The 72,089-nt window shown below is 37.3% G+C and overlaps 6 protein-coding genes and 2 pseudogenes across 6 annotated transcripts; 4 read left to right on the top strand and 4 right to left on the bottom strand.

Moving 5' to 3' along the window:
• Positions 1-2,473: 2,473 nt before the first annotated feature.
• Positions 2,474-2,573, bottom strand: LOC113292159 (annotated as a pseudogene).
• Positions 2,574-11,605: 9,032 nt separating this feature from the next.
• Positions 11,606-14,409, top strand: LOC113290013 (DNA-directed RNA polymerases II and IV subunit 5A-like). Its single transcript, XM_026539479.1, has 5 exons — positions 11,606-11,766; positions 11,872-12,079; positions 12,167-12,346; positions 13,046-13,159; positions 13,881-14,409. Exons 2-5 carry the CDS (start codon positions 11,882-11,884, stop codon positions 14,004-14,006), a joined length of 618 nt encoding a protein of 205 aa, XP_026395264.1. The 5' UTR covers positions 11,606-11,766; positions 11,872-11,881; the 3' UTR covers positions 14,007-14,409.
• A 3,830-nt stretch (positions 14,410-18,239) lies between these two features.
• LOC113291752 lies at positions 18,240-19,258 on the top strand. Its single transcript, XM_026541248.1, has 2 exons — positions 18,240-18,674; positions 18,764-19,258. Exons 1-2 carry the CDS (start codon positions 18,240-18,242, stop codon positions 19,256-19,258), a joined length of 930 nt encoding a protein of 309 aa, XP_026397033.1.
• An 8,932-nt stretch (positions 19,259-28,190) lies between these two features.
• Positions 28,191-29,191, bottom strand: LOC113291751. Its single transcript, XM_026541246.1, has 2 exons — positions 28,859-29,191; positions 28,191-28,709 (listed from the first exon to the last, which is right to left on the bottom strand). The coding sequence occupies exons 1-2, from the start codon at positions 29,189-29,191 to the stop codon at positions 28,191-28,193; spliced, it is 852 nt and encodes a 283-aa protein (XP_026397031.1).
• A 1,523-nt stretch (positions 29,192-30,714) lies between these two features.
• Positions 30,715-32,253, bottom strand: LOC113286379 (RNA polymerase II-associated protein 3-like). Its single transcript, XM_026535014.1, has 5 exons — positions 32,050-32,253; positions 31,825-31,949; positions 31,581-31,702; positions 31,425-31,507; positions 30,715-30,967 (listed from the first exon to the last, which is right to left on the bottom strand). Exons 1-5 carry the CDS (start codon positions 32,206-32,208, stop codon positions 30,929-30,931), a joined length of 528 nt encoding a protein of 175 aa, XP_026390799.1. The 5' UTR covers positions 32,209-32,253; the 3' UTR covers positions 30,715-30,928.
• Positions 32,254-32,278: 25 nt separating this feature from the next.
• LOC113291750 (F-box protein CPR1-like) lies at positions 32,279-32,799 on the bottom strand. The gene is made up of 2 exons (XM_026541245.1): positions 32,350-32,799; positions 32,279-32,287 (listed from the first exon to the last, which is right to left on the bottom strand). The coding sequence occupies exons 1-2, from the start codon at positions 32,797-32,799 to the stop codon at positions 32,279-32,281; spliced, it is 459 nt and encodes a 152-aa protein (XP_026397030.1).
• Positions 32,800-35,013: 2,214 nt separating this feature from the next.
• Positions 35,014-41,406, top strand: LOC113290012 (lecithin-cholesterol acyltransferase-like 4). The gene is made up of 11 exons (XM_026539478.1): positions 35,014-35,439; positions 35,522-35,613; positions 36,223-36,341; positions 36,588-36,723; positions 37,023-37,074; positions 37,494-37,594; positions 38,399-38,581; positions 38,792-38,949; positions 39,158-39,212; positions 39,465-39,518; positions 40,729-41,406. The coding sequence occupies exons 1-11, from the start codon at positions 35,202-35,204 to the stop codon at positions 41,197-41,199; spliced, it is 1,659 nt and encodes a 552-aa protein (XP_026395263.1). The 5' UTR covers positions 35,014-35,201; the 3' UTR covers positions 41,200-41,406.
• A 22,561-nt stretch (positions 41,407-63,967) lies between these two features.
• LOC113291749 lies at positions 63,968-64,568 on the top strand (annotated as a pseudogene).
• The last annotated feature ends 7,521 nt before the right edge of the window (positions 64,569-72,089 follow it).

Genomic DNA, 72,089 nt, shown 5'->3' with positions numbered 1-72,089 from the left:
GATTTGGGAGAGATTTAATCGGTATTTTTCATATAAATAGATTGTTTGGGTCATATAGAAGGGGTGTCGAGAGTTTGGTGACCTGAGGAGAGCCAGAGAAGAAGAAATCAGAGTTTTATCAAACTCTGTTTCTGCTGCTGCTGCACAACTCAAGAACGCGGAGAACATTGATGCACGAGGAACAGTTGTCGAACAGTGTCGTCGTTCAACAAAAGAAGATAAGTAACGTTTATATACAACAGTAATCATTGTTCCTCTTTGTACCAGAGATCTGTAACACTTTTACGCTGTTGCAAATCAGCTGTTTTACACCTTTCACTCTTTTAATCAACTTTTGAGCAACAAACATGTATTTTGAGCAAGTGATTAATATGAGGAGCTAAACCCCATTGCTGAGGCGATAGAGAAGCTATTTTTCCAACAAAAAGTGGTATATTCTTATTTATTTATTTATCGCAATTATTTTTATGATTGTTTTGCCTTGAGTGAAAATTGTTTGAATGATTCTTGTTAAGCAATTGTTATTTCTTTTGATAGAGCATGCTTGGACCTAGGTTTTGATGTTCTATGCTTCGGATTTACACTTGTTATTTTGAGAATCTACTTTTTGCAATAGTTTAGAATCAAATTGAACGAAAAAATTGCATGAATATAAATATTGGATTAAATCACTTTGAATTTGGAAAATAGTGGAATCTTAGCCTTAGTGTTCTTTTAATATTGATATCAACTTTGATTGAGTTTGCTATAATTTTTAATGAGTTTTCTATTTTAATATTAGAATTTAAGTCTAATTAATATCCTTCACAAGTCTGAGAATCGAACCACTTTTACCACTATCTACAAATCACACCAATTTTTGGCGCCGCCGACGCGGACTTGTTTTTAGGGTTTTAGATTTTTTTATTTTTTATTTTTTTTTTGTCCTTTTTAATGTTTTTGGGTATTTATCTTGTGTCTACAGGTTCTGGATCATAAAGAAAATTGAGCCAAAGAGTTTGGTGATTTCATAAAGACTTGGAGCTAAAGATTAAAGAAAAAAGAACAGAAAAGAAGACAATTTTATTTTAGACAATTTTAGTTTAGGGTTTGTTTATTTTCTTTTAGAAAAAAAAAAAACTGTATTAGGGTTTATTATTTTTGTAATTTTTCTTTACTTTTTTTGGACTTTTGGACTTTGGGATATAAATTTTTTTACTACCCTACGGAAGGGTACTTTAAATATAAACTGTTTGCAAAGAAGGAGGATAATTACGATATTGTCTCTGCACCTTGGGTTCGTACACTAGACATCGGAGTCAGTGGCCCGAGTCGACTACAACTGATTCATCCCCCGTCTGGAACGGGAGGTAAGATTCTAAACACTCGCGAATCCCCTGAAAGCGAGTTACTGGACTCTTTCGTATACATATATGTTGAGGACTGAATACAGACATTTATTTTTCTAGTAAAGGGCAAGGCCTGGCCATACAAGATAAGGGTTCGGATTTCATCATCGTTTTCTTCTTGCCCACTTTAGGAACACGTAACCTACGCGAACCTAAGCCTAAAATTTTGACTAGAATGAGACCGATAGGAAAACGAGCTTAACAGGAAAGTCATTCAAAAAATATTGGTTACTATTTTAAGCATAGTTCGAAGTTCTTGACGGTTTCTGTAAGTCGAATGCGTGACTGCGCCACCTTGTAATACCGGTGAGGCCTTGGGTATCAAAGCTCCACCGAGCTTCCCTCGCCTCTATTCAACTTACGTTAACTCAGATTGATTCCAGAGGGGTTTGCTTAAATTGTAACGAATTCCCATTCGAAGGATTAGAAAATGGTCTATAAACAATCTAAGTGGAGCCATCATGATTTTTGTTTTCTAGAAATCAATAGGTTTGATTTGGTTGAGTCGGCCTTGATCAGTGTTTGCTTACCCTTCCAATTTAGAAAATTCTATTGTATTCCTGAACGTAAAAGAGACGCACTAGGTAGATTTGTTAAAGAGAAATCTAGTAGTTCGAAGTGTCTCGATTACCTTAATCTATAAAGTCCAACTTTTGAAGAGTATTTTTTTGAACGTCCTTTGACTGAGGAGAGAATCTCTGTTGCTCCGATAGCGCCAGAAATGGCAACTTTGAAAGCTTTGTTGAATCCAACTAGGACTACTCGTCCTTCGTGTATTAAGTTAGCTGAAATGGAGGCACCCTATGAACTGAAACCTGGGACCTTACAATTGCTCCCAATCTTTTTAGGGAAAGAAAATGAAAACCCTTATTACCATGTTAGGGATTTTGAGGAAATTTGTAGTACTCTAAGAATTAGAGGCTTAGATGATGATGCTTTGAAACTTAGGTTATTCCCATTTTCCCTGAAAGATAAGGCCAAGTCGTAGCTATATAGTTTGGACTCCGAGTCAATTGAGACATATGAACAACTTACATCTTCCTTTTTCAATAAGTTTTTCCCTAGGCACAAAACATCGTCTATTAGGACGCAAATATGCACATTTTCACAACAAGAGGGAGAATCTTTATATAGGTATTTGGAAAGGTTCAATGATTTATTATCCCAGTGTCCTCATCATGGTTTAGAAAAGGTTAGGCTAGTTCAGATCCTTTATGAGGGTTTAGATTATTCTACAACGACCATGGTTGAGTCTCTATGCACTGGTGGATTTGAAAACCAAACTGTTGATACGGCGATGAAATATTTTAATGAAATCGCCGAAAAAACCCAGCAATGGGAAAATAGTAGGGCACCCCAGAAAACAATTCTTTTAAGTAGAGGAAACGTTAATAGGGTAGAAGGAGGCTATGAATCAGATGCCAAAATTGCCGCTATAGCAAAAAGGTTAGAAGCCTTAGAAGTGGGCCGGACTAGTGGTAGAGTGAAGCCTTTTTGGGAAGGCCTGAATATTGAATAGCAAGCCAATGCTCTTTATAATAACACTAGATTTTATAACCGCCAAAATATTGACCCATATTCAGAAACCTATAATCCTGGTTGGAGAAACCATCCGAACCTTTCGTGGTCTAAGGGCCAAAGTCAAGAGCCTAGAAATTTATCCCTATTAAGGATGGCACTAACCAATCTAAGTGGATGGAAGCATTTTGGTTGTAGGAGTTGAGGAACCAATCTGACTAGATGGCAACATCTAAAGAGTCTATTCATAAAAGCACAGAGCTCAGGTGTTAGAAATAACATGATAGTTTCACCATATCTCGTTGAGTCCTTTTCACTTCTGTTTTTATTTTGTTTTGTTTTTAAGCTATGTTTCTCTAAGTGATTAGGTGGGGCTCACGATTCAAGTTACCAATGCTAGGGTGAATTAGAGTGATTTAGACACACACACACACAAAAAAAAAAAAAAAAAATTGAGACCAGACCATCAGACCAACTGGAATAAATTCAATAAAGTCGACCACTGGAACCCTTGTATATGCCAGTGTGTTGACCTAGAGTTAGGATTATCAATCACCGGTTCCCTTGTATATGCCAGTGTTGATATTAGTCAGACTAGTATCTCAATCCATGATGATAGTTTCATTTTGGCGGAGGCCTTCAGATAGATATGAGAAACACCGTTCACCTAGTAAACATCAAAACCATCTATGTTTTTCTCTATATCCATCTTCTTGATCTATCCATGTGATTAGTTTCGACTCCGGATATTGATGTCCATAGTGCAACTATCTAAGTAGAGCTCTGTCACTTATATATGAATTTTAGTATGCTTGAGTGCAAAATCGTGTACAACAATTGGAATTTCGCATCAGGGTACTTCCACCTGTAGTCAATAAGTATGCCAACCAAGGAGATTCTTTAGTGCCTTCCAAGGTTCTGTGTAGATAGCTAGGGTCTGGAATATAAAGGTTTTGTGGGTATACCTCTGGTAAGCCCTCCGGAGACAACATTCCGCCACTAGAAACACCTAGGGGTTTAAAGGCTTATTGCATACGCTAAATGCAATCGACGATGCCTACGACAATGAGTTAGGATTTTATTTATATTTTATTTTTGCTCGAGGACTATCAAATGATAGGTTTGGGGGTATTTGATAGACACATTTTTGCGTCCGATTTGTCTCGATTCTATATATTGTTAGGGTTCATTTTTGTACTTATTATGGTGTTTTATTTATTTGTAGGTATTTTTGGCGAATAAACATTTTTGGAAAAAATTGGCTCGAAAAGTTGTCGGAAAGCACCCGGAGAACACTTGATATTCGGACCCCCGGTTTGGATAAGGGGCACCCCCAGGACACCCCCAAGACAGTTGTTATTCGCACCGCCATCTTCTCCGTTTGAAATTCAAAATGGCGGGAAAGTAGGTGCAGTTTCTGGAAGATTTAGGGTTCTTGATTTGGAGGAGTTTGAGGTCGGTTAAACCTCTGATTTTCATAGGATAGAATCCTTAGGGGTCTAGGAATCTGATATGGGTGTTGAAATCGATTAGACTGGGCTCAATCGACGGATCTTTATCACAACAAAAATATATGGAAAGTCACGTGTGTGACCTGTTTTAGGGAATTTTAGAGAGATTAAAGTGGTATGAACCTTCCCAAAGATTTGTATCTATCTAAGGAAGAGTTTAGAATAAAAAGGAAAGCTCAGAAACATGTAGAAATTCTAAAACAAGAAATTGCCACAACTTTGCCGTGAAGAGAAGGGAAGAGATTTTGGAAGATTTGGGAGAGATTTAATCGGTATTATTGATATAAATAGATTGTTTGGGTCATATAGAAGGGGTGTCGAGAGTTTGGGGACCTGAGGAGAGCCAGAGAAGAAGAAATCAGAGTTTTATCAAACTCTGTTTCTGCTGCTGCTGCACAACTCAAGAACGCGAAGAACATTAACGTACGAGGAACAGTCGCAGAACAGTGTCGTTGTTCAACTGCAGAAGATAAGTAATGTTTATATACAACAGTAATCATTGTTCCTCTTTGTACCAGAGATCTGTAACACTTTTACGCTGTTGCAAATCAGCTGCTTTACACCTTTCACTCTTTTAATCAACTTTTGAGCAACAAACATGTATTTTGAGCAAGTGATTAATATGAGGAGCTAAACCCCATTGCTGAGGCGATAGAGGAAGCTATTTTTCCAACAAAAAGTGGTATATTCTTATTTATTTATTTATCGCAATTATTTTTATGATTGTTTTGCCTTGAGTGAAAATTGTTTGAATGATTCTTGTTAAGCAATTGTTATTTCTTTTGATAGAGCATGCTTGGGCCTAGGTTTTTGATGTTCTATGCTTCGGATTTACACTTGTTATTTTGAGAATCTACTTGTTGCAATAGTTTAGAATCAAATTGAACGAAAAAATTGCATGAATATAAATATTGGATTAAATCACTTTGAATTTGGAAAATATTGGAATCTTAGCCTTAGTGTTCTTTTAATATTGATATCAACTTTGATTGAGTTTGCTATAATTTTTGGTGAGTTTTCTATTTTAATATTAGAATTTAAGTCTAATTAATATCCTTCACAAGTCTGAGAATCGAACCACTTTTACCACTATCTACAAATCACACCACGGAGCGGGGAAAATCCCTGTGCACACCAAATCAAAAATGCATAGCCACAGGATGGGGTGAAGCCCCGCACTCACCAAATCAAAAATCACACAAAATTAAAAGAAGAAAAAAATGTCTGGTGCGTAGCACGGGCACAAATCTAATCGGTTTTTAAACCTCGTGCATAAGAATAGGCCTTAGCCGAGATACAAGAGCTTCCAATATGAATTCACTCATTCAAGTTGACTTTGGTATATTTTTAGTCTAGACTTTTGTCTGTTTTTAGTCTAAATATCCCTACAATTTATAATCTTAATTATCTTACTTAAACCCCTCAGTCCCTCTTCAACTCTCAAATCTCCAATATTCAGCCTGTAAGAAAACCCCAAAGAAAGGTAAAGAAGGATCAAACTATATATTCTTTCTCGGATTTGGATTTAGATCCTCCAAGTGATTATCCATTTTTAAGATCAGTGATTGTATTAGATTTCTAGGATTTTTCTCAACCTTTTGAACTCTTCGATTGAGATTGAAATAATATATATATATATATATATGTTTTTGTTTAATTTGTGATTATATAGGAAGGAAAAAATGGCTACTAACGAAGATGTGACGAGGCTATACAAAATTAGGCACATAATCATGCAGATGCTTAACGACAGAGGTTATCTGGTTAGAGACAACATCTCAGTTTCTATTTAAATTTGGGGATAACCACAATAGGTTATCCCCAAAAGCGAAACGATATCAAAAAAACAAAAGCGAAACGATAATGATGAACAAGTTTGAAGCTCATTAATTCTCATTTTAGCATAATCCATCTCCCCTACCTTCAAACCTCTTGGATCCTCTTTCTTTTTTATTTCTTTGAACAACTTAACAACCACTCTAGGAAATTTCCTTTGAACAATTAAAACAACAGCAATACGAAGATATTCAACATAATATCTAAAAGAATCAGATAGAGGACTATCTTGATCTTCTAGAAAGCTAGTGAAATGATCTATGTAGTTTTCAGTGGGAACATCATACATTGCTTGAAGTATTTGAAAATACCAAAGAAGAAAGATTTGATCGATTTTCAGTGTAAGAGTTTTTGAGAAGAACTTTGTGTTTTTTTTGTTTTGAAAGTGTTGTGATGTTACTGAAGATCATAAGGGTTTTTATAAACTCAATCATTGCATGTAAATAGTGCTTTAGATCTTCTGAAAACTGTTGCCACTTGTAGAGTGAAATTGATACTACCGAAGTTGCAAGAGATGAAGTTTCTGACAGGAGAACAGTGTATGACATAATCATCCAAAACTTCATACGCAATCTTTCTTTTAGAACATAAATTGACTGTAATGATTGAATTCTTTTCATCTTGCGTAGAGTATGTCTCAAGTGATTGTCTTCTAATAAAATATCTAGATCCTTACTTGCAGTTGGGAAAAACACGTCGTCATGAGAAATTGCTGACCAGGAGTACTGTAGCTTTTTCCCCTTCTCTCAGGATTGAGAAACTGACCTGACAAGGCCCTCAACCGAGCATTAGCTCCAACCAATCTTTCCCTGAAAATCAGATAGAAAAAAACAACAGATGATTATAATTGAAATGCTAATTCTTATCACGATACGAATACTAAAAGTTCAAGAGAAAAATTGAAAGTATGAAAAATTTAAAATGAAAGGCACGAAAGCAGAGCTAGTAAAATAAAAAGAGAAGGAAATTAAGGAAAGAATTAGGATTAAACACCGAACTAAAAATAATCGAAAAAAGGATCGACTAGATTTAAAACCGAGAAAAGAAACTAAGAATGAAAAACAGGGATCAAGAGTAACTAATTTAAAACAAAGGACGAATAAATTTAAGGGAAGATTAGATTAGGGAGAAAAGAAAGATTAGAAAAAAACCAAAATTGCTAGAAGAATCGAAAAAAATTGATGTAAGATTATTTCATAGGAATATAATTGGGAACTAAGTCGACCTAATATAAAGAATTTGAGTTTGATACGACTTTCAACCGCAGAAAATTCTTGGGAAATTATACTTATAATCACTTTGGGTGTACCTTGGGATATCTCATGGCTACAATTTTTTGTAAACAAACAAAAGGTTTTATTAAACACTAACTATTGTACAACAAAATGTTATGCCCCTTTAGAGCAACCACAGCCATGAGACGGACCAAATACCAAAAGTAAGACTAAAAACCAAAAAAATTTGGTATTCTGGGTGTTCAAGCGCAGTGGTAGAACACCAAATTTGGTGAAGCGTAACTTATACACACGCCCGATGTCAGACGGAAATTATATTCACGTTTGTTGATTAGGCGGCTTTATATTATGCGTTTGAGTGAAACGTAGGTATAATGCACGTTTGATTGAGGCGTATGTATAATTAACGCCGGATATGGGACGGGGATGGAAAGTGCGTCTACAGGGACGGGGATTAAAAGTGCGTCCCATTCATACGGAGATATAAAGTGCGTATGTTTCGGGCGTTAATGGCTTATGCGTCTGGGTGAGACGTTTATACAAGATGCGTTTGATTGGGGCGTTTATAGAAGGAGCGTCTGAATGGGGCGTGCCCAAATTTGGGGAGCTGACCTTTGGGATTGTACGGAGATATGCCTCTATAGGTTTAATTAAGTAAAAAAGAGAGATGATTATATGTTTCTCGTTTTAGAAAGCAACGAACGATGAAGGGTAGGGGACCATGTATTCCTCCTAATGATGCACCACTGTGACCTAACTTCAACTGCTTCAGATTGCAATCCTCTTTAGTCTGCATTTCATCATCTTTTGGAGAATCCCAAAGGTCAGCTCCCCTACATTACGCCTGCTAACAAACGTACATTAAAGATACGCCTCGCCCAGACGTACATTAAAGTTACGCCTCACCCAGACGTACATTAAAGATACGCCTAGACACAGACGCTCACAATACATGCGCCCAACCCAGACGTTTTTTATAACTGCGCCTCATTCATACGCCCTTTATACATCCGTCCCATTTCAGGCGTAAGTATTAACATCGTCTGACGCGTTTGAAGGGGGCGGAGTTTATACATGCGCCTGACTCATACGGTGATTATATGCTCGCCTGATTGTATACGGTGATTAAACTTACGCCTGGTATCATACGCTCCTAATACTTCCGTCCCACTATATCTTTTTTAGTCTGGGCCGACGACCACATTTGGTCTCAAACCCTAAATTTGGCGACTAAATTTGGGTTTACTCCTCACCACTGCGATACTTTCTGGGACCAAATTTGGGTTTAGTACCCAAATTTGGTCGTGACTGTGGTTGCTCTTACAATACCATCTAGGATTCTAGCTTTCAAGCTTATACTACTAGAGTCATTAAATACAAAACATTTCTTTTTTACACGACTCCATTTTACTACTTTGTCCGCATCCTCGTTATAACTTCTATTTACATAACCATTCAAACATACTATTACCCATACAAAATAACACATCCTTCAAAATAGTTTGAGCTCTCCAATCACAGGAGGATGTTTTGTTGCTCAAAAAGTTCACCACATCTTTACAATCTGTTGTAATTTTGATATTAGCCACGCCTAACTCCCTTGCCCATCGCACAGTTCTGTAGATCGCTAATCTTTCTGCTGCAATTGGTCCTGTCGCATACCCTGCAAAAAACAGAATGTCAGCGATAATATTATGTCGCCAGTATATGATTCCAATGCCAAACGAACCATCCATTTCATCAAGCGTCAACAATAAAGATTTCATGCTTTTCATTATTAGATTCACTCACATTTCTTACTCTATTTTTTTTGTCCCTTTTCTTGGTTTAAAAATTGTTTCCACTGAACTCTTTTTCCAGTCATTCAAAAACATTCTAATCTCCCTTATGCATTCTATAGGATTTGACTATCCCTATTAAAATTTACGTCATTTCTATGGTTCCATATTTTCCGGCATATGACCGCAAAAATTTCTTTCCACTCCCACAGTTCAGAAGTAAACCAACTTCTTGTCCATGATAAGAAATCTGAATCATAACTTGGCTTCTGAATACCTAATCCAAACCAAACTGTTGTAGTAAAAGAGCAATGGACAAACAAATGTGTTGAAGCTTCAGGAACATTTTGTTGGAATATGTAACGCGATGTAAGCCACATATGTGTAGCTAGGATCTTCACGGACCGTCGGACCCTATTTATGGGTCCGACCACATAGCACCGATATTGTCCCCACTTGACCACCTGTTACAGCAGGTGTGGGGTTTTAATCTAAAAGACCTCGGTGCTATGTAAGGAGATGCCCAAGCTTATTAGGCACCACATGTACTTCCTCTTACTTCAATGTTGGATTAACTTCAACATAGAAGTAAGTAGGGTCCGGCGGTCCGTGAAGATCCTAACAACTAGTATCAGAGTGTATGGTTGGGCTACTGTCCGAACGGAGAAGTGGTTGTGGATGTCACCCGGTACGGCGCAGGTGGAGCAGGCAAGGCCCAAGGTAGAGTTGGCGCTCAAGGTGGAGTTAGTGCCACACCCCATTAATTCAGGTGGAGCAGGATTCTATGGTGGACAAGGTTATGCTCAAGGTGGAGTTAGTGCTAGCCTTCCCATTAACTTAAGGTGGAGTAAGGTTCCAGGGCGTGTACTGACAATAATCATGTTCGATGGGTAACATAAACGGACGGTGATCATATGGTGGAGTATGATTGGATTGGTGAGGTGGTTTAATCTCGCCAAGGTGGAGATTGTTGGAGTATGTAACACGATGTAAACCACATATGTGTAGATAGGATAGTCCCACATGGAATAAGAGGAAGTACATGTGGCCTAATAAGCTTGGGCATCTCCTTATATAGCACCGAGGCCTTTTAGATTAAAACACACACCTGCTGTAACAGGTGGTCAAGTGGAGACAATATCGGTGCTATGTGGTCGGGCCCATTTACGTGGAGATCCTAACAACACATTTGCATTACATAAAAGACAATGAGAGTCTATTATGCTTTAAAACTGAATTCATTTTTACTCTCAAGATAGAACATCCGCTGCCAATTTCCGTGTAAACAGAGTTACACTGGGTACGCATTTCATCTTCCAAATTTGATTCCATAATTTATCTGAATGGTTACGATGCTCATTAGATAAAATACGATATATAGACCTAGTCGTAAATTCATCATTTCTATTTTCCATCCACCCGTGTTTATCCCAATTATTATCACTTATATGAATTGATTTAATTCTAGACGCAACATTACTTGGAAACACCGAATCAATAAGATCTACATCCCAATTTCCATGCATATCAATCAGGTCTGAAACATATCCTAACTCTTCATTCTCCCGGCTACATTAACACCACTAATTCAGCCAATTGGTTAAAAAAATAAAGAAAATAAAATATTTCAACCAATTTCCACACGCTTGGAGATTAGAGCTTCTCCAATGGAATGTATGTGAGGAAAAAAGTCTTAATCCACATAAGATAAACAACTATATTTATAAAAAATCATCTCCAATCCATTGATGTGGGGATGAGGTGGCAAAAAAAAAGTTCGACATCCTGTAGGTGAACCTCTAGTTTTAGACATTCACTCAGAGCATGTCTTCTCATCCTAGTCACACTTCTATTAATAAAAATCATTAAAAACAAAAATGAAAATAATTTTAACCAATTATATACCTACAAATAAGTAAAAGAATGATACAACACTTTATGGATTGGAGATAAAATTTATTTTCTCCTAATATTTAGGATTTTATACCTACAGGATGTCTCAAAAGTGATGTCATATTGGAAACATCCACATTCACCGTTGGAGAAGCTCTAATAAAAATCAATGGAAATAATAATGAAAATAATTTTAACCAATTATATACCTACAAATAAATAAAGAGGGATAAAACAATTTAATGGGTTGGAGATAAAATTTATTTTTCCCTAATATTTAGAATTTTATACCTAGATAATGTCTTAAAAGTGATGCTACCTGTGAAATATCCACTTTCACCGTTGGAGAAGCTGTTAGCTTGGCGGCTTCTTAGCCGAGATGCAATACAAGAGCTTCTCATCCAAGTTGACTTTGGTCTTTCTTTAGTCTAAATAGCCCTAAAATTTACAATCTTACTTAAACCCCTCAGTCCCTCTTCGACGCTCGAGTCTCCAACATTCAGCCTGTAAGAAAACCCTAGAGAAAGCTTAAGAAGGATAAAACTATACTCCCCATATTCTTTTTCAGATCCGGATTTGGAACCTCCAGTGATATCTATTTCTTAAGGTCAGTGATTATGTTAGATTTCTAGGGTTTTTCTCAACCTTTTAAACTCTTCGATTGAGATTGAAATGATATACTAATATTTTTGTTTAATTTGTGATTATTTAGGAAGCAAGACATGGCTACTGACGAAGATATAACGAGGCTATATAGAATTAGGCGCACAGTCATGCAGATGCTCAATGACAGAGGTTATCTGGTTGGAGACTTCGAACTCAAGGAGACAAGAGCTCAGTTCCTATCTAAATTTGGGGATAACCTCAAGAGAGAAGATCTTGATATCAAAAAACAAAAGCGAAACGATAACGATGAACAGGTTTGAAGCCCAGTAGTTCTCATTTTAGGCACTTAATCTTTATCATGAAGTAAAATACACTGAATTAGTATGATTTTTCTGTGATAGATATATGTTTTCTTCCCTGAGGAACCAAAAGTTGGAGTTAAGACAATGAAGACTTACACTAACCGGATGAAAAATGATGAGGTGCACAGAGCACTCTTGGTTGTTCAACAGAATTTAACCCCCTTTGCAAGGACATGCATTAGCGAAATTTCTTCCAAATTCCATTTGGAGGTCTTCCAGGTGAATTTTATTTCTTTGTTATGCATTTCAGCATTTGATTTTTTATTTTTTTTTTGGTTGTTGTTGTTTTTGTTTTGAAAAGATATAATTTGAGAGCGTATATGATTTAGTAAATTTTAACATGATTAGCAAAACCTTAGGATGGTCAGAGTTAGATAAGTAACGAGTACTGGATACATATTTATCCTGCGGAGATACTAATAGGACCTAGGGTGTTGCAATATTGGTGACTTAAGCATATTTTGTATAGCTGCTAGTGATGGAAAGCAATAGTGCTCTATAAAATTTGATTGTGTAACATGGGCAGAGTACATATACTAGGGGTAGACATAAGGGTTCATTATCTTGATTATTGGGTTCTTGAAGATATTTAACAGTAGTAGCATATTGTCACTCGTTTAGTGTAGTGACTATAGTGACATGATTGTCCTTATTATTACCACTTGCTAGGTTAGTATTTATTCAAATAGTACTATGGTAGAAAAGAGAATGTGTGTCTTTTCCGGAGCTGTCTATCATCATACGTTGGAAAAAATTAAGCTTGGGAATTTGTTTGTACCTCAAATCTACTAAGTATTGTACTAAACAGTAAAGTTTCAATACAGGGGATGTGGAATACTAATTCTTGCATAGATACATGAAATCGCCATCTATTTGAGTAGGGAGATGAACTAAAGTTTTTTAACAATCATGTGGCAGGAAGCAGAGCTTCTTGTGAACATCAAAGAGCATGTTCTTGTCCCTGAACATCAAGTTCTTACACCTGAAGAAAAGAAGACTTTGCTGGAGCGGTATACGCTGAAAGAAACACAGGTTTGTGTTGATTGAACATGCAATATTACCTTCTGTGTTTTGTTTGTTTCATTATCTTGTATGCCAAATCTGTACACGCAGATACACACACACGTAATGCATCTCTAAATGTACTTACGGTGTCACATAAAACCAGGATAAATACGGGCATCTTCTAGTCTATGGAACATTTTTAATCTGAAACCTCAACATGGTAGTTTTGGTTGCCTGTTGTTGCTGTAAGAAATTTTGGCTGGTGGACCGTTTCTACATTTTTTTTTGCTTTAGAAGGCTATTAAATTTTCACATTAGGCTAAAGGATCATCATTTGATTTTTCAAAGGTTGTGTAGTTGTAGGTTGTAGTCTGCCGAGAAAGTCAATTCAAAATCTGAAGGGGTTAGGGATATAGATGATTTAAAACAACCATAAGGTACTAGTGAACCCTTGTAAACTAGAATTTTCCCTAGTATTACCAGTGAGAGTTTTGCTTAAAAAATATCTTGTGCCATGCACCTTTTAATCATTTTAAATTCAATCTTCAAAAGTTAATTGCATTGAGAGCTGAAATATTGTGGCAAATTGTTCAACATTTTGTTTCATTTGTTAGATCGCTTTCTTTTGGGCCATTCAGATTCCGAGCTACTGCTTTTTAATCGATTTTCTTTTTTTGGGGGGGTTTTTTCTTTCAAATAAGGGATTTTAATCGTGTATGTACTCCTGTGATGTCAATTATTATTCCAGCTTCCTCGAATTCAGATTACGGATCCGATTGCTCGATATTATGGATTAACGCGTGGGCAAGTAGTGAAGATTATCAGACCCAGTGAGACGGCAGGCAGATATGTCACATATCGCTACGTTGTCTGAATATCATCTGATAGAGTGTTGACGAAGAAGATGTGTGTTATGAGTTTCACTGAATTTGCAGTTTGGTATGGCCAATTTACCTTCCAAACACGATTCATACCAAGCAGATGATTGTGGTGCATGTCAAGTCTACATAACCAACAATTTGTGTACCTTTAGATTGTATTATGAAAGCCAAGTTTTGGTATGTCAGATAATCTGCAGATGTACTGGACTAATGTTGGTTATTAATGTACTGGTTATAATTCTAGAGCTTGTTTATTTTAAAAATACGTTTGTTTTTGGTTTCCTTTTGATGGGACAAGCAGGATCTGAACTTTGTAATTTACGCCCACTATAATAATGCTATTAACTGAGCAATATGGTGAGATTGGAATCATGATTGTATAAGATTTTGATTTCAGACGCCGAAGTTGCACTCTGTTTATGCGGGCATTAATTTTTTTTTACAGTACCTGCTATCTTACGGTTGAAGTTATTTGCTGCATAAGTGGATAGGATCTGCGAAAATATCATTTTTTTCTCCTAAATTCTATTACAAACGTCATCGATTCAAAAACCAAAGTTTTTTTTCCAAGGAATCCAAAAACATTAGAACACACAAAAAAACCAAGATCTATGACTTTAGATTTCAGGTTTGCCTTCAGACCCTCTAGTCCTTGTCAAGGTAAGCTGCAAGGTTTGGGTACATACTCAGTTTCGGATTGTGCATCCACCAATCTCGCTTGCAGTTCCTACATGTTGGTCCGCTGAGTCCTCGCCCCTTACTCCAGATTACTAAACATTCCGTATGTCCCACACTCTCACATGTCCAACATCTTACCAATTCAGATTCTCTGTATGGTTCATCTTCGCTATCCATGTCCTCAGAATCCACCTCATCTGCATTTTTCATACCCTTTTCACCATGAACTTCCCCTTCATTATCTTCACTTGTAGGTTCTTCCGAACCCTCATCCATCCCATTTTCACCATCAACTCCCTCTTCAATAGCCAACTCATTTTCACTTGTAAATTCTTGCGAACCCTCATCATCAATCCCATTTTTACCGTCAGCTTCCTCTTCATTAGCCAACTTATTTTCACCTGTAAATTCATGTGAATCCTCATCATCCATCCCATTTTCACCGGCAAATCCCTCTTCATTGGCCACCTCATCTTCACTTGTAAATTCTTCTGAACCCTCCTCATCCATCCCAATTTCACTATCAACTGCCTCTTCATTGTCCAGTTTAGTCAACTTCTCTGAACATATCGGACAAGTGGCACCACTGCCCAATTCGATCACTGGTGGAGGAGGACCCACCTCTGATATTGAAAACAGATGCTGGAACTGATTGCGTGCCCGAGCACCGGCCAAGGTCTCAGGTGATGTGGCCATGTTGAGTAGACGTGTCAAATGATATGGCCTAAGAATCTTCCTATAAAGGCAGTGATCATTGTGAGGTATCCCAAGAACTTGAAGCAGTACAAATAGTATGTGTTTGCAAGGGATTGTACAGTCAGGGCAATTGCATGACGGGGTTTTGGATAATCTGACATTGTACACTCTGCCAGTTGAACCTAAAATGAAGAAATCAGCTTCAACTCGGTGAAGGAGACGAAGGCCCTCGTGTAATGCTCGTCTCATTCGGTAAACAGGTCGTGTTGGACTTTTTCGGCCTGGAACAGGTCGGCTCGGATCCACATTTTGTTTGTTGAGACCTTCGTTGAGTGTCTGTCGTTCAATTGCATCCAGAGGCTTCATACCCACCACAAGATTTCCTTTCACTTTCACCCAACTCTTCCTGATGGCTTCCTGAGCATCACAATGCTTCTGCATTCATCCATTAATTAAATGAACTTAAAGAGCAAATTTCATGACCACAGTCCACGTGACAAAATAGAGGTTAAAATTGGAGAAATTCTAATGAATTGGCACGATGAACAGTAATTAAAGAACGAAAGGCGTGCAACATAAATAGCACAAGTTTGAAATAAGAAGCCATATAAAATCCCGACATGCTTAAGAATTCAACAATATGATATATGTCTAACTTATAAACTGAAACATAGTAAACCAACAAGTTAAAACTTAAAACCGGGAAAAGATGAACCTTATAAAGAATATGCATCCAGTTAGCATCATCTAGACCTTGGACATGTTTCAATATCACACCCGTCGACTTCAACCCGCACAACACAACATCGACTTCCCATGATTTAAATCTGGAGAAAGCATGAAAGAATTATATATAAGAACGCTCATTAACGCGAACAAAAAGAAAAAAGTATACCGACATCCTATTAACTAGTATCCAGTTCCAGACCTTATAAAGAAGAAACAATAATATTACTGCAACCATGGATGCTCCTCATCAACACAAACCAAGAATAACCTGGAACTTGAAGTTGCACGAGTCAAAACAATTTTAAGGAAGATATAAGGTTATAGATATCCACACATGCATATTCATCAGATTCAGAAATTATGACAGACAATGCAGCCTAATATTAGTGATAACACTGCAAGTGACACTTCGAGAACCATATTTACTCTCGAACTTGTTCGATGTTCGAAATTGAGTATCATGAATTCTGACTAATGGACACATAAAAAAATTACAAACCTGACATCTCATAAGTAAAGTAGTCACTACTAAACTTCTAAGTATCAAGAATTAAGCTCATAAAACCAGAAATTAGACATAAAACCAGAAATTAGAAACCAAATCCATATTGCGAGCAATAACAAAATAAATAAAAGGGGAAGTTGAATCATACCCATATACGGTCACCCACCGTCCCCAAGACTCCTCATCAAGATTTGGACCACAAAATTTATCCTTCGGCAAAATTTCCTCCACAGACGATTCATCATCATCCTCATCACTACTAGCATCATCATCATCTTCTTCATCCTCTTCATCATCAGTACTAGCTGAGCACCCCGTGTTCTCGTCCACATAGCCTTCCTTACTACTTGGCTCAGATGCTGCCTCAACAGGACAAGAAAAGGTTGCCTCAAAACACCTTTTCATGGGAGTGAGAGATCCCCTTCCAGAGTTCAATGCTGGGTTTATGGCACCCATTTTGGCATCACCGGATAATGGGTTATCTGAAATTTCAGATTCTAAGGTTTTGGTGTCCAGATTAATAGCAGAAACAATAGCTGCTTGATTTAGCAGTGTACTAGAAACTCCACCGTAGTTTCAGGAGATTTGTGAACTCTAATATCCATTTTCGAAGATACCAACAGCAGTAAGTGATGGAAGGAAATGGAGTACTAGAAAAGTTAGGGTTTCAGCTGGGAGCTCATTTGGTCGAACACCATTTTTTCCCACCAAAATGATTTTTTGAGTACTTTTTTTTTTTACCGAAAGCTTACAGAGGAAGCTGAAAACAGCTGTAGCTAGCATGTGCTAATACTGTTGCGAAGTACAACAGTTAGTTTTGACTTTTCAGTCTCTTTGACTCGACAGTGACCACCAGTCTTGTTGTTTGACAGAATAATTTGCACAACATCATTTCCAAGAGATAAAAACTCAATTCAAAACAAGATACGAACTAAAGTTATGAAACTTAACAGATATGGAACTGATAATTTAGTACAATCTTTTAAAATTCATAACTAAGCTAAACTGTTCAAGCTTTATCAACAAGGGCCTCAAATTTTAGACCGGGTCTTATGGGCATGCACAAGCCCTTCCTAGCCAAGAAAAACGTGGCCAAAGGTGGGTCTTCTCGCAAGGTTTTCCTAGTATGCGGGAATCCCAGCGGGAAGACTCCGGATACGGCTATCCATTAGCCGTTTTGAAAAAAAGAAAATGGCCAATCATTAACTGTTCTTCTTCATAATAACGAATAATCATTGTTCGTTCCAATGGAACGGCTAATCATCGACCGTTTTGCCTTTCTTAGAACGGTTAATGGGGATTCCCTCTTCTTCTTCGTCACAATCTGTGAAATCAACACTAATATGTCCTTTGTTTTTTCTGAATCTTTCTAATGATACAAGTAATGTTGTCTCAACACAAGACAATATTATAAACCCTAATGACAATATTGTAAACCCTAATGTCAATGTTTCTGTTTCTGAGAATGTTAAGCGTAAAATTTATGCTAGTATGTTTTCGTCTTTTAAATCGTTCGATTTTGATGCATCCAATCTGGCCAAACCTTGCTTTAATGGATCTCATGTTTCAATTCGTATATCTGGGGGTGCAAGATTGTAAAAACTGTTTAATTGGTAGGATGGATTTTCCTAAGGGTTCAGCTCCAATGAAGATCCCAGAGATTCATGACAAGCTAAAACAATTGTGGAATATTAAACCTTGGTTTATTTCTCCATTAGGTAAAGGTTTCTTCTGCTTCAAGTTTTCTTGTGAGGAAGATGTCAGCTATGTTCGTTCTGCAGGAGCATGTAATATCAAGCCTGGAATTTTTCATTTTCGTAAGTGGATCCCAGATTTTAATCCATATAAGCAACATCAAACCCTAGCTCAGGTTTGGGTTCGTATTTATGATTTAGGTTATGAATACTGGAGATCTAAAACTTTGTTTGAGATCTCAAGTACTCTAGGTGATCCTTTATACATTGATAAAACTACATTAACAAGAAGCTTTGGTTTATATGCGAGAGTTTTGGTAGATATTGATCTAGCAAAGCCATTACTTTACGAAGTTCCTGTAAGAAGAAGAAACAAAACGAAGCGAATGTTAATGAGCCGAGCAAGGATGCTGCTAATAATAAGAAATCCCATTATGTCCCTAAGAAGACTAATTCAGCAACTACATGTGATACTAATGGTGTCATTCCATCTAGTACTCCCCCAGTAGTACCTGAGATAAGTGCTAGCGTTGTTGAAGTTGCACAGTCTAGTGGTAATGAGTCTCTCCCAGCCTCTCGAAATAATGTTGATAAATTTGTTGCAGAGGTGGGTGTTATTAATGGAACAGTCGAAGTTACTATGCCATGTAATACTGAGACTCACTCAGGAATGAATGTGTTAAATGGATCTGGTGTTGATACTTCACCTGATAATGATGTTGAAAATTCTGAAATTCCCCTATCTCACCAACAAGAAGATAATGTAGATGATGCTATTAGCGTTGATACTCTTGAAGATGAGAATGCTTTCCCTTTTGAAGCAGTTCTTACGAAATCTCAGAAAAAACGGGCTCGTGAAAAAGCTAAGAAAGCTGCTATGGAAGAATCACAATCTAAACATTGGAATATGCATCCAAGGAGTGGTTCAAATTCTTCTCAATGAGAACTCTCTATTGGAATTTGCGTGGCTTTAGAAACACTGACACGTAACTAGTTTTTTTTCTAATCACTGTCGTAAATTCTCTCCGGATTTTGTATTTATTGCCGAACATTGGGTGGATTTTGGTTCTGTTCCTGATAGCTTTTGGTCTAACCTTGACTTGAAGTTAGTTGCAGTTAATGATAGAGGGGCTCAACAGTCGAATTTATGGTGTCTGTGTGCTAGTCATATTAATGTTCTGGTGGTGTCTAATTCCATGCAGATGATTTCTTGTGAAGAACGCTTGGGTGACATGAAATATTACATTGCTGGTATTTATGCGTCCACTTCTTATCCCACTCGTAGAGATTTGTGGTTGAGCCTGACGGATATGATAGCCAACCTTCCTGGTCCTTGGTGCATCGTTGGTGATTTTAATGCAGTTCTGGGCGTTCATGAAAAATCCATTGGTCCTCCTCCCACTAAAGCCTCTTGTGATGATTTCTTGGCCTTTTCGGAGACGAATGATCTTCATCACCTAGATACTATAGGTTCTTCTTACACCTGGACTAATAGTCGTAAAGGCAGACATCATACCGAGCTTCGACTAGATAGAGTTATTTGTAATGTCTTTGGTACTCTTGTTCGTGTAAAGTCTGATCATCATCCCTTACTGTTTGAGGCTTATAAGGGTGACAAAACTTTTGCTTCCTCTTTCAAATTCCAGAGTGCTTGGTTGAATCACTCTGGCTTACGTGATGTTGTACTAAAGGCTTGTCAGCAACAACTCTTTGGTTGTCCCATGTATGTACTTATTCAAAAGCTGAAATTTTTGAAGTCAGTGTTAAAAATTTGGAACAAAGAAGTCTTTGGGGATATTCAATTAAATGTTAATAATGTTACTCATGCTCTTGAAAGTATTCAACAAAGAATTGCTAATGAAGTTTACTCAGATGAACTGCACTTTGTAGAAGTTGAAGCTTCAAATAAACTTGTTGATGCTCTTAAAACTCATAAAGACTTTTGGAGAGATAAATCTAGGCTCAACTGGGTGAAGGATGGTGATGCTTGCACTAAATTCTTACACACTTATGCGAAAATTAGAGCTGCTACTAATAAACTTACTCATCTTAAGGCTGATAGGGATTTATTAGTTTCTCATGATGAAGTCACTAATCATGTGGTTTCTTATTTCTAGGATATGTATGCTGGTAACACTGTGAGCCCCTTTACTGATTTTATTTCCAGAAATACTCAAAGTATGGTGTCTCAAGCTGACAATAATTTTCTCACTGCCATGCCTGATATGGTCGAAATTAAAACTGCTGTGGATGACATGAACGCTAATGGAGCTCCTGGACCGGATGGTTTTAGTGGTATCTTTTTCACTTCTTTCTGGGATATAGTGGGTACTGATGTGATTAATTCGGTACAATTTTTCTTTCAAAATGGCTGGCTCATTCCTAATGCGAACCCTAGTCATGTAATCATCATTCCCAAAGAGCCCGTGGCTGATGTTATTGAAAAGTTTCGTTCAATTGCTCTTGGAAACTTCCATTTAAAAATTATTGGTAAGATTCTGGCTAATCGTCTAAGTCCTATTGCTTCTAAAATTATCTCTCCGCAGCAAAGATCTTTTCTTAAGGACAGAAGTATTTTCGACTGTATTGGCATTACTTCTGAGGCTATCAATATACTTGACTACAAGAATTTTGGAGGAAACCTTGCTTTCAAATTTGATATTCCTAAAGCTTTTGATACTCTTAACAGGGAGTTTCTTCTTCAAATCGCTGGTGGGCTATGGTTTCTGTGAGAAATTTGTAGGGTGGATTCATACCATCCTTCATTCAGCTAAGCTGTCTATTGTGGTAAACGACAAGGCTATGGGTTACTTTGGGTGCACTAGAGGATTCCGTCAGGGCGACCCTTTATCTTTTATTATTTTTTGTTTGTCCGAAGATGTCTTAAGTTGTGCAATTTCTAATGCTTTTACGCAATGTCTAATGCATCACATCTCCTCTCCAAGAGGTACCAATGCTCCTTATCATGTTCTTTATGCAGATGACATCATGGTTTTTTGCAGAGGTACTAAGCGAGATGCGCAAGCTCTGATGAATATTTTTGAAGAATACAGTCATAATTTTGGGCAGTTTATTAGTGCAGCTAAATGCACGATCTATTCAAGTAAGCACATTTCTGATAGAGTCTCTAATATTGCCGCTTCTTATAATATCCCGATGGGTACTCTCCCTTTTCGTTATCTTGGAGTTCCAATTTTGCAAGGTAAACCAAGGACTTCTCATTTTAATGAGATTATGGACAGAATCAAGCTCAAATTTGCGGCTTAGAAGGGTAAATCTTTATCTATGATGGGGCGTGTCGAGCTGGTTAAAACTGTGATAGCTAGCTCTGCCCTATACAATTTTCATGTTTATAAATAGCCTATTTATTGCATTAAAACTCTTGAGAAGTGGATTCGTAATTTTGTGTGGTCTGGTGATATTAACACGACTCATCACAACTCTGTGACTTGGGACACAGTATGTCTACTTGAGGAGCAAGGTGGTCTTGGCACTAAATCTATGAGAAGTCTGAATGACGCTGCTCTTATGAAAATGACATGGAAGACGATGACTGAAATTTCAGATTTTGGTAGCTTTACCAAAGCTCGTTTTAGAGGCGCTGCTTACAAAAAATCTTCTGTGTGGCATGGGTTTAAAGAACAGTGGAGTATCATTCAAGATAATTTGATCTGGTTAGTTGGTCATGGAAGCAATATTGATTTCTGGAATGATACTTGGTGCGTAAATATGTGTTATTCCATTGCAGATTACTTGGAGCTCGATAATTCAAATCTGCACAACTATGTTGCAGATTTCATCATTGATGAAGAGTGGCAGATACATTCGTACATGCCTGGATTGAAAGGCATGTACAACATTTTTAAGGGAGACCCCTTTTGCTTCTCACAAAGATGATAAACAAGTTTGGAATGTTAGTAAGTCGGGATGCATCACTATGAAAGACGCATATAGCTATCATAGGCCTAGAGCTTCGGTAAATCTGGATTTCAAGGATCTATGGGATGTAAAGATCCCTCCTAGACGTGCCTGCATCGCTTGGAAAATTATGCACAATAGAATCGCTACTGATGATAATGTGAAAACGCAAGGAGTTGAAGCAGCAAACTGCTGTAACTTATGTCCCTCTCCTTTTTGTAGCGAAACTCAATCTCATCTTTTCTTTGACTATGTTTTTTACAACTCTCTATGGAGTTGGATTATGCAGGTGTTCAGACATCAATTGGAATGTGCAAGTGTCAGCTTGGTTTTTACATCCGTTAGAAGCTTCAGGGGATGCTCTCAAACAAAAAATCTCCTCTGGATAGTTGTGGTTAGCTGTTTCTGGATCATTTGGTATTGTATTAATAGACTAAGGTTTGAGCACTGCCTTACTTCCTCTAATCAAGCCATTACTTATCTGAAAAACTTAATTACTGAATCGAGTAGACATAGTGGTGGCTTCTCCTTTTATACTTCAGCAGACAAGGTCATTCTTGATCTCCTGGGAATTAAAAGCTTACCTCCTAATATGCCAAAGGCCATCATGGTTAAATGGCAGTCTTCTCTTCCTGGTTGGATTAAAGCTAACATTGATGGATGTTTTATGGGCAAACCAGGACCTTTTCGTTGTGGGGTGATATTTCGAGACTCCAATGGCTTGGTAAAAGGCTGCCTAGTTCAGAACTTGGGATTTGGTAACTCTTCTTGTGCCGAGCTCTGGGGAGCAATTCATGCTCTTCGTATAGCATGTACAAAAAGAATACAACGACTTTGGCTTGAATGTGACTCTACTTTCGTCTTACAGGATATCAATAATCCGGATTTGGTCCCTTGGACTCTATCTACTCACTGGAACAATTTCTTAAAATTTGCATCCTCTATTCAGTTTATGTGTACTCATATATACCGTGAAGGTAACTCGGTGGCATACCTTTTAGCCAAGCATGGTGCTATGGTTGAATCTCGTTGGTGGATTGATCCTCCAGATTTCATAAGGCGAAAACTCCTCATTGATAAATCTATCTTTCCGCTTTTCCGTTTTCGCAATATGTAATTTGTTTTTCTTTGTTCTTTTTTCGTTTCTTCTTTTGCTTGTGAGAGGTAAGGCCTAGTCCCCCTCTTTCTTTTTTGCTGATTATTAATAAAATTTGCTACCCAAAATGTGCCTTTTTCATGGGTAGTTTCTTAAAAAAAAAAAAAAAAACGGTTAATGGCTACCCGTTCCTTGACCTTTTTTCCTTTACACTCCATGTACACTCATTTGCAGTTTATGTTTTGTTTTGCAATAGTATTTACGCTAGACGGGTAGACACACCTGAGGTTAAATGTCGCACACAAATTTTTATTACAGTTGGATCCACTTGTCTTAGGTGCATTGTGCTCACCTTAATTAATATCGGTAATTTTTGTGGACTTGTTGTAGTATACACATGGAGTTGCTAAGTCGTATTTAGTTTGTATAATATGTAAATATAAGTGACAAAGATGTGTAAACAAAATTTTTTTTTTTTGGATACTTAAATTAAGTAGTACATTAAATTAAAATTACTGGAAATTAAACCTAACTCACTGTCGCAGGCATCGCGATTGCACTTAGTCGGTGCATCAACCCTTTAAACCGTTAGGTGTCCCTAACGGCCGAGTTTAGTCTCGGGAGAGTTTGCCAGAGATGTACCCACAAAATCTATACTGTTGGCGCAGACGAACTAATCTTCGTCACCATTTTTACCCTCTTCACGGCATAATATCCCGGGATCTTATTCTTCAGGCAACCTTTGCTTCAGGAGTAAATAACATTCGTATAATTGGAATGCTTTACCAGTTGCAGCTTCATATCCATGTTGCGACTCCGCTTCCTATATTATACAACCAAATATTAAAATTGTGTTATTAAAAATATGTTTTAAAAATTTAAGATGTTAGTCCAAAATTAGAACACTTACACATTCGTTCGTTGTCCATCCAGAAGGCATGTTTCTTAAAAGTAAAACCAAAAAACTTAGGTACAACTTAACCTTTCTCTTAATATTTGGTACCCTGTTTTGTAAAATTCTAGATGTTCTCTGGTGTGGGTTTTCGTTCCTAACCGTCAAATGTAGAATCACAAGCTCCCATAAATTGACCCCTGAAACAATATTTCTTGTTTCTCCTTCAGCGACAAAGACATTAATCCAAGACTGAATGGTAGCTACATCTTCAAAGGGGTGAATCTTGCGACCATGACTACTAAAATAATAAAAGGAGGTGCTGAAAATTAAAGAGAAGATATATCTAGTATAAATAAGATGTTGATAATTTGGTTGTGTTGTTTTGTTATAGAACAACATTATTTATAGTACATTGCCTGTCTTTTTGGTATCTCAATTTTCAAATCTTACTACTGATATTGTGGTCTAGTGTGGTCACTTTGGTTACTGATACATTTATGTCGGTTGGAGTTTTCTTATCACCAGTTGTCGGTTTAGTCATATCACTCATAAATTTATTACACTATTTGCGAATATGTAAGTGAGTTTTCTTATCACCAGTTGTTGGTTTCGTCGTTTCACTCATTAATTTATTACACTATTAAAGATTCAGTAATTGAGTTGACGTATCAATGTATTTTTCATCTTTCGACATATCAACTCACATCAATTATTTTGACATATCTGTTCCTGATTTTATTTTCATTCACTTTTATACGTGTCCATCTAGTATTCTAGTCAAGTGCAACTTGAGCATCGTCATAATGTATTTGGATTTTTTGAATCTTCATTATGTTTTGTTGTAACATATTTGGTCGACTACTTTTCCAAAAAAATACATGTACTTGTCTTAAGACTCATCAGATCAATGTCTTAAATTTTAGTGAATTTTCATATTGATGTGTTTCTCGTTGCGTGAATTATATATTATTCAATTATTTTACTATGCAGTATGGTAACATTTTATACTTTTCTATAAAATCCCCTAAATTGGATCACAAATAGAATACCCTCATTCCATATGCAATAAGATCTTCTAGTAAGTTTTGTAAGAAAATATTCGTGATGAGGTTTAGTAATGAAGAAGATGTCGGTGTTGTGGAAGCATGGATTTTAGAAACTAATCGAGCCACGTTCCTAGGAGAAGTAAATCAATCAATCAAATTTTGGAACCGCGTTTTCCAAAATTTTGAAGATATTACCGGAAACGACAATAGAAGAACAAAGAAGTCAGTAACAAACAGATTCAATCTAATTAATACTGAAATCCAAACCTTTGTTATTATTCTGTTTGATATCAACTTGAAGCATGCATCATTGTCATACGAAGTTCGAATAAGGATATAATAAAAACTAGTTAATAAATTGATTAACTATATACTCTAATGTCAAATGTTTTATGTCAAGTTATCATGTTAGTGTTTACTTTTTCTTTTCAGAAAATGAAAGTTCGGATCGAGTACCGTGAAGACACGAAGAAACCTTTTAACTTTGATGCATTGTATGAGCAATTGAAAGATGTTGTACCTTGTCATAATCTTGAATAAATATATGAGTGCGAACATGTTTTTTAATAAGCAGAATAGTCTTAAATTCAAACATCAAATGGATACAATAGAATTAAAGTTAAAAAACACTCTAATTAAATAAAAACATCTCAAAATTAAAATCATAACTAAGTAACAGGACCACTAATTAACTAATAACCGAGACAACTAATTAACCATTAAAGGATACAACTAATAACCAAGAAAACCAACTAACCATATTAAGCACGACAATTAATTAACTAATTACGAGGATCGTATCCCAACCGGGTACATATTTTCTCCTGCATCTTTGTTATTGCATATTTCTTCCATTCAGGCAGTATTTCCACATCCGTTAATAATATTTCCACATCTTTATGCCTAATGGACATTTCTTCATTGTGGGTTTTTTTCTCTCTAGCCAAGGTATCCCTTGTCCCATTTTCAACTAACTGGCGCATTAACTCATTTTCAGCTAATTTTTCTTCATGTTTGACTGCATCCTTCTTCTCAAAATAATGAATCATGTTGTTCCAGCCTCGTTCTGCAACTTTAGCCATGGAATTTTTCATCTTAGACTTATCTCTGCTAAGTCCCCTGGGTTTATCTTTTGCAAAAAAACGTGTTTGTGTTTGGGTTTCCATTGCTGAATCTGTGCCATCACCATCTTCAGTTTCTGAAACAACCACAGGAATCAGGGTGGACTGATTAGGTTCACCATGATGGTTTCTTAAATTCTCCGAGTCACAACCTTCAACATGCTGCCTCAAAACTGCGAAAATCGCGTCATGTTTCCAAGGTTTTCCCCCCCTTCCTTCAACAAATTTTACTCTTGATTCTATGTACTGCAACCATATTTTGGGAAAGTGTCAATGAAGTAAACATCTGTATTAATATTATCACATGAAATGAAATTAAAATTAATATCCTTATTTGTATAATGAAACTTACCATTTGTTCATCAGTTCGTCCACTAGGCGGGTTCCTGAGAAAAGCCCCCACAATTGCAGCAAATCTTCTGCAATATGTTTTGAGGGCACTCACTCTGTTTTGAAGCACTTTATGAGTCCAGTTTGTACGTGTGCCAAAAGTACGATGGTATTCCGGTTCGATTTTATCCCAGAAAGTTTTTTAATCTTGATACCTTCCGACTACTGAATCAGATGCAAACATAACATAAGCTTTTGCAATTGCCATATCTTCTGCTCGTGTAAAATTAACCATTATGTTTTGGAACAAGTACAATAAATCAAACCAAAAATAAAATAATTGCAAAGAGATATAAGATTTTGAAGTGATTTTCAGGTGAATGTAGTAATATGATGGCTAGATTTGGATTGGTGTGAATTATTTGTTACCAAAAATCACATATATATAAGGCGTTTTCAAAAAAATTACCGTTGTATTAAAACGGCATATGATTAACCGTTTCTGATTTTTGTCCGCAGGATGATTCTAGCCGTTGAAGATCTAACGGACAAGAAATAAAACGGCTAATAGTCACCCGTTGTACTTTGGTTGTCGTTAGATCATTAACGGTCTTTTTAATCTAACGGTTACCTGGAAGAACGGCTAACAATTAACCGTTTCTCTCTAACGTTCAAATTTCAAACCATGCATATATATCAGAGGTTGAGTTTTACTTCACTACCATCAAATACCAAACATAAATTTCACCACTCAAGTTTTACCATTCGATTTATCAAATTTGTTGGTTTACATTTTGTTTTCTGTTAGTTTGTAGAAAAAATAATGGTTAATTTTAGTGAACAAGAAGATATTGAACTTGTGAGAAGCTTTTGCACTGTAGTAGATCGACCAGATTTTTTAGATATGCCAGCTGAAACTTTTTGGAACGATATGTCGGTCGAGTTCAATTCAAGAGCGGGTGTGACCCAAAGATCCTTGAATGCTCTTCGGTGTCGTCTAGCTTTCCTCAAGATGAATTGCAGAGCTTTTAGGATTTGTCTACGGGAATCAGAAAATGACGTTATTTTAGCCAAAATTAAGTTTACTAAGCAAGGAAGGGGAACATTTCGTCACTCAAGCGTTAACGATATATTTGGAGTACATTTGTTAATCAATCCAGAACATATCTTATAATCTACCAAGTTATTTAAAGAAAATAATATGCTTATTTTATAGGTTATTTTAATGTTGTGTGTTCCTATGTTGTGTTATTTAACAACTGTAATGTATTTTCTTTTTTCCTGCAAATGTAATGTTTTTTCTTAATTTAAATTTAAATTTTTAATAACCATGTCTCACCGCTTACATAAATAAAAAAACATGTAATAAAATCATTTTGAATCAGAGGCCAAAAAAACTTGTCCTGGGTCGTAATGGTCTTGATCAACATCAACCTCGTCCGTGTCTTCTCCCGAATCCAACTCGTTGTCTAGCGCATCTCCAGGCATGTCACCATCCTTAGACCTTGACCATGTCGTTCCCATATATAAGCTGCAAGATCCGTACGAAGTCTCTCCCGAAGAACTGGGTTTTTTAATGCCTCGCTCGTCTGCCTCAAGATCCGTGCACGAGGTGGGTCTGACACATATTTCCACTCCGCTTCACGATGTTCATCCTCTACAACGATATTATGCAATATCAAGCAGGTTCTCATGATCAATTTCATATCTTGTTTTTCCCAGTAGTTACATCTATGGTAAAGGATCCTAAATTTACTTTGAAGTGTCCCAAATGCCCGTTCCACATCTTTCCTCTTAGCCATTTGATATTTATTAAATAAATCGAGAATTGTAATACCACTTGGTGCACCGTAAGCTTGGACTAACACAGAGTAACTCTTATAAATTCCATCCACTAAATAATACCCCTGCGTGTACTGGTTCCCATTGATAGTAAAATGACGAGGTGGTGCAATACCATTGAGATTGTCATCAAACAAATTGGAGGACTTCAAAACATTAAGATCATTGCTTGGTCCACCCACTCAAAAAAAAAACCATGCCAAAACCACCTATCGTATGAAGCAACCGCCTCAAGAACACAAGTGGGATAACTTTTGTGGCCTGTGTGTGTTCCCTCCTCGTCCATCGGACACACCCTCCAACCCCAATGCATACAGTCCAGGCTACCAAGCATTCCTGGAAACCCTCTAGATGTGTTCTCCTTCATCAGCCACTTGATATCATTCACAATGAGACGTCTTATGTATTCTGTATTAAACCCAAACATAATTGCATCACAAAACTTCTTAATATAATAGTAAATAGTAAAAGCATCCATACGGGTATAATCATCAATGCTATCGGGTGGGATACCTTTACAAAGACACTTCATAACGGCATACATTTTCATGTATGGGCCATGACCTGGAATTCTTGCAGCATCTTTTCTTTGTCGAAAGTCGAGGTCAACCTCACATATTTTGTGCATAATTCTTAAGAAAAGGGGTCGATACATACCTAAACGGCCATGGAATTTTTTCGGTCCCCAAGTGCAACCATCATTCAAATAATCCTGCATCAACCGTGCATCCGCTTCGGCACAATTTCTATTGATTGATTCTCTCTTCGTCACTTGGGTTGGAACGGGTTGATGCAAATTATGAGTATGTTGCAGCATACATTGATATAGCATGACAAGATTTTGATTTGTATCTTCGTCATCTGAATCATCGGCCAGACAAACCCCCCATTTGATTGACATATATCTCCTTAAAGACATTCTTCAATTAACAACAACACCAGAGTAACAATGAAATGGTGTCAAAATGGACATCTAACAAAGTTAAGACAAAAATTCAAGTATAACAAAGTTTAATACCACCATCATTTGCAAATGAATTCCAACAAAAGTGCAGCGTTTTATGACCATGATAATATCTATAACGTGTAAATTACATATACAATTAGGCATACAATCTAAATTATCTCATTTTCAATCGTACAAAATCATATAACTTGTAAATAACCTATACAATTAGACATGCCATTTAAGTCCCTAAAATTAACAATGTTAAACAAATTCAAGTCCTCACAGAGTGGTAACTAATTCAATTTATGTTATTCATCTCATAATTAATGAAAATTTTTTCAACTGAAAATAAAAAATGAAAAATCAGGGTTTTAAGTTTATTGGATTACCTTTGATTATTGAGATGATTAACCTCCTCAAAAATAACCCCAACTTTCAATAAGAGCTTCCTCAACAAACCAAAATCCTGAAATTGTGTAGGTGAACTTTATTTGGTTATTTAGGGTTTTTGTTTGAGAAGAGAAGGAAGAAAGGGGAAGAACACGAACAGAAGGAATGAACTGTGTTCGTTGTTCCTGGAACTTTTGCCTAAACTGGAAACGACTAATGGTTAGCCGGTTCAATGGGGTTTGACTGGTCAAGATAAGAATAACGGTTAATGAATAAACGTCTTGACTGAAACGGGTGATCACTGACCGTTATTTGAAGAACGGTTGATTGTTGTCCATTTTTTTTTTTGCATAGAACGACTGATGGTTAGCCGTCCCTGGATTTCTCTGGGAAAAACAGCAAGAGCCAGGCCCTTCCCAGGCTGATGTGTAAATGTGTTTGGGAAGTGGCTGGGAAAAACCGCAAGAGCCAGGCCCTTCCCAGGCTGATGTGTAAATGTGTTTGGGAAGTGGCTGGGAATGCCCACTAGACCCGGTCTTAGGCTTGCTGAATTACTATAATTCGGAGAGAAGAATCATAGTGAGTTCTGATCAGATTTCTTCCTTTGTTGTTGGGCAACAGCCAACAGGTGTTCAGAAAAAAGGTCTCTTTAAAAGGGGCACAATGACACTAGCAAAAGAACTCTTCAGCACGGTCACACAAACAAGCCAGTAAAGCTCCAAAGAGAAATAATGTGCAACCAGAGAAATGACAAGAACATTAATGTAGACAAAGGGAAGATGGATTCGCCAAAAAAGTGAAGGAAGATGGATTTGCCAAAAAAGTGAAGACCTGTTATAGTTGCTGCTGTTCTATGTTTCTCAGCCTTGGTTTACAAATATAATCAGCAAAAAAAGTGAGGAACTGAAAGTCAAAGACATCAAGGGAATCCCTCTACCGCATCTGAAAGCAATCTAAAGATTTCATATATACAGCTATACACCATGTGAAAATTATGGAAGTCGGAAGGCTGAAGGTCCTGGCGATTCATATTTTGCTGTCTGCTAAAGTCTTCTCAAGAACCTCCTGATAGATAACCAACGTCCAAATATTGCAGACAAAGAAGAAGAAAAAATGTCAGGAATTACTCGATATGAATTACTTGTATAACACTATGATTTTCACAATTAATCTTCACACGGATATGTATAGATGCTGTTACTCGTGTAGACGCACACAGACACTGAAACTACTAGTACTCTTCTAGCAGCTTGAAAAAAATATAAGTAAGACGAGAAGGAAAAATATCTCACTAATTCTTGACTCTAAGCCTGGATCTAACAATTGTATTTTAAGAAGAATGCATAACCGAAACCTGACCGAACTTGGGTGTTCCAATTTCCTAATTTATTTGAAGTACCTCTAGTCACACCCGTCATCGACACTCGTACCCACATCATTGTTCTTGTGTAACCATTTTGAACAGGAAATTACTGGCAGCTGCTGCTAATAAGTATCTGCTGAAAGTGAATAACCAGCTTACCTTGTTATAAAGATTCTTCACCTCAGCATTCTGCTTCTTGACTTCTTGGTTGTCTGGTTCCAGTCTCAGTGCAGACTCGGTATCTACGTTTATATCATCTATAATTATACAGCTATTATCACTTAATCGAACATTGAAATCAAAATTAGATATTACCTTCAACATATGATTCAAGTTTTCCAAGTTCTTTCCTAGCTGTTGCACGCCTTGAATATGCCTTTATGTAGCGGTCATCCAGATTTAAGGCCTCTGTGCAGTCATTTTCAGCTTGTTCGTATCTAGTACACCACGAAAAAAGAAATTAGTAAAGTGAAAATATTATGTGTACAAGTAGGAAAACAAAGCTATGAAACACATATTTTGTGATTATGAGATTTTACGATTGTCCATGCATAATAACCTCTTGATTTTGAGATAAGCCATGGCTCTATTTGCAAAAGCTACTGCCGTTGGTGATAGTGCAATGCTTCTGGAATAACAATCAATTGCTTGCTCAAATTTTTTCTGCTTGAAGTACAGATTGCCCTGAAAATGGAAATAGATGGCACAATATCGTCAAATGCTACACAAAGAAAAGTTTTTCCATAACATAGCTGAAACTAAAATTCACAAGATAAGTTCTCACCAGTTCTTTCTCTGAAGTAGCAGTAGGAGATATGCTATTTGGATCAGAATTCGCGAACTTAAGTGCATTATGTATTGTAGTACCCAAGTTAGGAGAAACTAAAGTCTCCAAGTACGACTCTATTATAGACCATTTCGGAACACCACTGATCTTTAGCATTTGGACACTAGCCAGCTTTGGGTTATATATAACTAATTCCTTCTGATCTCGGTCCTTCTCCAATAGAATCTCACCATTCCTAAAAATATGTATCGGACATAAGTTGGCTGGTTCTGCAAGAACTAAGTTTTGGGTATTTACTGTATACATTTTGGTCCACGTTTCTTTCCTAGGATAGTCCTTCATAACCCACACATCGAAACCAGGCACAGTACTTCCATTAACCTTACAGAGCATGGCTAGCTCCCCATCCAAGACACCCAAGAACTCAGGGGTCAGGTTATGAGCAAGACCTTCAAGAAAAAACCTATCCTCAACAATATCAAAAGCAACAATAACACCTGCTTTAGTTCCACTTACAGATAAACGATCAGCTATCCAGTGAAGCACACCATAAACACACACCCCATGCTGATCTCCGTAATTAGAGTAAGGAGGAATCTTATTACTCTCAATACTTTTCCATGAATCTGTCTTTAACGAGTACACAATCACCTCACTACTATACTCATGATCCACAAAACAAGAAGCTATCACAATCTTGTAATCCTCATTCACCCCATCGTAACCCATCCCGTGCGTATAACTCATCATTTTAACACCAGCTAAAGACTTGGATGCACACATGGGTACGCATTTCTTTAACAACTTGTAATCCCTGGTGGTCGGGTTCCATAGACAAAGTGTACACCCAGGAGTAACATTCATCAATACCAAACCATGACATGTACCTAAAAATGTCAACTAAATGAAATGGAGATTTGGATGGGTAATTTATCTCAATAGCATCAAGACACAAGGGTGATGGTGATGGTGATGGCGATGGTGAGACATGGTCTGTGCATAAGTAGAAATCATTGTCATTTCTAATCAAGAGACGAGTGTTGTTGGTATAGTATACATGTTTGAGATTTTCTAGGGTTTTACTGTTCAGTACTGCAGAGCCATTGAACCTTGGGAAATGAAAAGTTAGGAGGAAAAGAGGGTTTGAAATGAATATAATAAGCCCCCGAAAATGCTAAACCCACCGCCAGAAAACCCACCGGGCCACCCTGTTAATCCATGGGTCCCAGGGGATCTGTTTTGCGGTATAAACCTCCGGGCGCAAACTCTGTGAGCTGCTCCGTATAAACATTTTGCCTTGTAAATCAACTGATGCTTATCATGTAAAATTCCATCACTTGTAGCTGGATTCTTAATAATTTTATGCGAAAGAATCTAGCTAACATAACCTTTAGGACTTGTTCTCAATTCAGTCTCTTTACCTGGAACACACAAAATTTTAACAAAACTTCTGAACAATTTTTTTGACAAGGATGTTGCTGACATTTTGTGAGTCGATGCATATTTATAGAGAAAAAAATTGAAGCCATAGAGAACCAGCTAAAAACCTAATGATGACTTTTTGCTGCAAAATTTGATTGGTAACAAAAAAGAAAAACAACATTCAGGAAGAGTTCTGGCAAATTACTTTGAGGAACATGGAAATTAACTCAATACATTCAACTAATAATAGAGGTGTGCAACTGCTTACATATTGTTGATTCACTCATGAGCCTCTTCAAAAAGAATGTTGGATAGTTCCTCGCACTCAAAAACTTCGGAGATATTCATGTCTCTGTCTTCACCAAGGTTAGCGAGGAACTCTGCGGCTGCGTTTCTTGCACTTATTGAATCTGCGGGAAGCACGTGGAACCCGAAAAGACCTTCCTTTCTGAGCTCCAACACATCGGACATGATACTCGTTAAGAGAGAATGAACCTTATCAAAATCCTTCTTGTCATCAGGAAGTAATATGTCCTTTGTGTATTCGTTGCAAAGATTAATTACAGAAGTTGCACATTCTCCGCAACTTGGATAGTTAAATACCGCCGCACCTCTTCCACCACCTCTACCTGCACCATTCTCCGTAGTCCTGGATTCCTGCTGCATGACGAGCGTCCAGGCATGCTCAATAACCTTAAGCACATACTTGGAACTGGAATAAATTTCCAGACCAAAATTTTTATATTTCAAAGCCATATTTACATCTAGGGACACTGCTTTAAGCTGGCTATAAAGATCTGAAATGCGCTCTTCTACGGGAATAATCCTTGACCAAACACCAAGCGGAAAGAACTGTTGATCCCTTAAGAGTGCCCCGCATCCTGATTTTTCACCACCAAAAGAACCATGGACATGAACATACACCTTACAAGAATTCAAACGGGAAACAATATGTTGGTACTCCAAACCCCCCTAACTCTTTCAAACAATTCTCGACCCACACGAGCTTCTTCTTATTTTTCTTTTCGTCGTCCATCTGCTTTTGGATGAACTCATCGCTCAAAGAACCTCTTGTTCTTGGTGAGTTTAGTTGATCCTCGAAACTAAATAAAGCATCTCCCGCTGTGCTATCCATGTAGATAGTCCCCAAATTAAGAGAAAAAGTTACATGTGACAAAACCAAACCCTGTACAGAAATCAGCAGAAACCTCTTATATTTAGAATATATGTCGTTCTTCTATATGATGGCAGAAACCTAACTGGAATAGAATATTACCTTAAACAATACGGGGATCTCGATCTCGATTCCGGTCCCGAAAAGCTGATTCCCGGAAGACGGAGGGAGGATGTGTAATTGGAAATTACTCGATCTAGTATGAGTCTCGGTTTTACTAGGCTGTATGGCAAGTGTCTTTAATATAAACACGAGGATGTAACAATAACCCACTTTAAGAGTAGGTCATAAAAAAGAAAAGAAGTGTCAGAAAATCTTTGGGTTTATCTTATCTTGGAGTTAAATTCATTGCCCTTTGACTTATTTGGGTAAGCAAGAAGACGAAGAGAAACAGAAAACGTGCATCTTCTTCAACTTCAAACCCTCAAGCCTCTCCTTCTCTTCTTCCCCTTTCACTCAAAACCCCTGAACTTCAAAGATTTCTCGATTAATTTTTTTTGATAATTCCTGCGATTAATTTCAATTTCGAAAGTGTTTTTGATCAAAGAAAGAGATGACTGTTTTGTTGGATGAATTGATTCGTTCATTAGAGATATGGTTGAAGCTAATCAAAGACAAAAAACCTAATGTTAACCCTAATCTCGATCCTGTACTGCTAGTACCTGGTATTGCTGGTTCTATACTTAATTCTGTTGATGAGAATGGTGCTCAAGAACGTATTTGGGTACGATTTCTAGGTGCTGATCGGGAATTTAGGAACAAGCTTTGGTCAATGTTTAATCCTTCTACTGGTAATTATTACTTGTCTACTTTCCTTTTGATTTTCGGATTTTAATTTAACATGCAAATTTGATAAGGAATTTATATGAGCAGGTGAAACACTGTCGTTGGATCGCAATTCGAAAATTGTTGTGCCAGAAGATCGATATGGGCTGTATGCGATTGATTGCTTGGATCCTGACTTGGTAATCACCTATCCTCATTTTCCTTTTATCCATGTTAGTTGCTGAGTACAGACTTGGCAATCATGTATGTGCTCCTTTAAAAAAAAATCTGGATTTACATTCCTTCTATAGGAGTCAAGTCAGTCGGGTAAAGAGCTAAGCGTAACAAGTAACAAAGCTAAAATATACGAAAAGAAGACTGGAGACTTGATTCCCACTGGCTTGTGGAAATTGTACACTGGAATAAATCACGTTGATTGATATTAACTTGAGTTGAAATAGTTCTTACTGTCCCCAAGTGCTAAAATTACTTTTTCTGCTACTCTCTAGAAATGTCACTTAAGATGGAATATCCAGTCCCCTGTTAGAGAATTTTGACATGTTTTGTCTTGTTCAGGAATATTACTGCGCACTTTGTGCTTAATGATATGTTGTATAAGTGTATGATTATTAATTGGTTCCTAACTGCATTATGTTTTACCGAAAAGTTAAAAGATTATGGGATGGGTAATTTCCGGTTTGCTGCTACAAAGTACTCCAGCAGAGGTTCTGGTGTGCAAATTATCATTTGTTCTTTGTACATGTCTTTCCTTTTGATGGAAGTTCACCTCATTTATGTCTTTCTTGCAGATTGTTGGACGTGATTTTGTTTGTTATTTCCATGCAATGATTGTGGAAATGCTCAAGTGGGGTTTTGAAGAAGGAAAGACACTGTTTGGGTTTGGCTATGATTTTCGTCAAAGTAATAGGTATGCTTTACTCACTGTTGAGGTGAATACTTAACACCGTTTTTTTGTTTTTGTATGAAAATAATACCAGAAGTTCTGCATTTAGGATTGTATATCATTGGGGTCTCACATTGAGATGATCCAGAGGTTGTTCATGATGTCAGTCATCCTTACCAGAAGTCTTTTCACATATACTTACCAGAAGTCTCTTCAATTTCTCTCCATGTCATTGAGCTGATTTGCTTACTTTTTTCTGTACTACCTCAGACTTCAGGCAACAATGGATCGCTTTGCTGCTAGATTAGAGTCAGTTTACAGTGCTTCTGGAGGGAAGAAGATAACTATAATAAGTCACTCTATGGGAGGTCTTTTGGTGAAATGTTTCATGAGCCTGCACAGTAATGTAATTTTCCTTCTTGACTCTTCTCTTCAAACAATTTTTAAATTCCAAGATCTTGCTTCTTGGAGCAGGAAGTATTTGAAGGGTGTAGTAGATCCACATTACAACCACCCAGTACCTGGATGAGGCATGTTGTTGTTCTTGGTTACTTAGAAAATATCTGGATTTGCATTTTCCAGTCAGAGATTTAAGTAATAATGACTGTACATGAAAAAGTGTCATGTTTATACCTAACTTAGATATTGACACAACTTTTTATATCCATTATTAAGATGTTTTTTTTATTCGTTTATTTAATGTAGATATTTGAGAAATACGTGAAGAACTGGATAGCAATTGCTGCACCATTTCGTGGTAAGTAATAGTTTACTGTGTGGTATGTTAGTTTTTCACGTTGGCAAAGAGCAGTATGCCCAGCATGTCGTTAATTGTTATAAGTTGGATCTTTATTGAGCCACCCGGACTGGCAAAACAAATAAAAAAAATGTACCACCACTAGTTAATATGTTCAACTTTAAATTAATCTTTTTTTATAGATACCCCGTTTTCTTATTAGCAGGAATGCTAGTTATCAAGACCCATCTCTTTTCAGAGTTCTTTTAGCAATGGGTACAGGCTAGTTTGTATGTCGTTCTTATAGAAGTGCTCTTAGTTGTGCTTTGACTATTGTTTCAAACTATTGATCTGATTTAACTTCCTAGTTCAATTGAAATCATATTTATTGAAGAATAATGTACGATGTTGTGTATGATTTGCTATGCATGAACCAACAGGTGCACCTGGATATATTACAACCAGCCTACTGAATGGAATGTCCTTTGTCGAGGGATGGGAACAGAATTTTTTTATATCAAAATGGAGCATGCAGCAACTGGTATACTTTCCTAACTATTTAGTGCTTGCTATATTAATTGCAGTATCATCCACTTATCTTTTATTTTTATTTTTTTATTTGTGAGTGCAATTTTATGATGAGAGAATATAGATGCATAATTTGCTGGCTTGGTGGTGTTTTCCATCATCAGCAGTGTCATCATATGTTGCAAGGAAATGTAGTATTTTTAGTGGCATTCACCAATCATATCTACTGAGAATCTGGCGCTGACATTCTGATTGTTATTTTCGCTGTGGATACACTTGATTTTGGCAATTCTTTTGTTCTGTTAAAGCCCTTGTGCTTCCTCCGTTATTTTCACTTCTGAGCTTTCTTAGTCATATTTCTAGTATTGAGAATATGGGTTCACTTAGTTTTTTTTTATCTAAATTCTAACTTATGTTTTATAGTCGAGTCTTCTGATTTGAACTTAGGTTAGTCAGACCTGGACAAGTAAGAATCATTTAACTTCTGAGCCAAAATTGAGAAAATAGCAGATAGTCCAATTGTTGGCTGTTGCTCTAGATTTTTTTTTTTAGATGAATCAAAATCAAAATATTTGAACTCATTTCAACTTACTACCTAAAGCACCTTTTGCATGTCGTTTAACAACTTTGAATGCTATTTAGGATGATCTGTAAACTCGCTTATGTATACAAATTATTTTTAATCTTTTTTGAATTTTGGTTTGATATTTTGTTATGAGTACCATAGCTAATCATGCAATCTTTCTAATTGCGTGTTCGTCCTTTTTTTCCCTATACATTGATAATATGCTTTATATAATCCACATCTTCCTTTCAGTTGATCGAATGTCCATCTATATATGAATTGATGGCTTGCCCAAATTTTGATTGGCAATGCCATCCTCTTCTGGAGATATGGAAAGAGAAGCATGATAGCAATGGCAATCCAAAAGTTATGCTGGAGTCATATAAACCAGCAGAAGCCATATATATAATGAAGGAAGCTCTTTCGAGTAACACGGTAAGCTAATAAAAACAAACCTTATTGGCCTATTCTTATGTGGGAGGATTATGATGCTTCAGTCACTCAGTCACTGGCAACTTGATCTCAAGTTTAACTGATGGTGGTTGGAAGTCATCATATCGTCTGCTATATTTTTGTTTTAATGAATACACATTTTTGGGACCTTATATGGGAACTACTGTTGATAGTTAATACTTATCTTTCCAGGTTAATTATAATGGTGTGGATGTCACAGTGCCGTTCAACTTAGACATCCTAAAATGGGCTAATGAAACTCAGAAGGTCTTGTCATCTGCTAAGGTTCCTACTCAATGTAAATTCTACAACATATATGGGACCAGTAATGATACTCCTCATAGTGTTTGGTAATCAATTTTTCACTATTTGTGTTTGATATATTCTTTATATAGTATAAGTTGATACTAATCCTTGTACAATAATTCAAGCTGGCATACACTGTCCTAGAATTCAAATTCTTTTTTTTTTTTTTGAAATGTAATAGCAATATTAAGGAGTGCTAGGATACAAGATATGAGGCACGCCTATCTTTGATGCTGATTTTTTGTTATGCAGTTATGGGAGCGAGCAAACACCCATTACGGATCTACATCAGATCCTACCATTAAAGGTAACCTTATCTTTTACTGTCTGACAAGTCGTCCATGATGTTAATGTATTTAGTACGTTATATGCTTTCTTGGTTTTAATTATAAAACTTGTTGCCTCAGAAGTGTGTATTGGCATGTGAAAATCAAATTAATCTATTTAAAGCTCGCAAATTCTTATATCATCTTGTAGGACATTTGGTCTGATTTGCTTTAAATGTAATATACTCGGTTTTCAATCACAACTACACTAAATGTGCCTTTGTTATGTCCAGGGTAAGTACGTATGTGTTGATGGTGATGGAACAGTTCCTGTGGAATCTGCGAAGGTATGCCATATCTTCATAACCTATCGGTTTAAATTAAGAATAATGATCTTAGAGAGGTGGAAGTAATTAGTAGGATTGAGCAATTGGAGCACTAGAGGACTTGCCTTTTGACGAAGTCAGCAAGAGTAGAATTTCTTTTTTTAGCAGTAACCCAAATAAGATAATGTTTTTGTTGTTTGTGCTTTAAGTTTGGAAGGAAGAGATAAGGTCCTGGAATTCACTTAATTAGACTTGAGATCGTAGCCTGATGGTTACCATCATTTTTGGGTACATACAGTGGTGGATTCATTTTTGAGTCAGGACTCCGGTGCTCGTGTCAAGTAGTTGAATGGGAGCCACTGTCATTATATGTGGGAAGCAAATACCCAATAGAGTATAAATGTTCTTTTCCAGAGAGAGGAATGTCTCTACTGAATGATGAACTTAGGAGTGAATAAAATTGTATCTATAGGTACCAACTACCAAACATGAAACGATGAACCTAAGCAATGTCAAAAAGCACCATTGGTTGAGATTGGATAATAACCATAATCCCTCAACCAATAACGAGATTTGGATCCCACAGCGTGGTTTTCCTTGGATACAATCATTATTTTGGTTATGGGTGATTTGCTGTATATAGTTGAGCTTCTAGATTGAAATTGGTAGTGTGTTTGGCATTATATGAAAAAGGAAAGCTATTAACCATAATGAAGGATCATATTTAATTTCTTTTTGTATTTTGTTATGTTTAGGGACTGCCCAGCCACTCGTTTAGCAGATACTGAACTCCCTGGATAGGGGTAGCTTTAATATGAGAAAGAAAGATTGGAATTGATACAATTTTTTAATTATTTTTTTGGGAACATTCTGTGGCAGTACTATCCAAACGCATGAACATTCTGTGGCAGATACTGAACTCCCTGGATAGGGGTATTCTTGCTGTCCTAGGCTTGCAAGTTTGATTAATATGGCGCATGGACTCATTGCCTAGGTTACATTAGGTTTACACATGAGATAATATCTGAAAATAAAATGGGCATAAAATATGCAAATTGGGACTCATATTTCTTTGTTTTGTTTGTTTATTTTGTTTTCCCTTGTTTGTTTTCCTTGCAAATATTTGGAGAGGCACAAAAGCTGCATCCATCCATATCTTAACCATGCTGTCAGATTTTGTTAACCTCTTGGATCTTTGTTTGACAATATTCTTTTCTACTATGCATCGCAGGCTGATGGCCTTAATGCCGAGGCAAGGGTTGGAGTTCCTGGTGAACACAGGGGGATTATTTGTGATCGGCATGTATTCCGTATACTGAAGCACTGGCTTAAGGCAGGAGATCTTGACCCCTTCTACAATCCCCTGAATGATTATGTGATCTTGCCAACTGCTTTTGAAATTGAGAAGAAACTCCACCTCCAAGAAGATATTCAAGGAGGGGGTGGCCTGCCTAAGGTAGTAGTAACTTCTTTGAAAGAAGAGTGGGAGATTATCCCAAAAGACTACGATAGCATCCAAGATGAAGAAGATATACAAGGAGTCACCACTAGTGAAAATGAAGCACCATTATTGAAAGCGTCCTTGTCTGTTTCTCATGTCGGATTGAAGGAGGTGAAACAAAACCACGTTGAACTTAGAGGAGGTGGTGGAGGGGCTTTGAGTGTTGTATGCACATCCACAGCCACGGCCATGGCTAACTAACCAAGTTAGTCCTACTATGATTGGGGGCTGTGAAAGAAGGTTACCCATCTTCCCCACACTTCTCCCACATGGCTCGTCCACATGTAAATAAAAAATGAAAGCTGTTTCGAGGCATGCACAATTATTTGCCTTGCTAGGGTGTTCAACCCGTATGTAAATGACCATGTTACCCTTATAATTTGAATTACAAGAATGCCTTAAATATAAGACTAAACTAATTAAGACCAAAACAAAACAAAAAGCAAAAGCAAAATCAGCCGAAATCCTCCCTCTTCAAAGCGTGGGAAAACTTTTTTCCCGTTGCTGATTTAATCATGATATGATAAATCATTGATCGTCGATTCAAAACACAACTATAAAACCATGAGTAGCACGAAGTGTTGCACTAAAAATTTACTTCCAGGTTTGGTTGCACTAAAAATTTACTTCCAGGTTTGCTCGTTGGAATCCAATTTAAATCTAAGCGGCATTGGAGAGTGATCAATTTAAATCACAAATCGAAGCGGCATTGGAGAGTGAAATCCAAACTCGTTGGAATCCAATTTAAATCACAAATCGAAGGGGCATTGGAGAGTGAAATTCGAATCCTGATTGCTCGAAAATGTATAATTAAAGGTTCGGATTGCTCGAAAATGTATAATTAAAGGTATTTCTGATAAATCCACCTTGTTTTAATTTTGTCTTATCGATAGAATAAGTATCCAGTCAACTCTCTCAACAATCTTCTTAGCAATCTTTTTCTTGGTCAAGATGGCCGTTTTGTTGACTAAAGTCAAAAACAACACAAAACCTGTATATCTCCAAAGTGTTCTAAGTTCTCAGGTTTTTGGGCAGAAGAACTATCAAATCTATTTCATCACGATCACGCGATAGTTTAAACCCAAATTCACAAGTTCGAGACCTGACCAAACACGCTAACAAAATCATCCGGTGCACAATGGAACATGCAAGTGACAAAGAAACTATCCTAGTCAACAAAACTTAGATCATGTTTAACCAAGTAGTTCTGATAGAGGATTGGAGCAAATGTCTCTAAAACCCACTTGCATGTTTCATGACTGTAATCTTCTGAATACAAATATTGGGCCTACCTGTATACCTCGAGGATGAAACTTCAATGATAGAGATACTAAGAACTTGTTTGTTTGCAGCTGACTCGGCGTCTGAATCTGAGTCAACCCCTGACTCGGACCGAGTCAGCAGTCAGACCGTTTGTTTTCCATTTTGAGTCAGATCTGACTCGACCTCTGACTCAGACATAATCCCTGACTCGGACTCATTTGAGTCAGGTAACAAAATACCCCTGACTCATGGGACCAAACCGCTGACTCACTTATTTCCGAGTCAGATGAGTCAGATCTAACTCAAAACAAACATATCGACTCAGATCCAGATGAGTCAGGTGATTTCACTCAGATCCAGATGATTCAGATCCATACGACTCAGATGAGTCAGGAGTAAACAAACATGGTGTAAGTGACACCGAGGCAGAGTTCTAGAGGTGGACCTCGACTACAAACCGGTAAGAGCAAAGGTAGAGATGATGTTCACTGAACATTTCATGCCTGGAATTTTACTTGATAATGCTGGAAAAAAAAATAGGTGCAATTTGCATACGAACACCTCCCGACACTGTGCTCTAGGTGTGGCCCCATTGCACATATTGCATATGAATGTCCAATCTTCATTAGCGAACAACATGCTTTGCAAGACCCCAACCACCCACTCTTTCCCTATCACAGATTCAATAGCAAAATGAGGGCAGCAAGACCCAAACCAAGATACTCATCTTTCACCTCCTCATCATCAAACCGTCTCACCGGAGAATCATCATCAACCCCAACAACCACTACTCCAAATCTAGTTCCCATGACCAACCAACCGGCGGCCCTGCAACAACCACCGCCGCCGCCAACCTCCGTACCAGCCACCCCACTGAAAAAGACGTTAACCAAATCGATCCAGACTCGGTTAACTTCCTTAATGATTCAACAAGGTTTTAACTGGACCCCACTTTATCAATCATCGTTTTTTGCCAAAGAAATTTCTGACAACAGCCCACTAGAATCATGTCAGGAGAAGGGTGCAAATTCGTCTACTGCCAGACGAAAGAATTATGACCCTATGGAAAACCTGCAAAAATCAACGGATCAAAGCAGATTTGGTTTCAGATCCGGGTTCAAAATTTTTGGCCTCGGGTCCAGGGCTTGATCAGAACTAGGTCCAGGATCTGGGTCGATCTCAAGAGCAGATAATACTCCCAATCCTCTAATGGGTGGACCAATCCACTTTGGAATACTCGTATCCGCATCCATCAGCCCATCAACAGACATACAGAGCAACTTGGATAAAGGAAATATCCAATCCCCACCACAACAACAACATTACAGACATTTTAAAGAAAATTTGGATCAGGCCCATTATCAAGCATCACCACCGGCCCTGCGACACAGACCAACCAGCTGTATAACTTCTTCAACCCACTATATGCTCAGACACTGGATAATTCCATCGACATCCCGCACACAATTGTCAGTCTGGTGATCACAAAAGTGAACGGCGTGCCGCACGTCAAGGTCACACATAATCAAGTGGACACACCAGAACCAGCACCAGAGGAACAACCTACACCAAGGATACAAACGTATAAAAGGAGAGGAACCCATCAACGAAATAGCACACCAAAGCACCTCAACCTTCCCTCAACTCCAGACTTTGCATCACCACCACCTCCACCAAAGACTAGGAAATTCCTATCACTGTCATCTCTCTAACCAGAGTCGACAAGGACCTTCCAACCATAATTTGAAGTCTCCACAACAGGGAATAGGAAAGCCAAATTAACATCAGCTTCACCCCAACAAACCAAAAATGAAGAGAAAGACAAGGCAACAGTTAATGCCGGTGAAGGACACAACAAGCAACCCACAACTATACTATCTTGGCAACTATCTCTCGAAGAAGAAGAGACTGATGCAGAATATATAAGGAAAGGCAAGCGAGATGCTGGAAAGAACCGGAGCTCGCAACTATTATGAGTTACCTATCTTGGAACTGTCAAGGATTCCACAATCCTTTGACAGTTAAAAAACTATGTGAATTCAACTGAATTCACAGTCTAAGTCTAACGTTCCTATCTAAAACTCTTTATTCTGATATACATATGTTTTCTTTAAAGTCTATATTAGGGTTTGATGAATGTTTTGCACTTTCTTGTAATGGCCGAAAAGGTGGAGTGAGCCTGATGTGGTCGTCCCACCTTCAGGTCCATATTATTTTGGGAAACCAAAGTGTAATTCATGCTTACATCACCCCTCCTGCGCCACAACCCCCATGGCTCTTCACCGGAGTATATGGACCACCACAACCGCTGGCAACATGAATGGAGAGACTTCAACAACATAATACCTCCACACAACCTCTCATGACTATTGATGCGAGATTTCAATGAGGTTTTGTGCCAAGAATAGAAAAAATGTGGTAGACCAGTCAACCATGACCAAGAAAAATTGTTTAAAGAAGTGATCAATACCAATGGCCTCATCGACTTAGGATTCTCTGGCATCCTATACACTTGGTCAAACAAGCAATATGGGAACAGCCTCATTCTCGAACGTCTTGATCGTAGTCTAAGCAATCAAAAGTGGATGCAACCACACCCCCATGCACTGATCCAGCACCTACCCAGGATTGCATAAGATCATGCACCCATTTTACTAAAAGAGAAAGCCATCCCACGACCACAAAAAAAACATTTTAGGGTGGAACACTTACGGTTACTTCACCCACACCTTAAGGAGGTAGTCAAGAATGATTGGATTCCATCGTTCAACTCATCTCCACCAACAAACCTACTCAACAAAATGTCCAACACAGCGGTAACACTGCAGCTTTGGAGCAAGAATACTTTTGGTCATCTACCGGGACTAACCAAAGAAGCAGAAAAGCAAATTCAACATGCACAAGCCTAGTGTGCTATTTCATTAGGCCCGACACTGGAGTTTTGGTTATACCAAGAGCTACAATGAAGGAATTATCACCTTGCTCTCATCCACTGCCAGGAAATCTTCTGGAAACAAAGATCAAGGGTCCAATGGCTTAAAGAAGGCGACATGAACACAACATATTTTCACACTCAGGCAACAATATATCGACGTTTTAACCACATACGGAAAATCCATACAGAAAACATAATGGGTCTACACGCCAGTGGAAATATCTCAAACATTCGCCCATTACTTTTCCAAGCAATACCGTGCTCCAAACAAGGTGATAGACATGCAATTGTTCGATTGTATCTATCCCAGGTGTAGATGGTGGATTTTCGAAAAAGTCTAAAATCGTAAAACCATAATTGTACATACTCCTGATCCAGCAATTAGATGAGTATTGAGTCTCATGTCTCTCATTGAAGCATGAAAGTTCATGCCGCAAGAACCTCTGACTGAGAATACTGTCTCTCAGAGCATATGCAGATGTGCGGTCTCTCAACTGAGACAACGGGCATATCTCATTAATACTGAGCAATTTCAGTAATCACTTTTATATAAAATCGAATGATTGGACTACTCCTAGACAACTTGCCTGCTAGTATAGAGCGATAACATCTTCAGGATGTAACAATGTTTTCCCTAACTATATAAAAGACATGTGTATAGAATCATTATGATTGGACGGCTCCTAGACAGCTTGCCTGCTAGTATAGAGAAATAACGTCTTCAGGATGCAACAAGGTTTTCCCTGACTATATAAAAGAGATATGACGTTCCAACAAGCTCATATTTCTCAATTCTCAGATAATTAATGCTCCTAGACAGCATGCCTGCTAGTATAGAGCCATCAATTAATTATCTATAATCGTTAACTGAATATTCAGCAATATTCTACGATTGTTCGTAATATTTCGTCACTTCAATTCGTGGTTCTTTCCAGCAGAATTCCACAGGTTAGTGATAAATGTTCAACGTATGGGCATCTGAGCAGCTCTCGAGTAAGTCCCGACCAAAATGGTGCAAGTGTACTCAGCAATAATGCACAAACGAGCACCTGAATGCACAAACGAGCATTCCAAAACACGAAGGAACGATGAACCTATGCAAAATAGGAAGAAAATAATAAATAATAAGATATTAATCGAGGCGCTGGGAGACTGGGCTCACCAGCCGGCCGGTCGTGCCGTGGCCAGTCTCACGCCCAATTTTATATTTTATCACATTTTTATTATTTTCCCTGATATCATGAAAATCCCTTCATTTGAGAAAATCTCTTTCGTCTCAAGGAAACTCCCCAGTCTCATGGTGTTTCCTCGTATCAAAGAAATAATAATAAATTAGGAAAGGTATCATGGGACCGAACTCACTAGCCGGCCGGCCATGCCCTAGCCGGTCCCAAACCTCATGACTCCTTATTATTTTATTATTATTTCCCTCATCCCATGAAAATTCCTTGGATTCATGAAATTTCCCTCAAGTCAAGAAAATAATGTAAAATTAGGGAAACTCGTGGGACCGGGCCCTAGCCTGTCGGTCATGCGCTAGCCGGTCCCACATGCCCCTTATTTTACTATTAATATTTTTTATCTTTCCCTCATCTCATGGAAACTCCCTGATTTCAACAAATTCCTTGGTTTCAACAAACCTCTTGATTTTATGATATTTCCCTAAAATCATGAAAAATATAATAAAATTGAGGAAAGTGCCTTGGGACGGGCTCTTTGGCCGGACGGCCATGCCTTGGCCATAGCTGGTCCCACACTTCATGACTCCCTATTTTATTATTATTATTTCCATAATCTCATGGAAATTCCTTAACTTCATGAAATTCCTCAGTTTCGTGATATTTCCCTCACATCAGGGAAAATACATAAAATTACATAAAATTGGGAAAGGTGCTGCGGGACCGAGCTTGCTAGTTGGCCAGTCATGCCCTAGCCGTGGCTGGTCCCACACCTTGCAAATCCCCTATTTTATTAATTATTTTTCATCATCTCATGAAGACTCCCCAGTTTCAGCAAAACCCTGAATCCTTCATATTTTCTCAAAATGTTGCTCAAACGCGCATCGGAAAATATCGAAAGTCTCAGGACTGAGACACAAACATTATGGTGACGCGGGAATGTCTCCTTGACCGACCAAGGCTGGCCCTAAGGTTTGCAAATAGCCGGTCCCACATGTTTTAATAATTTTGACCTAATTTGCTCAATTGCTCATATTGGGTCCAATCTCTTCTCAAACAACTTGGAGTTTGCTCAAACGACCATCAGCTGGTCCCATGATCACCAAGGGCCGGTCTCATGCCCCCTTGGTTGGTCCCTCATATCTCCATAATCAGGTTTTACTACCCAACGCTCACATGAGCATTATTTTTAATAAATGATGAAACCAACATTTAATCATCTTTCCACCAACAGGTCTTCAAGAGACTTTGGTATTTCGCTCACTTGAGCATCTGAGCGCTACATGGTCGATTCATCATCCCATGTAGCCGGTCCCTACTTAATTTCATGAATGAGTTTCAATAAATCATCAATTTATCATCAATTCATCAATTGATCAAAATTAGGGTTTCGAATCCAAGGTTCATAATTCCAGATCAAACGTTAATAATTTTATGTTGATCCTATGATCAACACCCTAATTAATCATACTCGGTTCAGCTACCAGTATTTTAAATTTATCTTGGTCCTATTACCAATGATTCCTCAAATGAGCAACATCTTCTCACACCAAAGAATATTGGTTCAACTATTAATATTCAACAGTTCATCAAATGGGCAACATATGCTCAGATGAGCAATATTTTCTCAGATCAAGGGATATTAGTTCAACTATCAATATTCAACGACTCAGAACAATATTTGTTCATTTTAGCTATCAACATTTATTCGACAATGTATTTTTGTCTCAGCAGACATGTTCAGTTCATGAGTCTCGGAATATTTGCAAATCATGTTCAACTCAGCAATACAAGGACTCATCGTCCCATAAAGTCAGCAACTGACTCCACAATCACGAGATGTCAATCGTGTCACATGGGGGGATATTAACTAGGGTTTTGGTCTGGCGGTCTACGGCACGTGTGTTCATACACACGACGAGAATGTGAGCAAGTCGTGCAATCAGTTGGAGGAGTTATCAAAGTAGTGGATGGGAAATCAACCAAGTATCCGCACGATGAACAACTGGTTTTGACACGACTTCCCATTTTACCACTCTTTGACTTCGGCAACTGTCACACTTCATGGGATCAAGGTGTTTACAATTCCAGCAATATAAAAGGCCTCTGAATCATGATTGAGACAGACAAGAATTTCTCGACAAGTTCATACAGACAATCTTTCGTCTACACGAACTCATCGTCTGATCAATCACTCTTAACTGAGTAAATTCAATCATTCAGAAATTTCTTACGCAGAATACACAACACACCTACAATCTCTATCACCGTTGATCTCACACATTTCTCAGCTTTTCTCCTACAAATCGACCCATCCTATCTTGTGACCGAATTGACTCTGGAACGGCCATTGTCTTGGTTTAGTCCGGAGTCCTACAGATTGATCTCTCGAACTTAAAGCACTCCCTTCTTGCAGTGCATTTGTGTGAGGTTGAGCATTTGCTCGGTTCAAGGAGTCTCCTCCGCACGGTCATCTCCTCGATTCCGTAAAAACTAGCAAATCGTTTTTCCCCATCTACACCAGGCTAACGGAGGCACACATGGTAAGTATAACAACTCAAGTCTCAACGGAGGAGATCAAGCAAGCTTTGGATTCAATAGGCTCTGAAAAAGCACCTGGACCGGACGGATTCACCAGCAAGTTCTTTAAATTTGTTTGGGAAACCACAGGACCACAAGTCATAGCCATGATCAATTTTTTATTCCAACACAACCACTTACAAGAACCAATAAACCACACACATATCACCTTCATTCCAAAAATTCCAAGCCCCACAACACCATCCCATTTTCGGACCATTGGCCATTGTAACGTGGAATACAAAATCATAACAAAAATACTGGTGAGTCGCCTCCGACTTATCATACAATTCATCATCAGCCCTACCATCCCCACCCCCCCCGTCGAAACACCCAAAAATCGTTACGAAGTTGGATATCCAAAAAGCGTACAACTTAGTAGACTGGAGCTTCATCCATCTGTCCCTCACCAAGCTTGGTTTTCCACCGCAGTTCATACGTGGGTCATGACGTGTATCAACACCGTCACATACTCGATCGATGTTAACGACATTCCCTATGGACTCATCCAACTGACAAGGGGAATACGCCACGGTAACCCCATATCACCATATATTTTCATCTTATGTGCAGAAATCTTGTCCGCAAATCTCGGCCACCAACAACAACAAGGGAATATCAAAGGGTTGAAAATAACGGCGAAAGGATCACCCATTCTACACCTGATGTATACAGACGATCTACTAATCTCTTGCGTGGCGGAACCAAAGTCATGTACTAAGCTAAAGAACCTGCTACATATATACTCCATCTCGGCAGGACAACTCATAAACAAAGACAAGTCACACATTATCCATCACCCAAATCTACCCCGGATGATGTTAATGGACTATGTTGTTTCTTTGAGATATCAACAACACCAGACCCACCAATTTATCTGGGAATCCATTTCAAGAGAGGTAGAAATAGTGCCCATATGTTCACAGACTTGCTCAACAGGATGGAACACAAGGGCCGATGATGGATAACAAAATGTGTTAATCAGGAAAGCAAGCTGCTATTAATTACAAATTCACTCCAACCAACGGCCATCCATGCAATTCAAACTCAAATGTCACCAGTACATATACATAAAAAGATGGACCAAATCGTGAAGAACTTTTTTTGGGGGCATGACAAGAATGAAAGAAAGCTACATCCAATTGGTTGGCAGAGAGTTGCAAGACCGAAGAACATGTGAGGCACTGGTATAATGAAAAGTAGACAACACAACCAAGCTTTACTCATGAAAAAATCTTTGCAGGTCCACGGAGACGACAAGTCAATCTGGGCCACAATGAGCAAAGAGAATTAGCTTAACAACCAACCACTCCTCTCACAACCCATACAAAAACCAAAATCATCAGCCAACCCTCTGTGGAAGAGTTTAACTAACCTAGCTACTTTTTTGCAGGAACAATGCTTTACAAAAATTGGAGATGGCCAAAACACATCAATCCTTGATAACTGGATACCTCACCAACCCACTCAACTTATCCACCCACCATTCTTAGGAATCCGAGTAGCATCACTCATAGACAATACCACAAATACTTGGAACCATACCCTCCTCCACACAATTTTCGACACAACCACCACACATCACATTCTCAATATCCATCTACCCAAGGATCCAATGTAAGACACTATCATTTTGCCACACTCAAAAAATGGTGAATACACATGTAAAACAGGCAATCCACTACTCAGAACTAAAACAACCACAAATCCGACACATAACCAAAATCCCCAAACAAACCAAAACCCACAGACAAACCAAAACTTCGTCACCATCATCCATAACAATACTCCAAACCCCACAACCCCCACTACAACCACATCACCAACCACCATATACCAAATATCATATTTCAAGACGATCTGGAACTTGAAATTCCTTTCAAAAGGCTTTTCTTATGGAAAGCTAACCTTGAAGGCCTACCTACCTTCAACACCCTAGCATAAAGGCATATCACAACCACCAACCTTTGCCCACCATGCAACAATGCAATTAAAACCGAAACACATCTTCTCTTCATTTGCACCACGACCACCCAGGTCTGGCAACAATTCCTCACCCAAGATAACCAAAACAACCCCATAAACCAAACAACATACCACCACAGTCGACAACCCACAAGTATAGAAGAAGCAATCAACTGAAATATACCACATTCAACTAAGATCCTATATGGTTTTACAATGTGGCATCTTTGGTTAGCAAGAAATGCAGCAGTTTATTGACAGCAACGGCAATCTCCGATTCGGAAAACTCAGATAATTCGAGTAATGTTTAAGGAATGTATTTGGGCACAACAACACTTGATACCAATACTCCCAAACCTCCCCTAAGATATACAACAACAACCTACAAATACGACCACAACAACTATCATGGTAGGTTGGGAAGCACCACAGGAAAACTGGATAAAAATAAATACAGACGACGCAACAAAAGGATGTCCAGGACCAGTAGGAGCATGAGTGATTTGCAGAAAAAGCGATGGAAAGATACTTTTAGCAATGGCAACACCATTAGGCAATACAATATCAACAACAACAAAAACATGGGGGTTACTGTTAGCAACAAGATAAGTGATACAACAACAATGGCCAAGGGTGTGGTTCGAAATGGACTCACAGGCAGTAATAGAACTCCAAAAACAACAATCAAGCGACCATCCTTGGTACCTCAAAAATAAGCTAATAAAAATAAATAATCTCATGCAACAAATACCTCACACAAGACTACAACACGCCTACCGGGAAGCAAATCAAGCAGCAGACGAACTCGCAAATCAGACGAACAAAATTCCCAAGAATTGTAACAGTTTCTCGAGTTTAATGAATCGGTCCTACTTTTCAAAAAAAAAATGTATCCATGGATGAAATTAGGGTTTTCAGAGTGTTTTTTGGCTCAAAAAGTCCCAAATAGTATCAGACGATCCTACCTTCGTTCTTATTATTTTGTGTTTCAAAAGAACACTTCGGATGATGTAGAAACGTCAAATTTTCAGTCGAACTCAGTTAATTGTGTAGAAGATCGTTAAACCCGGTTGATTATCTGATACATAGTCTTCCGATGAATTTTTTGATTTAGGAAAACTGATGTTCAACTGATTGTATTACATGGCTAAATTTCAGCCACTAGTAAAAGCGAAGGAGAAATGCAAGGTAATCTAAATGGAGATGAAGAAGAAGATGACCGACAACGACCACGCCATGGGGGAAAAAAGTCGTTCAAGAAGATGAATCTAAATCATCTAAAGATGAATATGAAGATGATGATGATGAACAAAAAAGAACCACCACACCCAGAACCGCAAAAACAAGTAAAAGAGAGGAAACTTGTTGTACCACGGAAGACAAAGCTTCATATTCCGGTTAATGATAACATACTATCTCCCCAAAGGAACAACCCAGTGGTCTTCCTCAAGATGAAGGAAAGGTGTTAATCAGTTACAAGAAATTGTGTGCAAAGAGAATCTATGAGACTTCGGATCATAGGATGCGACGAGAAATTTGAAACACCAAAGGGCTGCAACTTAGGATTTCACAAAAGAGGTTGATGAGGTTCCGGCTATAGTACAAGGTTCTAGTTTATGGAAAGCAATTAAGTATGAGCAGAAGGAGTGTGACTCAATGACCGCCCCTGCCTTTGCTGAGAGATTCTTCCAAAAGCTTATACATTTCATTTCCCATTTGGCGAGATGACAATCATGCCTGATGACGCTCAAAGGATTACAGGTCTTAGAGTGCTTGGGAAAAGTGTAGATGTTGAATATTGTGATATGAGTTGGGAGCAACTTTATAAGTTGGCCGAAGAATTTTTTGGTTGGGATCACAAGACTACCGAGTTTTGTTGCGCCACTAAAGAGGTGGAAAGCGTATATAGGCATAAACTTGGCAAGAAACCAAAGATGTTGAAATCATTCAAAATGAAGAATTTGAAAGCTACGTTCGAGAAAAGTAAAGAGAAAGTAGATGATGGGAAATTGATGATGGATGGGACCAAAGTAAATCAGACTCCTGATGCTTATTTGTTGTACACTCTCGGCCAAATTATATTTCTCGGTCGTACTTACAACAAAGTGGTTGCTCAATATCTATAAATTTTCATGAGTACGCATGGTGAATCACTTGTGTTTCATTCCCACTCAATTCACTTGCGACAGCCTCTAGGCTAGACCCTAAAAACATTGGAGGAAATTTCAGTCTCCTCCAGGTGCTTCTCGATAAACCCATCCAATTATTGTTGATTAATTTTATTTGAACCCCAACTTTGCATATGTTCTCAAGTTTTAGTGCATCAACAGTTAAATGTTAGGCTCAAATATGTATCTAAGTGATTAGCCAAACTGACTGACTTCACTTGTTTTTCCTGGAAATTTTTAGATTTGGCCGATAATAGCTATTCAGTTATGATCCGAACCTGACATGAACTATACAATTGTTTTGAAAATGTCAGGTTCGGCCCATGATATTAATTCATTTATGAGACGAATCTGACATGAATTTAGTATTTGTCTTGAGAATGTCAGGTTCGTCCCATGATATTAATTCATTTATGATCTCAATCTGACATTCAGTTATATGATGAACTTATGTCTGTACTCATCCTTTCTGCAATAATTTGTGACTTTCTTATGTTTTTAATATAGTATGGGAATATGATCACTTCCCGGAGTTGGAATTGGGAAAATAGGTTGCGAACTGGGTAGATACACTTCATACTTAGGCCAAATATGAGTTCAAAGACCATAATAAGAGGGATAAGCCTCAATTGTTTGATCAGTTTAAGGAAAAAAAACAGACTCTTTGGATGGGAAAGACGTTGAATTTGAACCATATAACAAGGAATAAGAAGAAAATGAAGTTGTTAAAGATGAAGATATGCCTTTGGGGATGTACTACGGACCGTTGTTTTATCCATGGGGGTTTTAATTATCGATCCTTATTGAGTACTCCGTAAATTCGGATGTATCTAAACAGTATTATTGGACGATACCAAAAAGCTCAAGTTGTTACCAAAAGGTACTAAATAAACAAAGAACATCGTTGGTTCGTGGAAGCCCAAATATGACATCAAGCCGACACTTATTTATTGGGAAAACTTGGAAGACAACAAGTTGATTTGGAAGGGGTTAGAAAGTTTGCGTCAAGATCCTCGTGAAGTTGGAGAAGAGTACATAGATTGGTATGATCAAATTCTCATCTCTTAGTTATTAATAGAGAAAGTGAAGGTCGTGTCCAAGTTAAAATTGCAAAGGCAAAAAGCAAAGGAAGTTGCGGAGAAGAAGAAGTTTGACAATCCATAGTGTATCCATGACAATGACGATCATGGTAAGTGATGTCCTTATTTATTCTTTTACAAGTTTTATAAAATATGAAAGTATATAAAAAAAATTAATTTTTGAAATTAGGTGTCTTAGGTTAAGGAGTTGTTGAGGAAAACGAAGAGGAAAGTTAGTTGCAGACAGACGACATCAGTGGCCGGGCAACAAAGTTTCTACAACCAATTAAACTCGATTCTTAAAATAGCTCAAGCCGTGAGCCACTTTAGATACCCATTCGGAAAAATAAATAATTGTTACTTATGTAGGTTCTATATATACCCATTTTAGATACCCATTTTTCATTCATACCACTTGAAAAATGGAAGTCATGCTACAAAATTTACTCTAGATGAAGATATATCACTATGCATAAATTATGTAGCATATTATCCAAAAAGAGGTGAAGAACTTCGAAAAAATGAAATAATGAGTCAGAATTATTAGGTTAAAATTCATGAAAGGTTCTGCTCCGACACCGGAAACTCTCACAACCGAGATCGTGCCGCGTTGTTTTGTCGATTGCTTGATATAAGAAAACAAGTTCAAGATTTTATTGTTTTAGTTCGAATTATAAGAATATATCGACATAGGGGGTGAAACCATTGCTGAAATTTAGTAGGCTATCAAGGACGATGTCGACATAGAAAGATCGGTCTCGAGTGGAATGACGACGATATAAGGAAAAACATTTTGAATATGGCGTTCAATACCGTATCCTTAAGGACTTCCTCAAATACCACATGGGATTCTAATAACCCGTATATATGGTATTTTTTTGATTATGTAATAACCTGTAGTGTCCATTTGATTTTGTAATGGGTAACGGATTAATCAAGATTAATAAGATTACCAAAGATATCACTAGGTTCGACTCTGGGACAATCGAACATGATAACTACTACTGTTATTTTCAATATATGTCAAGTTCGTCTTTTATGTTAAACCTAAGTCAATCGAACCTGTTAGAGCATTGCTCGGTCGAACTCACAAGTGTTGTTATCTCAAGCTTGTTGTCAAATTTAGTTGTCAAAACTATATCTTGATTTCTAGTCTACATTTAGTCAATCTTGGATTAGGATAGATATGTGTAGTTGAGATTTTGGATATCACGGCGTTCTACCATTAGAAGGAGAAAATCAAAAGGAGCTTTGAAGAACTTCAACATAAAAAGGTAAGTGAAGACTGAACTGCCTATATATCAAGTTTTCACCATTTATATCTTTCAGACATTGTCGCATAACTAAATTAGACAGTACACGCATAATAGGAATTTTGAGTTAAGCTTATCTTGAATATCTTCTCGAAATATGACATTAAGCTTAAGAACATTTTTTCATGCTTAATGAATTTGGCTTATAAAAATTTATTGTTTATAACCTAATTATGATTCAAGATTTAATCATTGGAAAATAACATGGAACAGTGATATGTGTCATTGATGTTACTCGGGAATGTTTTGAATTGATTATTAGAGAGATATAAAACTACTGTTAATCTGGATGTAAGACAATATGCATACCAGTTCATATACTGAGAGAACTTTTATAAGTCCAAAGCCGCAGTCCATGTACCCAGTACACGTACCAGCGTAGCTATAGTTCGGCATCGACTTTGTGGTGCGCATACTCGGTATCCATACCATAAAAAATCCGTGACTTGTGAACCAGGAATGGTACGCATACTTAGTATGCAAACCAGAAAAGATCCATTGATTTTGATACCGAAAACAGTACGCATACCCGTATGCAAACCATAAAAGATCTGTGAGTTCCTGACCTCGTTTTTATCTTAAGGGTATACATACCCAGTACACATACTATGACAAGAACATTCACGAACAAGTATAGTACACATACATGGTACACGTACTTACCATGTCGAATATTTTCAGATGCATCAAAATTATTTTTGTGAGATAACCGGCATTTGTACAACTCGTTCAAAACACCATCTAGACATTTTTGATCATATGTGTGATTCAAGAAAAGTCTTAAAGTGTTATATGAAAATGGTTAAGCTTACCGTTCAATTGGCTAGTTTTTTCTAACCTTCGTGAACATGTCATTGTACCTGGTTCGGTTATGGTCCATCCTAACCAGAGTGTATACTTTACTATGTTAATCTTAAGGTCACGTTTTTCATCTAATGGTGATTATTGTTTGCTTGGTTCTAAATCTATTTTAGCTTAAACCTAAAGAAACCTTGACCTTGAAGTCTATAAAAGGGAAACCTCAAAAAACTAGGATATTTGAATCCCTAGCACTATTCTTATGTGTCGTAGTTGTAAACTAGAGTCGTCCTCTCCTTCAAACCCTTTAGGGTTTAGCGACAGAAAAGACTTCACTTGGGGATTCATGAAGCCATGTCCATCTATTGTTATCTTGATACTTTGTGTATCCTGATCTTGTTTTGATTGTTGATATGCTCACTTAAACAAAATAGATAGAAATCACAAAGTTTCTTCGTCTCAGACTTTGTGATTCTACAATTTTCAACTTGTGGGGTGAATAATAATCAAATTGCTCTTCGGGAGTCATAAGACCGGATTTTGAGGTTTGTTAGACTTTATCTATCGCAAACGGTTTGCTACCTCACTTTGATCTTTAATCAGAATGGAAATCACACATATAGGCTTATCTGTGGGAGGCAGATTGGTTTAAAGTCTTCAATTGAGTTGAAGCAACTCTTAGGCTGTAAAGGATGTCGGCTAAGGGAATCATTTTCGCAGAGGGATACTGGGATTCAAGAGGCTTAAAGAGCGTGACTGTAACTTAATTGATGTGACGGTTTAATCCGGCCTAAACTACATTCTAGACCGAAAGGTAGCGGCTTAATACAGTTTGGTGTTCAAGTCTGGACTAGGTCCCGAGGTTTTTCTACATTTGTAGTTTCCTCGTTAACAAAATTTCTGATGTCTGTGTTATTTGTTTTTCCGCATGATATTGTTTATCTTTATAATTGAAATATCACAGGTTGTACATTAATCAATCAAAGTAGATATATCTATCCTTGTTTGTTGGACACGACTTAATTGATTCTTGGATATTGATCTTTGGAATCGTCCAACTTCTCTTACACATAATCAAGTTCACGGATTGGGTTCTGTAAACTTTCTGATTGTGAGACAAAGAGATATAATCTCTTCGTATAATTCCTTGATTGAGATTCATTAAGTTGAACTCTCGGAATTGTATTCGAGTTTAGTTCATACAGGTTGACTAAGAAAAAATTGGTGGTGCATTTTGGTATCCCCCCCCCCCCCCCCCCCCCCCCCCCCCCCCACGTTTTCATGACCTAACAACTTTGATAATTTTTTCCATGATTTGTTAGGTTCGGATTAGCATGATGCATGATCTTTCAGCCGAACCTTTATCTGCAAATCTCAAATATATCTTTTATCAAGATTCGGTTGTCACATAATTAAGTTCATGATTCGAACATGAGGTTTTGGCTCATGATCTTAAATATGGGATAACCGAACCGTATACTTTTTTTTTAATTGTATTTTTTTTTTGCTTGATAATAAATTTTTTATTGATAACCAAAATATTTTACATGAATACAAAAGTGGAGATCAAAATGATCAAAATACAAAAAGTAAATACAATCAAATTTGGAGTTCATCTATTTAAATATATAATATATCTGATGTTCATTCTCTAAACTCCTCTTTTAGCTAATGAGTCAGCTGAGAAGTTGACCTCCCTGTAGTTGTGAATGAATTCACATTCTGTGACAGAGCTGCATGTTTTCTTCCATCAGGAATATGTAAACCATGGAATTTTAAGGTTCTTGAAAGCTTCAATGACTGTCTTAGAATCTGATCTAAACATCAGTCTTCTATATCCATTACTTATGGCCCATTCACCAGCACATATCACTGTCATTACCTCTGCATAAAAGTTGGTTGCAACTCCCAGCCCTCCTGTAACTGTTATCACACATTCACCTTCCTTTTTTCTTGCAATAAAACCATATCCAGAGTCACCAGGGTTTCCTCTTGAAGCTCCATCACAACAAATAAGAAGTTGCTCTTGTTGTGGTGGTTTGAATGTTAACTCTTGGATAGTATATGCTTTTGTCTTTCTACATTTAATTCCAAAATTCTTAAGAATCTGAAAATCATAAGATGTATTCCATATTATAGCCTTCATTCTCACCTCACAATCCGCAGTAAGTTTTATGATTCTTGTCTTCAGATTGAGTTCATTAAATGTCTCTTCTTCATATGCACATATGTCTCTTTGAAACCAAATTTCCATGAGAGTAATGAATGCAGCAGTCCTCCACACTTATTTCACAGCAAGGCTTTTAAATTTAGCAGCTTTAAAAACTTCATTAAAGGATATTGGATTTATAAAACAGAACATACCACCTAGCCAATTCCAGATAATTTCACTAGAATTGCAACTCCGTAAAATATGGTCAAGTGTTTCCTCAGAGCTTTTGCATAAGTAGCATCTTGAAGCAAGATGAAATTTTCTTGTTTTCATTTTTTCATCTGTTGCACATATTCCTCTAACCAGTTTCCAGATGTTACTTGAGATATTAGGGTGAATATAGTGATGCCATACCTGAGAAGTCCATTTTAGTTTAGGCTGCTTTGTTCTTATACATTCTACAGCAGAAGCTACAGTGAATGTTCCAGATACAGTGCCACTCCAGATTCTTCTGTCTTTTTCATTGGTAGTTATTGGAAGATCATTTATATCTATCATCTGTAGCATTTCTGCAGGTATTACCCATTCCCCATCCAACAATAAATCTGCAACCTTCATATTAGGGAATTGTACACCAACAAACACACAAATAACAAAAAAACATAATATTTCATTTTATGGGGATAACTACTACTTTTGAGGGTATGTTTTATGCCAATCATAATATGACCTCATCTTTACCATCCGAACAAACAAAAAAAAAAACGATCCTCTATGACATTCCTAAAAAGACTTTATATTATGTTTAGACTTCATAATCTTACCGCGAATTCACTTATCTTGTTCTTGTCATCTTCACTTGCCTCTTCATCCATCGATATAATTATTTGTTTATTCACAAGCGAGATATTTGAAGCTTTCCAAAGGTACATTTCGGTCGCGTAGTTTGGACACCAATCCATCGAGTAATTTTGATCGAATCCCGGCCAAAAGGCATGATAACACAAATGATATGATGGGCAACTGGGTCTAAATTTGAGGTCGATAAAATGACATCCTTGAACAAATACAATAACAAGTCTTTTATGTTTTCTATCCTCACGGCATGGTTTTACTGGGGGCATAAAAAAAACTCGAACCAACCATCCCAAAAAAATGGACCATGCAATTGAAAGTCTCCGCTATTAAAAACCCACAAATTTTCATTTGAATTGCATCCAATGGTCTCTTGTGATGACGAAATCCCCATGTAAACGTTGTTCGAATATAATATACTCCTCTAACACCCTTTGGTTTTCATTTGGACCCGATGTCATCATGATCTTGCAGAAGTCTCGGTTTCGGGGCAATGTTTGTGACAATCGATGCCTTATATACTTGATTTCTCCCCCTGCCATTCCAGATTCTTTGCTTCTCTAAAAGGTCCTAGTTGTTCTGTTGTAACATGATAAACACAATTCCCATCCCCTTCGACATCTTCCATGGTTATAATATGCACATGAATTATTTCGGGTAGTTCCTCCATATAGTTATCATATATCATATTAGTATCCCACAAGTACTTACCATCCTTATCCTTTTTAGATCCTTTCATTTTACCCACCCCATGTACCACCTTTTTTCCCCATCTTGATATGTTTTCCCTTTTTTTTTTTTTGTGAAGTATATATTTTACCTTTGAGTTTAACGTCTCTTCCACAATCATTTTGGTTATTTGTTTCGCCCTTATACTTACTCGGTCGATCACATTTCCTAGAAACGTTAACTTTTCCCAACTTTATCACCTACTCAAGATCCTTTTTTTCCTCTTTGTAATTTTCATCATGTTATTCAGCTCCTGATGGATTTCTTTGGGTAGCCAATACCTTAGGGTTTGTCTCTGCTTTGTTCATGTCAATTTGACACCTTTACTACCTTTCGAGTTTCCCTTTTCGGTTCCAAAAGATCACTCTCGGTGAAATGATATACTATTGTTCTCAAGTTGTGGTAAAATGGTTTGTTTTTGACTTCGGTACATCTGAGATAATTTGTTCCCTAACTTGTATCCAAAATCTCTTCATCAGGATCGTCAGTAGGGAGAGGTTCATAACTCAATTGCTTCCAAAAAATATAAATATTCACAAAAGGTATAATACCGTTTATATATCGAGCTATTTGGTAGCGACACGGAAGTCTCGTAGATTCATTCATTTAACAAACACACACTTCATGAAGTTGATTAGCGTCTCAATCTTTCATCAACTTTACTTCAACCATCAATTTGGCAGAAACTTAACAGTAAATACTTAATGTCAGTAACCAGATTTGAATTGGTGACACGAGGATTTTCAGTCATCTGCTCTATCAACTGAGCTATCCCAACACTTCTTGAGGCACCATCCCCATCCTACTAGAGGGCTTGGGTATATGTCAATTCAAGTGAATAAAAAAACATTACAAAATCTTACCCAGGCCCTGGAATTTCCGAAATATTCAAAAAAGAAAACTTTTAAAGTTGAAAATAATGATGTGAACTGTGAATGATTCAAACAGGGATTCCTTGATCATAGAGTTTCCTTTGTACATATATACCACAAGACTTGTGATACGAGAGGCTTTTCTACTCCGATCCTTTTGTGAAATAATATAGTGAATGGGAAATGTAGCTAATTTTCGGGCGGTGCCGAAAAGGAAAAAGAGTAGAAGTATAAATAAACAGTTATGGAGTAAAACGGGCCTTTTGTGGGGATAGAGGGACTTGAACCCTCATTATTTATAAATTCGACGAATTCTCCTCTTACTATAAATTTCATTGTTGTCTGTGTTTATATTGACATGTAGAACGGGACTCTATCTTTATTCTCGTCCGATTTATCAGTTCGTCAAAAGATATACCAGACTATGAAGTGAATGGTTTGATTACTAATATTCGATTTTTTCTTCAACTTGGAATAGATTCACAAAATTATTCCTTTTTTTATGTAATTTTTTTAGGGCGTATTAAAATCTTTGATATTTCAGTATGTATACGTACGTATCGTAGCTTTATACCTCATTCTTTATGGAGTTTACATTCAAATTTAATAGAAGGATCCCTCTACCAACGCAGTCAACTCCATTCATTAGAACAACTTTCATTTGAGTCTCTGCACCTATCCTTTTTTTATTCTCGCTTTCAGAAATCCCTTAAATTTCTGAAAACAGGATTTAGCTCAGGATTGCCCATTTTAATTCGAGGGTTTCTCTGAATTTGAAAGTTATCACGTAATAGGTTTCCATACCAAGGCTCAATTCAATCAAGTTCGTAGCGTCTATCGATTTCGCCATATCCCCTTTTTAGTTTGAGCCGAAGATCTCGTTGGGATGCTATCCCCTTCTTTCTTTCGTTTATGCTGGAATCGTTAACCGTTGAATTCATTAAATACAACTTATCTATTTACTCCTCTTTGATTTATTTCTTGTTTACCCCTTTTTCTATATTGAAGGACCCACATTTGGTTTAATCATAAATGATTCTATCATTGATGTATCCGCAATTCAATATGGATGGATATATACTACATATATATTCCTCTCTTCCTCACACTTTTCCCGCCCGATTTGAAATACTTGAAAGTTCGATTCTTTTTTTAGAATGCCATAATTTCTGATAATTTATAATTAAGATATTGATAATCATATTCATATAAATTATAAATGTAAAACAAAATCATGGAAAAGAATAAATGTAGAATTTCTTCCCATTGAAAATTTTGATATCATATATGACTTTATTTATCGTTATATTAATTCGTATATTATATTATATTGTTATAGAATACCATTCTATTCAATATTCATTTTTTCTCTATTCATATTTTGAATAACTAAGAGCTAAGTAGTCGACTGAATTCCTATACACAACACAGTTTCTGTTATGTGAGCCAGCTTAGCTCAAAGGTTAGAACATCGCATTTGTAATGCGATGGTCATCGGTTTAATTCCGATAGCCGGCTTTTCTCTCTTTGTTATATTTTATACTTTATTACATGATTAATTATGTCTCCTTGAACTCAAGGAATATCGAAAAGATTTTTTTCCTTTTCTCAAAAAATAGCGGATCTATTATGTCGTAAGAACTTCCAACTATAAATAAAAAACAGATTCGAGTGGTTGGTTAGATCTCTACAGAACAAATTAGGACAAAGTATCTTTACCTTGCTATATATACAAAATAGTCTGAATATTGGTACAATTCATCGTACAGTACTTAAGTTCAGTATATTTTTTTTGTTTATCGTTTAGTTCAGTCTTAATTTAGGTTTATTTTGTAAATAAAAATGAGTTTTTATGTCTCGTTACTGAGGGTCTCGTTTCAAAAAAATACGTCGTCTGGGGGATTTACCGCGACTAACTAGTAAAATTCCTAAAGCCGTAAATGATCTTAGAAATCAATCGTGTTTTGGGAAAAATCCTCAATATAGGATTCTTCTAGAAGAAAAACAAAAATTATTGTTTTATTATGGTCTGACAGAGCGACAATTACTTAAATATTTTCTTATCGCTAGAAAAGCCAAAGGGTCAACTAGTCAGGTTTTATTACAATTACTTGAAATGCGTTTGGATAGACATATTTTAATTAATGGCCATATAGTAGATGTACCAAGTTATCGCTGCAAACCCCGAGATATTATTACGACGAGGGATGAACAAAAATCCAAAGCTCTTATTCAAAATTATCTTGATTCATCCTCCCATGAAGAATTGCCAAAACATTTGACTCTTCATTTATCCCAATATAAAAGGTTAGTCAATCAAATAATTGATAATAAGTGGGTCAGCTTGAAAATAAACGAGTTGCTAGTCGTAGAATATTATTCTCGTCAGACTTGAACCTAACTCAAATAGCAAGGCAAGGATTCAAGGAATTTCCCCCCTTTTTTTCCGAAGTAAATTGATCGAAGCTAAGGGGTGTGATCCGGATATTTTTCCCATTTCATGTATCATAAATGGATCCGCGGGGATATTCTTATGTCTTGGCTACCCTTATCAGTATTTTTCGTATCACCCCAATTAGGAATAGGGAATTTATTTCAAAGAATTGTCTACCTCGTGGAATAATCTTATTCCTTGTTTGTTTGTTATTTGATCCATTGTGGTCAATAACGCTCTTGAATTAGGCAAAGGTAAGGAGAGAGGGATTCGAACCCTCGGTAAACAAAAGCCTACATAGCAGTTCCAATGCTATGCCTTCAACCACTCGGCCATCTCTCCTACAAAATTTTGTGATTATGACCCAGAAATCGGGTGAATGGCGAGCCATTCATATTTATTTTTGCAGTATAGGTACAACCAACCAATTATAACAATTCAAAATATGAAAACAAAGGGGATGGTATTTTGATCATAGAACGGTTATTTTATTCTTTTTACTTCTTTGAATCATAATCCAATAAAAAACTTCTTGAGTTATCATAATCCGTAGGAAATATTAATTTCATGTTTAGAACGACTCTTTTTTTATGTTATTTCGTCATGTACAATTCCTTTGTTTGTGGGATTTTTTTCCCATGCGAGTAAATGAGAAGAATTATAGAATGGATTGCGAACTATATGCCTATATCACGGATAAATGGAAATTTTATTGATAAAACCTCTTCAATTGTGGAAAACATCTTATTACGCATAATTCCGACAACTTCCGGAGAAAAAGAGGCATTACCTATTATAGATATGGTGTGATTTGCTTCTATTTAGTGTTCTCCATATTACGAGTAAAGGCACGCAGGGTTGGATTTGGTATAAAATGAAACACATTTATTGAAATAAACCTTAAAAAAATCATGGTTCTTGAAGGTGGAGTTTGGAAATGGAACAATTCACTTTATTGTGTATCTCCGATTGATGCAACCTCAGATGCTTCAATTTTCTAATCTAGTATTGAACGAAAGGTTACACCTATTGTTCTTTATGTATTAGAGGTCAATCCTACTCCATCAGTACCAACCAATAGGTGGCATAGGGGAAGAAGCACTACACCTAGGAATCAACAAAAAAAACTTTGTTATAAATTATCCCTTTCCTTATCGGTATCGGAACTAACAAGAATGGTTGGGACAACAAACATCCATATCGTTTGTACTTTGGATGCCTATATAACCATCAAAGACTGTTGAAGTGACTAATTTCTGAAAATGGGGGGCTTTGACGACAAAGAAATTGTAGGAGTCACCTTTTTTATCAAGAAAAAACACGATTAGTGTTAAGAAAAGACCTCTTGCAGGAAGGCTGGCTAGAGATTTCCTGTAAAAACACTAGTCCATGTCAGTTCATAATGAGAATATTTCGATATTCTTTAGGTTCCGTAGATTATTATCATTCATCATGCACATAAGGGAGGATCCATATGCGATGAAAATCTCACGTATGGTTCTGAAACGGGGATTCTTTGAATATAATGAACGACCACAACGGATGGATGTCATCTCAATCCGGAGGAAATTATGTTGTAGCTTTACAGAATTATTATGAATCAATGAGACTAGAAATGGATCCCTATGATCGAAGTTATATATTGTATAACATATACAGGCCTTATCCACACAAGTAACAGATAGCATACATAAGCTTTGGAATATTTTGCGGGAATTAAAACGAAATCCATTCTTACCCAAGCTTTTAATATATAGTCGTGATCTGTCATTATGTGCGACTATATCCACTATAGAAAGAGGGAAAGAAAGATAAAATACGCTAGTAAATACTTGAGGATAGGATTTCTACATTGTTATCATACAAAGTAACGATTTTTATTAGCTGTAGCAAAGAAAGAGACTTCATAAAAGCAAAAAAATGAAGAAAATGGATACGCCTATAATATTATATTCTATGGATAGATAAAAGATCTAATTGATAGTGGAAGCGTTGTAAAGATCAACTAGTGAAATTTTTGGCCGATACAATAAGAAAAAATTACTTACTTATGTCATGATATGAGATATAAGTTAGGAATCAACTTATGTAATAGAGTTGATCCACTAAGGTATTGAGCAGTGGTGTAGCATTAGATCCCAAAGATAGTGAGTCCTTTCTTTTTTAGAGAGGAAAGTCTTTTTCAAAGATTTTATATGAAAATGAAACTGGAATAGTTACCTTTCAGAAAAAGATAGGATAGTGGATTTCATTTCCCTTTCTGGTTAACCCTAGTATTTTCGGGTAAAAACTGATTCTGCTGGAAATGGTAAATTTGGATGTTCCGCCGAGAAACGAATCTAAACCCTAAAAAAATGCACTGCACAGGAGTACTTTAGATTCGAGAGATCAATCTGTACAATTCTGGCCTAAACCAAGAAAAGGTCGTTCCAGTCTTGCTTCGGTCACAAAATGAAGGAGAAGGGTTGATCTTAGGGAGGGAAGCAAAGAAGGTGTTCAGATCAGAATGGTTAACTCTAAAGGTGTGGCGATTTTATGACTTGTATCAGAATATGGAACTGGCTTGCGGAATGTAAGCTATCAGTTCTTGGTATTTTTCTGGATACTTGTGTTGATAACCAAAACTGTTGTTGGTTGAAATAGATTGAAAACCTATTTATATAAGTCATAGTTGAACGCACCCTGATCTCGTAGGAAGTGGGAGTAGTTGAGTGACGGAGAAGTGGGATCGTGTGAAAATATTGGAAACCACGTCTTGCTATGAGAGAATACCGGTTGGTTAACACCCACTACTTCTCTGCTTCCACTAACTGTCCGCCTTTCCCGACACTTTCTTATAATGGGCGTGTTGCACGCCGCACGTTGTAAACCGCCAGAACAATACCCAGATGAACATCCCCCAGTTTGTGACATGTTTGATGTCTCGAGTATTTTTGTGGAAATATGCAGAAGGTTGCTGAGTGGGTCTTGTGTGTAAGACCTAGTTATTCCGACCAATCACGCGCAATCTAGACGGCGGGCGGTCATATTTGAGCAGCTGACAGGAGCTATCCATGTACATTAAAGACGTGGTGGTCGGTCCCTATAGGAGAATGATGGCTGGTAGATATTTTGACATCCTATTGGTTGGCCCAAATTAAATCTAAACCGGTTAAATGGATAGCCAAGTTGGATGGCTGAGATGATTTGCAGAAATTTGTGTTAATTCATGAAATTTCGTAATCAGAAAATTCAGATGTGGGACCCTCACTAAAACTGCTATAGAATTCTCATACGAACTCAGATTTTGATGATCCGCCCCTTCATTCGTATCAGAAAAGAATTTCCTATCTTCCATCTCGGGAATATTTTGGTTTTGAGCTCGTTTAGGAGGTTAAAACATCCCGACAGTAAAAAATCAAGAAGAATTAAGGAGAAATTCTGTCAGTTTTCATCCATGACCTAGCTCGCCTTTTAAGTTGTATCTTTTAGCTCGTTAATCTGATTGATGTGATTTTTAGTATGTTATACTAGACATCCATACGAAACTTTTGGCATGAAGATCATACTCAGATAATTTACCAAATGCTCCCAGCTGTTCGTCCAATCTTTGATTACCTTTTGGATATCGTCCGACCAAGTTGAAGAGGTATGATTGGTCAAAACCAAAGACGGTCCGCTGGACACCTTTAATTAGAAATGTAAGATGCGTCTATGAAGCGATTTGATTGGCTGATGGGAAAGAAAAGCCCGCGGGTGTGTACCACGGAGCTTGTCCGGTCGTGTTAAGAAGTGGCTAGACTTGATAAATCGACTAGCCAAAACGTACGTCCGTGATCGTTTTAAGACTGACATGGGTAGTCTATATTAGATTCCTTAAGGAATTAGGTGCATCGACCAACTAACTTTCAATTTTATTTAAAAGTGTGTGTGGCGCATTTAAAGCGATCTGATTGGTCGATGGAAAGGGGGACGGCAAGGGGCAACATGGAGTGTGGCCGATCGGCCACGGGTGGCGCCTGCTGGAGAAGATTGATCGGTCAAGTGGCATGGCCACGCCTCCCTTTGTTGCTGTTTTTACTTGCTGCAGTTTTTCTTTATTTCTTGTTTTCTGATTTTTAATAGGATCTTGCTCCTACTAGCTCCATAATGGATCAAATTTCGTAGTTTGCCTAAGTTTAGTTTCGACCAATAGGGTTCGAAATATTGCGCAGGGAGCAGAAAACCTAATTTTTTGCAAATACGTAAAATTAGGTTTGAAAATTGAATTTCGTGAGATGACACAAAATCAAACAATTTTCGATAAATTATTTGTGCGTTAGCACAAGAAACCTCTTTATCAAAGAGTGGTGCAACTTACGTGTTCCTGAGTATTTTCATGCAGATCTTAATACCGAAACTTCGGGAAATTCATGCTACTCCGCTGCGAGTGAGCAGTAATTATTTTAGAGCACTGCTCGGTAGAACTCGCATACGTTGCTATCTCAAGCATGTTTGTCAATGTTAGTGATTAAAATTATAAGTCTTGATTTCTAGCCTATTTATAGATGTCTCGAACTAGGACATAGATTGTGTAGTTGAGCATTATACTTCACGACGTTCATCATTTGAAGACGAAGAACTAATAAGGGGATCTTGTGGAACTTCATCAACAAAAGGTATGTGGAGACTGAAACTCATCCATCACTTGGAAAGTCTATTTCTAATTTATCTCCTATATTGAGACGTAAGTCGTATTACGATATAGTTTCTATTATATAAATTCGAGATTTCGAGCTGAGTTTATCTCACTTACATATTTCTCGAAATATGTGTTGCCAAGCTTTCGCTTCGACCAAGTTCATATTATACTCTTGACGAATGTCAGAATATGATCATGTGAAAATTGCCGAGTAACATCTTACATGATTTGTGTGATACAATCATTTGGTGTAGACTTGGAATGTTTCGTTATGATTATTTCAATATCTTGAAAATTGCTTTCATGCTAATATTGAGTGAAGACGGCTATTGTCATCCTCTAATAAAGTTTCAATGACTGAAATAAAGAGTTTAGAATCAAGTAACCGTGTTTGGATATAAACATAGTGTGTTCTCACATTTGTGTATAAGTCCAAAACTGGGAACCTGAAGTATGCGTACCCATACACGTACTGGCAGTTGTTGGATGTCTGGGTAAGTATGCGTACCCGTACGCATACTGGCGGAAGTCTCACGTCCGTGAATTTATGCTGGAGTTTGGAAGTGTGAATTGGTATGCGCACCCGTACGCGTACTGGCGTAACCAAACTCGACCCGGCATACTTAAGTATGCGTACTCGTTTGCATACTTGAGTTGGTTACTTTCTAAAATCGGTTGTACATGAACTTAAACATTTATAAAATAAGGAATGCAATCTTTGCAAACCGCGGCTATAATGTTCATCAACTGATTCGAGTGAATCAAACCGATTTTGTTTCAATTGTGTTCTTGTATACTTCTATGAGAATATAACAATTGAACGACTCTTTAACTAGTTTCGTTTGAGTCATTTGAACTAGTTATGGTTAATATGAATGAGGTTGATAGGAGAGTAATCATATGGCTAACTTCGGTTAACTATTGTTGAGCCAACATGATGTACACGTTTGGGTACGGTTACATAAACCTAAATGAGGGTATATTTCATTTGTGTGTAACAAGCTAAGTTCGATCTAACGGTTGAAAGATATTAGCTTGGTTGAATCAGGTTTTTCATCTAACGGTGAATATTGAATGCTTTTTTATCAAGGTAACTTGGATTGCAAACCCTGATTTGAAAACTATATAAAGGAGAACTTTAGCAACTGGGAAACCTAATCCCCACACCTCCTGTGTGTTACTAGTTGGATCAACTAGAGTCGATTCTCCTTTAACCTTAGGTTTGTATCGAGACCCTGTAGGTTAACGACTTCACATACTTAATTGGGATTGTGAAGCCAGACCCAACTATTTTCTTTGTAGTTGCGTGTTCTGATCTTGCCTGATTTTATCTTTTGAGTACTATCTTCTCTAAGATTTGCTCGAGATTTAATCTCGGATAGGCAAGATAAAAAGTAATCACAAACACATTCATCTCATCGTTTGTGATTCCACAATATCTAGTTTCGCCATCATACGATTCAGATTATTGTGAGGTGATTGATAATACTAGGCTGTTCATCGGGAATATAAGTCCGGGTTACAAATTGGTTCCTGTTCACCTTGATTTGTCAAAAGACGGAACAAAAACTCTTGGGTATTTCTGTGAGGAGACAGATTTATTCATTCTATAGACTTTTCCGTGAGAGACAGATTTGTTTATCAAGTCTTCGACTTTGGGCCGTAACAGCTATTGGTTGTGGGTGAGATCATCTAAGGGAATCAAGTGCGTAGTATCCTGATGGGATCAGAGACGTAAGGAACGTAACTGTACCTTGAATCGGTGTGAGATTGATTAGGGTTCAACTACGGTCCAGTCTGAAGTTCATTGGTAGTAGGCTAGTGTTTTTATCGGATTAATACAGTATGGTGTTCAAGCTGGACTAGGTCCCGAAGTTTTTCTGCATTTGCGGTTTTCCTCGTTTACAAAATTCTGGTGTCTGTGTTATTTCTTTTCCGCATTATATTTTGTTATATAATTGAAATATCACAGGTTGTGCGTTAAGATCAATCAATTAGAATATCCAACCTTTGGTTGTTGATTTACATTGATTGACACTTGAACATTGGTCTTTGGTACCGTTTAAGTAATTCCTCTTACATTCAATTGGGCTCGCAGATTTCTATTTGCTGCTTGCGGATTAAATTAAGAGTTTGAAATATTAAACTCTTTGATATACTTTTCTTTAGATTGAGTCTGACTGTCTTAGTTGATTCTCTAGAAAGTACATTGGAGCAAGTCCTCTCAGATTTCCAAACGAATTTTTGGGTGTGGTTGTTAGACCCCTGCATTTTCAATTGGTATCAGAGCAGGCAAACACTATAAAACTAATAAGTTTGTGTTTGAATGATCCTTAAAGGTTTGCCTTTGTGGGAATTCTTTTTTAGAAAACTTTCTCTTGGCATCTGTAACGCATGCCAGAACTTCTTAATGATTGTTCAGAGATTATTATGGATCAATCCTACGGTTTCTCATGATAATATTATTACATCTAAGACTTTGGAAAACTTAGATGTTGTGATACGATCTAAAGGAAAAAAAAAAGGAAAGTTGAAAAAACGTTCTTTACGCTCAAAGATATGGAATCTCACTAGGTTAACTCATAATCTTTTTGAGGAATACTATCGTGATGGATCAATTGACAAAGATCTATTTAGAGCCTTTGAAAACGTTTTTAGATTCTTAGAAAAGCTTAATTCAGTGAAGAAAAAGAATCATTCCGATAAAAGTTCGGTACATGTCAAATCATGTAATCTTGATGTACGAACTAGACATATTATCAACACAAGTAGGTCCAATGAAATGGGTTCTCATGTTGTTGATACTGGTTTAAGATATCGGAAAAATCTTCTTTCTGGTCATATGAAAAAGAAGATAGAAAGCTCTGTTAACCCTGATTATCATCATTACTATGATTATATCACTGGTACTGCTCACAAATATCAACCATAAATTGTGCATGAGGATCCCTCTGCACACCTTTCCACTTGGTAACTTTCCCGGAACTATCCCGTTTGTATATATCTTGAGATGGGGCAAGAAATGGTTCAATTTGTGTATATTTGGGTTAATATGTTATTCCGACCTTCTACTATATTCGGATAAGCTTTCTACTGTACCGAATTTTCACACAATTGTGTGTTTTCACGGGTTGCACAACCTTGGTGTGTGAACATCAAATAAAATCCTACATTCCCTTTGTTGGTCGCGATTCAGAAACAGGTCCAAGCCCATTATTGGGTATATAAAGAAGAAGTACGCATACCTTCTTCCTCCTCCCATCTTGCCCGCGTACGTGAACGTCTAGGGTTCATGTATTTCCTCCATTAAAACATCTTTGGAGAAAAATAAGAAAAATTGGTGTTCAAGGTTCATTCCGAGTAAGTAGTTTCTTCCTCTTCTTCCAATTTCTAGATCTCATGATGAATTTTAAGGTTTCTAAAGGAGTTTCAAAAAACTTGAGCTTTTCATCTTCTAGCATGAATTTTCCAATAGACCAAAATTCTCTTAGGATTAGATTTGTCAATGATTCTTGTGCTAGAGTTGTTGAAAGGATTTCATCTAATGGTTTCATTCTAGAAAAAATATTGGATTTCAGTAATGTAAATAAAGAGTATTTAATTTGCTTTGAAAACTTCAAGATTGGAAATATTTTTGATGGTCTTGGTGAAGGTTTTGACACTCTTACAAGAATCTTCTATGCTAACATCTATGATGTTAATCATGACGACATGGAATTCAAGACCATGGTTAATAGAAAAAGGATTCATGTAAATAGAGAGTTGATTTCAAGAATTACTAAAATTCCCTTGGGAAGTTTTCGCCTTCCAAGACCTAGTCATGAAAGACCTTCATATGAAACCATCTCTCTTGGTCCCTGTGGTAAGAGTGTTTTTTGGAATGAAGGAAAGTTTCATACTAATAATCTTAATCTTGCCTTGATGTCCTTTGGTAAACTTGGTATATCAAACCTTTGTCCCTCCACGATTGAGAATTCTCGTTGGAGTCGTGAGTTTGCGGAGTTGGTCTATTTTCTTGTTTTGGGAACTGAAGGTCTCGACATTTTCGGGTTCATCATATATCAAATAATGTCGATGACGTCTTCCAACAAGAAGCTAGTATATCCTTTC

This window comes from Papaver somniferum, chromosome 6 (assembly GCF_003573695.1).
Source record: "Papaver somniferum cultivar HN1 chromosome 6, ASM357369v1, whole genome shotgun sequence".
In the NCBI taxonomy this organism is placed as follows: Eukaryota; Viridiplantae; Streptophyta; class Magnoliopsida; order Ranunculales; family Papaveraceae; genus Papaver; species Papaver somniferum.
This window is presented reverse-complemented; position numbering and strand designations above follow the sequence as displayed.

Coding starts and splice junctions, on each gene's coding strand:
- LOC113291752 (XM_026541248.1), top strand. CDS start 18,240: ATGGATTTTCCTAAGGGTTCAGCTCCAATGAAGATCCCAGAGATTCAT. Junction 18,675..18,763: donor CATTACTTTACGAAGTTCCT/GTAAGAAGAAGA, acceptor GTCCCTAAGAAG/ACTAATTCAGCAACTACATG.
- LOC113286379 (XM_026535014.1), bottom strand. CDS start 32,208: ATGCTAAAGATCAGTGGTGTTCCGAAATGGTCTATAATAGAGTCGTAC. Junction 31,950..32,049: donor CTACTTCAGAGAAAGAACTG/GTGAGAACTTAT, acceptor TTCCATTTTCAG/GGCAATCTGTACTTCAAGCA. Junction 31,508..31,580: donor ACTTGAATCATATGTTGAAG/GTAATATCTAAT, acceptor ATATAAACGTAG/ATACCGAGTCTGCACTGAGA.
- LOC113290012 (XM_026539478.1), top strand. CDS start 35,202: ATGACTGTTTTGTTGGATGAATTGATTCGTTCATTAGAGATATGGTTG. Junction 37,595..38,398: donor AATGGAGCATGCAGCAACTG/GTATACTTTCCT, acceptor TCTTCCTTTCAG/TTGATCGAATGTCCATCTAT. Junction 39,213..39,464: donor ATCAGATCCTACCATTAAAG/GTAACCTTATCT, acceptor TGTTATGTCCAG/GGTAAGTACGTATGTGTTGA.
- LOC113291751 (XM_026541246.1), bottom strand. CDS start 29,191: ATGCACAAAATATGTGAGGTTGACCTCGACTTTCGACAAAGAAAAGAT. Junction 28,710..28,858: donor GTATGCATTGGGGTTGGAGG/GTGTGTCCGATG, acceptor AATGTTTTGAAG/TCCTCCAATTTGTTTGATGA.
- LOC113290013 (XM_026539479.1), top strand. CDS start 11,882: ATGGCTACTGACGAAGATATAACGAGGCTATATAGAATTAGGCGCACA. Junction 12,080..12,166: donor GAAACGATAACGATGAACAG/GTTTGAAGCCCA, acceptor TTTCTGTGATAG/ATATATGTTTTCTTCCCTGA. Junction 12,347..13,045: donor TCCATTTGGAGGTCTTCCAG/GTGAATTTTATT, acceptor ATCATGTGGCAG/GAAGCAGAGCTTCTTGTGAA.
- LOC113291750 (XM_026541245.1), bottom strand. CDS start 32,799: ATGAGTTATACGCACGGGATGGGTTACGATGGGGTGAATGAGGATTAC.